The sequence below is a fragment of the Adiantum capillus-veneris genome, chromosome 9 (assembly GCF_014529385.1).
Source record: "Adiantum capillus-veneris isolate H3 chromosome 9, ASM1452938v2, whole genome shotgun sequence".
NCBI classification, from domain to species: domain Eukaryota; kingdom Viridiplantae; phylum Streptophyta; class Polypodiopsida; order Polypodiales; family Pteridaceae; genus Adiantum; species Adiantum capillus-veneris.
Window position 1 is genome coordinate 12884349 of NC_140939.1, and position 72089 is coordinate 12956437.

Sequence of the window (72089 nt, forward strand, 5' to 3'; positions counted from 1 at the left end):
GTCTTGGAGCCAGCACTTCAGTGTTTTCATAGCTTGATATCAGTAATTCCATAGCCAGCAAGCCAGCAATCCAGTGTTTTCAACAACAACACTTCAGTGTTTTCCCAACTAGCTAGTCTAGTGTTTAAAAGGCAGCATTTCAACGTTTTCATAACCAATATGTGCAACGTTTTTGACAGCTTACCTCAGCGTTTTTGGGACAGCTTGCAACAGTGTTTCTATAGCATCAACTACAACGTTTTGAACCAGCAAGGACAACGTTTTTAAACTAGCAAGGCAGCGATTTGTAGCAGCAGAACTCAACATGTCAGAAGCAGCAGAATTCAGCAGAAGACCCATAGAGTTCAGCAGATAAAGAATAGCCCAGTAGATAGCATTTTCAGCCGCCGTCGTTGCCGTTCTCGTCGTCCTCATCGTCGACCTCGGCATAGCAACACTTAGACTCATTGCATCAGCCCTTTGTACCAAATTGTGCAATCAATAGCATAGACTTCTCTCGCCAATGAGAAAAGGGCCCTTGGAGGAGGGTTTGACAACATTCTGGTGTCGTATTCTCTTCTCTCTCTATCTCTCAGTCTTAGCACCTTCATTCACAGTGTTACCCACTGTTTGTGATCTTTTGCACTCTCTCACTAAAGGAACGGAAGACTCTCCCTTCCGTAAGCAAAAGGAACCTTGAGCACAGTTCGGAGCACTCATGTTGAGCAAAGTTCAACATTCACTTCCGTTGCACCTTACATTGGTATCAGAGCTTTGACAGTGTTCTGTATCACTCAAGGAAAGAAACGCATAATTTTTTTTTGCTTGTTGCGATCGCACATAACCCAAGTCCTCTTGGGCGTGTCGATTCCTAATCGTGTTTTTGAAGAGTGACAGGAAACCCAAAAAAGAAGGGCTTGTCTAGCCTCTCCTTGTGTCTCTTTTCACTCATTGAGAGCGAACCGTGCACTTAGTGGCCGGCCAATCGACCTGAGGTGGGAAAAAGCAACCTTAGTGTGAGCGCAAGGCCGCCAAGGAGTGTGCCCGCGGGAAAGAGCAGAACTCGGGTGAATAGAAGATCCTTCTCTAACACAGATTGCAAGCTAAAGAAGAACCTCAAGACCCCCAAGAACCTCAAGACTCCCAAGAACCCAAGACCCACAAGAACCCAAGTTCGTCGTGAACTTAAGAACCCAAGACTTTAGTGGATGGTCATCACCCAAAGCGGAATGGATACTTTGCATGGAGGTGATGAGCATGAGAGTGGTGAAGAAGAATTTTCCCCACCACGCGGTTTTTCTTACCCTCCCCCTTCCCCATCTACTCCAAGGATTGCACTAACTCCTATGGAGGCTTTCAACAAGATGAGGATGGACAGAAAGTTATAAAGCAACAAAATAATGGCAGCCATAGAACGTAAATACGAAGACAGAATGGTAGCCATAGCGCGTGAGCGCGAAGAAAGAGAAGCAAAATTTGATCGCGAGAATAAAGCAAGAATGCAAGAAATGTTGCGACTCTTTTCTCAAGTTCAGGCACAGATGCAGGAGATTCGGGAAAAGGAGACTCTTTCAGTGTCTTCTTCTCCAAAGCATGACACACAGGATTTGCATAATTATGATAAGCATGATGATTTGGATGATAATGACAAGCATGATGATTTGCACGAAGATGATGTGATTGTTCACAAGGATGATGTGTTAGTAGTTGATACTTTCTCTAGTGAAGCTAACCTCATTGCAAATTCGATAAATCACGAAGAATCGATCTTGGTTCTCGAGTCAAGGTCCACAAAACCCCCACATGAAGATTTGGTCAAACACGAAGAACCGATCTTGGCTCTCGAGCCTAGGTCCAAAGAACCCCCACATGTAGTACTATGTGTTTGCATGATTAGTCAGCACACATTGTTCGAGTGTTTCATTCGTGATCGTTTCCTGTATTTTAGTCAGCGCATCCAACCCTATGTGTCGTGAAGCTACAACATGACCAGGGTTCAATTCAGTCAAGTCAGTCTAGAATAGGAAGTGATCTAGCACTTTTGTGAGTCTATTCGCAGACCGTGCATGTCCAGACACTTAGATTAGATGCATATAATCAGTGGCGACATCCCCTACTTGGAGCCGATTTCACGGCCTTTACTGATCATCAAAGTTTACGCTACTTCTTATCACAAAAGCAGATTTCAAAAAAGCAGATGCGGTGGGCTAACATCTTGTCTTAGTTTCACTTTGTCATAAAATCTAATATCTACCTATTCCTAAAAGACTTTCTCATATTGAACTGATCATTTAATATGGGAGAGATAAATGGAAACAAGAGGTAGAATATAGTCATGTGCTTACAGATCTATCTCAACACGAGGCCAATGGCAAAGGGGTCCAAATGAGAGATAGTCTCTCAAAGATCAAGGCTACCAATGGAGCTTAAAAGATCTTAGGGTTAGCTTCATTAAGACCTCCAAAAGTTAATGTTAAAAGTCCTTAGATCTAGGACCATAGTCAAGCTAGGTCTGAGCTTGAGGTGGGAACCCGGCCCAAGCTCGAGGTGCTTGTCCTGCTTGAGGTGCTTGATTAAGGTGCTTGAGGTGCTTGACCTGCTGCATGATTAAGGTGCTTGAGGTGCTTTGCCATGCTTGCCTGAGATGCTTGTGGGAACACCCCTAGTCCAAGTGTAGTCATGCTTGATGACTAAGGTGCTTGAGCACCAAAGGTCAAAAAGATCCCTACAAAGAGGGGGGCGAGCCCTTTTCTTAGGGGCTAGAGAGAGAACACACACACACTCTCTCTCTCTCTCAAGGAAATCCCAAGTTTAAAGAGGTTGCAGGAACACATGTCAAGCCCCTACCCATGTTACCTCCATGAGGTGCTTGAACCCTATTGGCTAGGATTAAAAGGGGTCCAATGATAATTTACAACAATTATCTTTTTTTTTTCCATTTATCAAGTCCTCTCTCTCAAAGGGGAAAGGGGGACACTTGTCCCAAGACTACACCTATTGCTAGAAATGGCCCAAGCTTGTGATTGGCTAGGCTTGGCATAAGCCAATGAGCTTCAATGATGAGCTAGAAGAGGGGGTCAACCTAGCAAGGAGGGGGGTTGCTTGCAAGATATACACACACTCACACACTCACACAGACTCTCATTGTGTGCTATGCAAGGTGCAAGAGCTCCATCTCCTTCTCCGAGCTCCTTGAGAAGTTGAGAGCCTACAGCAACACTCTTGGCTATGGAATGCAAATCCAACCAAGAGCTATGCTTCAATGCTTAAGCTTTCCATCTTCTCCATCTTCATTAATATGGTATTATCTATGCTAAGCAAGAAGAGTGATGATAAGTGAGGAATTATGTCTTTCTCCTATGGAATACTTCTTCTTCCTCTTCCCTACCCTCATTCTCTGCTAGCTCTCTCCACCTTCGAAGGTGTTTGAGGTCTTGGGACTGAGGCTTGGGATAGTTAATGCTTTCTACAAAGTGCATGTTATGCTTATTGCAAGAAGGCTAATGGTTTATTGCAAGTAGATTAGTTACTTAATGCAAGTAGATTAATTGTTGCTTTAGGCACAAGTTGATGCATAAAAATATACATCTTCATGCACTCAAATGATTTAGGGAACACAAAGACTGATGATGTTCACAAGTTCCTGATTGTTTTCAAGCTAAGATTGATTATTGATATTACGCAAAATCTTGGTATATGAAGCTTCCACCTTCATACTGCCAAAGAGGTCTCAAGGAACACAAAGATTGTATTGTACCAAGTCTCTCTTAATGAGAGAATCTATAATACAAATGCCTTTTGGAGGGGGGACCGACTCCACATAAATCCGGTCCTCAACTGTTGTCAAATTCTCTAAACTCTTTCTCTCTCTCTCTCTCTCTCTCTCTCTCTCTCTCTCTCTCTCGCAAAAGTATTGCTCATGCCTAGTTAATTAAGTGTTATGATTAAGTTGCTACTACCAACTAAGTTCACCCTCTTTGCTCTCAAAGTTGCTCACTTTAATTCTCTTAATTCCGCTATTCTCTAAGTTCATAGGCCATTTCCATTCCATTGGTATCAGAGCATTTGGTTTCTCTTTTCTTGCTTAAGAAGAGAGGTCCTTAAGTAGCCTATAAATGGTTGATGTTGTTAATTATATTAGGGTAAGTGGAACTGGGATCTATTATTGGTTTTGTTGAGCCCACTATTTGGGGGATGGTGCACACCTTGGGAGCTTTGGACTTAATAATGGAGTCTTTTTAGACTTGCCTATAGCTTTACCATTATTGAGCCATAAGAAGTCCGAAAGGAGCTAGCCCTCAGAAACTCTGCTATGTTAGAGCTAGCCGTGGGTGTAGATACTTAAGAGCCGATTTTCAAAGGTTAAGAGGAGTGGCAACTAAGGTTTTGAATCGCCAAAGCATATATTAACTACATACATAAATTTTTGTTAACATGGCTAGCAATAATCAAGAGAGTAGAACGAACATTGATAACTTTGCTTTTGCAGATGAAGGTGCTAATGATGATGCTCCCATGTTTATCAATTGTCTTATTTCTAAGCTGCAACAAGCTATGGGAAACCCATCCCTACAAGGTGAAGTTTTCCAACAACTTCATAGTTATGGGATTCTCGAAACTCCCCCAAAAGAGAGAGCACCTGAGAAGTCTCTTCGAGAGATTTCCAAGAGAGGGCTCTCTACGGTGAGAGTAGAGGAGAACCCATACGAAGCGCTTAAATGTTTACTAGCGGGCTTACCTCCATCCAAGAAGAGAGGTGAAGTCTCTACTATAGCCTTCACCAAGGGAAGGAGAAAGAAGTGAGTCTCCCAATACTTCTGAAGATGTGGCTCCAAGAAGACGGCAGCCTCAACGATCTCCAATTCCCCCCAAGAGGGAAAGATTTCCGTAAAGTCCTCCTCCTCGTTATCACAAAAAGGAAGAGAAGTACCAAAAGAAGGAAAATGAGAGAAAGAGGTCACACTCTTCTCCATCTTCATCACCTTCCTCATATTCCAATGAAGGTAGCGGCTCTTCTCTCAAAGAGCCCAAAAGGAAAGGCCATCGCAAGTCCTATCCGGTATGGAGAAGGTCCAAGAAGCTGAAGAAGTTCAAGGAGGGAGTAAAGGACACCACTTTTCTTACCTATGATGGCACCTTTGGTGCTACATACAAGATCTTGGCCTTCATCCAACAGTTTGATGTGGCCTTTGGTGAAGAGGGCTTCATGGATTCCTCTAAACTGCGTCAGGTATCTATGCATTTTCAAAGATCCGCTCGTCAATGGTGGGCTAGCCTACGAGCTCAAAGGAAACCTCCAAGGGCATGGAAGGCTTTAAGAGCCTCCATCATGAAACAATTTCTGGCAAGCAACACTAAAGACAATGTCCTCACAGAATGGAAAAGCTTGAAACTCTCTCCCTACGAGTCTATCCAGAAGTATGTAGATAAGTTTTGGGATTTACTTCTCAAAGCCACTGTCTACAAAAAGATAGGCTTTGAGGAGCAAAAGCAACAATTTTGTGCGGGTCTTTCTGATGAGATGGCCGAGTATATTAACTCACAAAGGCCTAATACCATATCGGCAGTCATACACCATACTATGGTCGCCTCTCAAATGAATTTCCAACAAGGGGTTAAGAGAAACTCTAAGCCCATGGAAGTGAAGGATCAAAATGAGCCTAGAGGGAGTAATAATGCTCAAACTTCCTCCAAAGGAAACTCTAGCAACACCGATAACAAAGCTAAGGAGAAAGGAGTCTACAAAGGTAAGAATAGACTCTCTCCAACAAAGCTAGAGTGTTATCGTAAGGATAACAAATGCTACAAGTGTGGACAACAAGGGCATGTTTATCGTTCTTGTCCCCAAAGAAATGCATGCAACAAGCCGCCTTGAGTTTCTATGTTGGAAACTCCCAAAGAGGATTCTCATAGCAAAAGGCTTTTGTTTTTCCTATGCTAGGGATATGTACATACATGTTTTTCAGTCGGGTAGCATCCTATCCCTTGTAAATATGCATGCTTTTCACAAGTTAATGAAAATCTATATTTTCATATACATGATTTTTGTTAGAGAGTCTGTAAATGAATTTAATGTTTCAACCAGTAACAATAAAAAAAGACGGGAATCAAGGGGAATTAGAATTGTCTACATTCCTAAATGGATTCCAAAATGTTTTTATTGATGATACCCCCATGAGCTATCTCCACAATGAGGGGACAATGACCATGCAATGGAGCTTTTACCACGAAGCTCACTGCCTAAGAAGCCTCCTTATTGAGCTTTATAAGCTCCACAAGAGGAGTTCAAAAGGCAATAGCATGAACTGGTAAGTTTCGAGAGAGATTAGGCTTTCTTCTAATCAAAAGAAAAGTGAATTTTTCAAGAGATTCAATAATTAGGTCACATTATCTCTAAAGGTGGTATTTGTATAGATCCACAAAAGGTAGAGGTAATAAAAAGATGGCATAATCCAAGGAGTCTACATGAGTTGTGAAGCTCTAAAGGTATGAGTGAATACTAGAGATGCTTCATAGGAAAAATTCATGCTTATAGCAGGTCCAATACATGACTTTTTTTATTAAAAAAAAAAAACGTTAAGTATACATGGACTGCAAAGAGAGAAAAATACTTTTGAAAAGTTCAAAGAGAAACTTATCTCTCAACTAATGCTTACACTAGGGGATCTCTCAAAGCTATTTGAGGTCCAATGTAATGCCTGGATGCATGCCTTCGAGCAAAAAATTGCTTCAAGAAGGGAATACCATAGAATACAAGATTTAAAGACTCAAATCCAATGAGCGAATGTTGGACATATACAAAAGGAACTACAAGCTATTTTACATGCCGTTGACACATGGAAGTACTTCTTGCGGACCCCATCCATGATACAAACCAAGCTCTCCGACAATCAAATGAGGTGGGCAAATTTCTTTTTTTTTGCAATTTAAATTTTATATTGCTCACATTGCTGGCAAGTACAATCATGTAGCCGATGCACTTTCCCAATGGCCAAGGGTAGATAGGGTATCAATAGCAACTTACAATGAACTATGTTTTATGATAGTTAAATATGCTTCTAACCCAAGCTTTAGGGATATGATAATAGCATTTACAAATGGAAGAAAAAGAACCACTCACGTTGGAGGATGGTTATCTTCCATACCTCAATAGTCTATATCTTCCTCACTTCCCATGCTCCTCCCATATGTGGGGGAAAGAGGAATTCGAATTTACTCTACTAGGAGTAAAAGTATACTTGTATTGGCTTACCAAGAAACAAGAACATACAAGGGTATGTTTCAAAATGTATGGTATACCAAAAGATGAAGTATGATAGAAGGACCATGGCTTGCCAACATCTAATTGTGTCGGATAGAAATCCTACCATGACCACTAATTTTTTATAGAGTTTCTATCAGAACTAGAGTAACCATCTTATGTCGGCCTACTATTCCAACGGATGGCCAAGGAAAATCACAAAACTAATGATACTTGATCTACTAAAAGCCCGTGATTCAAAGTAGATCAATGCTCAAAATGGGAGAAGTACTTACCCTAACAACCATATGTCTCTAATAACGTGAACATACTTCTAAGGGGAAAATACCTTTCGAAGCTAAAGACGGAAGATCCAAAAGTCCCTTGTAGCTTAAGGTACTTGGGAAGATCTTCATTGCAAAGGAGTATAGCCGAGATCAAAATGAATATTTTTAGAAGATTAAACAGGCTATATTCATCTATTAGCTAGGCAAAAGAGGCTCCTGCCATTAGGCACAAAAGAGCCTTATCCTTTAAAGAAAAAGAAGAAAAAGTTGGTTCTTACTATAAAAAAAAACTTCCCCAAGGCTCATCTAAGGCAATTACACACAAGAATTCTACGGGCCATTAAAGGTATTATGCTAGGTCAGCACAAAGATACTATGGCGCCTTCTAAAATTTCAGGGCCATTCATCAGATGGCTTATCAATTAAAGTTTCCCAACTACTGGCTCATATATATCATTTTTCATGAGAGCCTATTCAAGCCTTATCAAGGAGATTCACCAATAGAGGCTATAAATGAAGACCCACCGGAGATCGAGGATGAAGCAAACGAGCTCCAACCCAAGTTCATCCTTCGACACGAACACAAGGTATTAAGAAATGGTAAGATTACTGACAATATCTTATTTAAATTAAGAATTATCCTTTCAAAGATGCTGAATGCATGAAAAGAACATAGCTTAAGGATAATATGAACCTTGTTAATGATGCTTACAATGACACAGAAGAGTAAGCAAATGTAAAAGAAATGCATTTTAAATGATCCATGTTTTTGTCTTACAAGACTCTCTTTTAATGTTTTGTGCACAAATTTTAAGAAGTATGCATACTTAGGATCATGTTTGTGGTGACTACGTCTCCCAAACACCAAGTAGAACTTGTACTCTACTTTGGAAGTATGATATGGACTAAAGAGCAGACATGCTTGCGGCAGACAGTGTCCCTCAAGCACCAAGTGGATTAGTCATCCACTCTGGAATGATGTCGTAGGGTAAAAATGGATCCTCTACCTGCTAAGACCAATGGACTAATGGGTGACACTTTACCATCTCTACCTCATAGTCGAGGACGACTATGATTTCAAGAGAGAGGTAATGTCATAAAATCTAATATCTATCTATTCCTAAAAGACTTTCTCATATTGAACTGATCATTTAATATGGGAGAGATAAATGGAAACAAGAGGTAGAATATAGTCATGTGCTTACAAATCTATCTCAACACGAGGCCAATGGTAAAGGGGTCCAAATGAGAGATAGTCTGTCAAAGACCAAGGCTACCAATGGAGCTTAAAATTTCTTAGGGTTAGCTTCATTAAGACCTCCAAAAGTTAGTGTTAAAAGTCCTTAGATCTAGGACCATAGTCAAGCTAGGTCTGAGCTTGAGGTGGGAACCCGGCCCAAGCTCGAGGTGCTTGTCCTGTTTGAGGTGCTTGTAGTGCTTGAGGTGATTGATTAAGGTGCTTCAGGTACTTGACCTATTGCATGATTAAGGTGCTTGAGGTGCTTGACCTGCTGCATGATTAAGGTGCTTGAGGTGCTTTGCCATGCTTGCCTGAGATGCTTGTGGGAACACCCCTAGTCCAAGTGCTTAGTCATGCTTGATGACTAAGGTGCTTGAGCCCCAAAGGTCAAAAAGATCCCTACAAAGAGGGGGGCGAGCCCTTTTCTTAGGGGCTAGAGAGAGAACACACACACACACACACTCTCTCTCAAGGAAATCCCAAGTTTAAAGAGGCAGCAGGAACACATGTCAAGCCCCTACCCATGTTATCTCCATGAGGTGCTTGAACCCTATTGGCTACGATTAAAAGGGATCCAATGATAATTTACAACAATTATCTAATTGTTTTTGCATTTATCAAGTCCTCTCTCTCAAAGGGGAAAGGGGGATACTTGTCCCAAGACTACACCTATTGCTAGAAATGGCCCAAGCTTGTAATTGGCTAGGCTTGGCATAAGCCAATGAGCTTCAATGATGAGCTAGAAGAGGGGGTCAACCTAGCAAGGAGGGGGGTTGCTTGCAAGATATACACACACTCACACAGACTCTCATTGTGTGCTATGCAAGGTGCAAGAGCTCCATCTCCTTCTCCAAGCTCCTTGAGAAGTTGAGAGCCTACACCAACACTCTTGGCTATGGAATGCAAATCCAACCAAGAGCTATGCTTCAATGCTTAAGCTTTCCATCTTCTCCATCTTCGTTACTATGGTATTATGTATGCTAAGCAAGAAGAGTGATGATAAGTGAGAAATTATGTCTTTCTCCTATGGAATACTTCTTCTTCCTCTTCCCTACCCTCATTCCCTGCTAGCTCTCTCCACCTTCGAAGGTGTTTGAGGTCTTGGGACTGAGGCTTGGGATAGTTAATGCTTTCTACAAAGTGCATGTTATGCTTATTGCAAGAAGGCTAATGGTTTATTGCAAGTAGAGTTACTTAATGCAAGTAGATTAATTGTATTGCAAGGTAGATTAATTCTTGCTTTAGGCACAAGTTGATGCATAAAAATATACATCTTCATGCACTCAAATGATTTAGGGAACACAAAGACTAATGATGTTCACAAGTTCTTGATTGTTTTCAAGCTAAGATTGATTATTGATATTACGCAAAATCTTGGTATATGAAGCTTCCACCTTCATACTGCCAAAGAGGTCTCAAGGAACACAAAGATTGTATTGTACCAAGTCTCTCTTAATGAGAGAATCTATAATACAAATGCCTTTTGGAGGGGGGACCAACTCCACATAAATCCGGTCCTCAACTGTTGTCAAATTCTCTAAACTCTCTCTCTCTCTCTCTCTCTCTCTCTCTCTCTCTCTCTCTCTCTCTCGCAAAAGTATTGCTCATGCCTAGTTAATTAAGTGTTATGATTAAGTTGCTACTACCAACTAAGTTCACCCTCTTTGCTCTCAAAGTTGCTCACTTTAATTCTCTTAATTCTGCTATTCTCTGAGTTCATAGGCCATTTCCATTATACACTTCCCGATGGTTTATGTTCAGGGACAGAAGAACTTGGTGGCAGATGCTTTGTCTCAAAGCCGCTAGTCTTGGCTATTTCTGTGATTCATCATAGAAGCTTCGAGGACATAGTTGATCAGTACGCCACAGATCCGGATTTTTTGGATTCATTCGAATACAAAATGGGAAGATAGTAGCGGGATATTTCATACGGGATGGCTACTTGATGAAGAAAACGATGTTGTGTGTTACACAACTGTTGAGGGAAAAGGTTCTGATTGAGTGCCATTGTCTACCTTTTACGGATCACCGCGGCATTGACACCACCTTGAAAGGTGTGGAACGTTACTTCTTTTGGCCAAGACGCAAGAAGGATGTGGACGACTTCGTACACAATTGTTTGGTATGCCAGAAGGTCAAGTTTGACACGCATAAGGCACAGGGATTGTTACAGCCTTTACCCATCCCCCCCCCGAAAAGTATTGCTATGGATTTAATTTTGATCTCCCGAAGACTCAAAGTGGTGGGCATGATGGCATTTGGATTGTCATCGACAGATTTAGAAAGCAAGCTCACTTCATTCCAGTGAAGAAAACGGTCAAGCCGGATCATTTAGCGAGACTGTTCATTGCACAGATTTTCAGACTATGTGGCATGCTTGAGACAATAGTCTTCGATAGAGATCTCGGATTCACGAGTTTGTTTTGGAGGGCTATTTGGGAGAACATTGACACACGGTTACAGTTCTCGTCATCTTTCCACCCGCAGACAGATGGCCAAATTGAGATTGCAAATTCAGTTGTACTGGATTTATTGAAGTCTTACATTTCTGATCAGAAGACTCAATGAGAATTTTTTTTGCCCTTGTGCAATTTGCCTACAATAACACGATCCACTCTTCGACGGGGAAGGCGCCATTTGAGATCATTGAAGGTGCTCCGAAGGTTCCACCCTTAGCACAAAAGATAATTTTTTTGAAGCCGACCAATACCCAAGGGACTTGGACACTGCATTTGCCAAGGTCCGGGAGGCTTTAGCGAAATCTCAGGAACGACACAAGAAGGCAACAGATCGACACCGTCGCGACTTGAAGTTAAAGAAAGATGTTTGGCTGCTCTTACGTTTTGAGAAGGCATGCCTAAGAAAGAAAAAGAGAAAGGAGCGGCTTTTTCCAAAGCTTAGCATGAGGTATTATGGCCCTTTCTAGATAAAAGAAAGGATAAATAATCTCTCATTTAGACTGAAGCTGCCCGATACTTGGAAGATTCACAATGCTTTTCATGTGAGTCTATTGAAGCCTTTTAAAGGCGATGTGCCCGAAGATGGGGAGCTTGATGAGCAACCCGAAGTGGAGGAAAGCGAGGAGAACAGATATTGGCACACAAGGACAAAAAGATAAAAGGTAAAGTGATTAGGCGGTTCTCGATCAAGTTCAAGAACTATCGTGCATTGGATGCGAAGTGGATGGAGGAGGAGGACCTAGCAGATACTCCTCAGATTTTGGAACTTTACCTTGAAGCATTCGATTTAGCTTAGTCTACTCCGATAGAACCCCAACTTCAGCGAGGGTGAATCTATTGCAGCAGGTTTGCACAAGAGGGGAGTCACTCCGCTCCTTTGTCAATGGATTACCCCGATTTTGAATAGAGTCATTGATGTCCCCTTTGGGTTTTAGGGATACTAAAGGGCTGAGTAGTATTTTGATGTATGACTTTATAATTGGAATTCCCAAAAATGAAAATGTTTGATTTGTACTCGACTTGTTTGAGTGTAGGAACTGAAAGACGAAATGACTGCAACATTTCGGTCTCATAAATCTCTATAGACATGATTGCAATAAGGATTAGTTAATCGGGCATCTTTGAGGTCCGGAATGGATTTAGATGCGATTACTAAATATGTTGCCGATTGGTCATGGTCTGAGATTTGGAATGAATTTGTCTATGATTTGTCATGTGATATGGGTGATGTGACTGTCGTCTTGTACAAGTGCTAGATGTGTCGAGTCTAATGCGTCGGTACTAATTGTCACTGTCTACTAAGATAGTTTATGGCCTCTGTTTGTTTTGCAGGCGTAATCGAGGGCGATTATAATTCTTTCAAGAGGGGGGTTATGTCACAAACTAGTGACGTGGCAGGCCCTCGGACACACACCCTGTGGGAAACGCGTCGACAGGCTGACATGGTAGCGTATGGAGTGTACTGAGCCGCAAAAAGCGCCGATAGGCTGACGTGGCTGAGCGTACGGAATTCCATGTTTTCAGCTGACTGTACGGATTCCCGCTTTTTACAGAGCTGTACGGAATCAGCATTGGCAGCTTTTGGAGAAGTTTGCTTTTAAATTTTAAAAGCTTTTGGGGCTCTGCTTTTGGGCATCCCTTGTAAGAATAAATAAGTCCTCAAGGATTCACTCCTCAGAGGATCTGGATGTAGAGTCTTAGGCTATGGTCACGCGAGGCTTAGTTTAGAGGAACACAACTCGACCAGCCGTTTGACAAAGCAGCCTTTTGCAGGTTTTCACTGGCTCAATTTTGTAACTATGCCTTTTAAGGCATAGTTTCAAAACTATGCCGGTTAGCTGCCGGTCATTGCTCCACTTCTCTCTCCTGCTGTTGCTCGTCAACCTCTCTCTCTCTACCCACTGCTGCCCGTCAACGTCTGCGGATCCGTACCTGCCATGGTTAGCACTGGTCGAGGCTTACGGAGAACTAAGCCTCGCGTGACCATGCCCTTAGAGTGAGTACCCGTGGAGTCTCTTGTACTTTGCACACAAATTAATATAAAAAGAAATACCGAAAGGGGTACCAGTTTTTGGGGCCAATACCTCTTGGGACAGAACTACGGGACCGTTTCGTCTTTGTGAACTGTTCTGAAGTGCTCTGCTGTGTCGCGGTGGAATCTTGACTTGGGGTGTCCAAAGTTTGTTACATCTTGATTGGCGACAACATGGAAATGCAGAGCAACGAAATCTGGTGATATTCGATAGTAGCAATGAGACAATTTGGCAGAGCTTTGAGCACCCAAGTGATTGCCTCTTGCAAGGGCAAAGGCTGAGGATGGGAATGAAATTGATGAGCAGCAACAGTAGGTATAAGGCAGAAATGCAAGCAGGGAGGCTTGTATACTACCAAGTCTATACCAACCCTTGGCCCTTGGTCTATTGAATTTATCTGCCAATAAGACTGTGAATAACTACCTTGAGGACACCGTGGGTGTATGTACTTGCATTGGACAAAAGTGCGCCTGTGAACCTTACATCGTCTCTCGCTTCTCCAAGCTGTGCAACTCTCAATGAGTCCCTAGTCTATGTTGAGGTTGATGGAGATCAGGTTGTGATTCGATTAATGCTCAGCCCAATGGATGTGATGAGGTTGGATAGTGATGGTGTGGTGCGAGTGCATAGTAGAGGGCAGCATCCCTGTAAGAGTGTTCTTGGAACACACACACACACACACATACCCTAACCTGGTATAGCATACAGATCTAACCTGCCCAACCTGGAAAGAATGTCTCCTCAGAGCTTAGGCCTCTGAAACGCAAGCATTTGAGAAGGCCTAGGTAGCAGGAGAACTCAGAGAGAGGAGCAATGGAGGGATAGCACCTGTCAAATCTGCTGTGGTTAAGATCCGGCCCTCGTAGCGTCCAGGAGCAGCCACAGATATGAGGTGAAAGGTACATCATCACTCTACTTTTTCAATTCACATTATTCCATTGTGAAGCACTCGAGGCGAACAAGTTTAGAATCGTGCACACATACACCCTGTAGCAAGCAGCAAAGGTAGAATATAAAAACCAATGGTGCTGGAGGTTGCGAAGAGCTGTGCCCATTGCTCAAATGAAATTGTAGGTGAAGCGTGCAGATGCAGGTGAGATTGCCAAGTTGTGGCAATGAAAAGTCATACTACACTGTTAGACTGGTTGCCACAACTGGGGACCTCACCCTCAAATCTTTTGTCTTCTAACGGTCGGATCCATATCTGGGGAGATCTGTTGCTGCTCCTCAACGCTCCGAGTGCCGGATCTAAACCACAGCAGATTGACAGGTATCACTCATCTCTTTGAGCTCTCATGCTACTAGCTTGACAAGCTTCAATCCTTGTGCTTCGGAGACACAAGCTCTCAAGGAGCTATTCCTTGCGGCTTGGGCAGCTGTACTAATGCTAGATCTGCATGCTAAATGTGTGTGTGTGTGTGTGTGTGTGTGAGAGAGAGAGAGAGAGAGAGAGAGAGAGAGAGAGAGAGAGAGAGAGAGAGTGAGTACGCTAAATCTGGTTGCTGTGCATGTATGGAAAGACCCTGTCGATTCACGTGGGTGTCTGCAAAACTGCATGGAATTTTGAGAAAGCTACCAGTCTTTCAGGTTAATTGTGCCAAAACATGACCATAGCGGTGTCTCTTTGTCCATTTGGCAAGGAGGAACTATGTCTGGCTCATCATCAATTGTTTAGTTCTTCTGGTAGACTCCCTTGGGGGGAACTTTGTCTTCAACCCTTGGCACAAAGCTTCGTTGTGTTGAGCTTCTGCTGAATGGCTTTACTTCCAAAGAAAGAAGATCATGAAGCTGGATCATCTGGAGATGGGTAGCTTGTCCCTCATTTTCCTTCTGGGAGTTCAAGCTACTTTGCAGCTTTGGCAACGGGGTTGTTGGTCCCTGGGACTTGGTTGTTTCTGAGTTGTCATGTTGGCAAAGTGCAACTTCGGACTTGGAAGGTCTAATCTTGCAATCAGACATCGCTTTATCTCTCACACCCAACCAAGCAGCCTTGCCACTATGTTGAAAATGCATTATCTGTTCTTCTTCTACAATTGTATGTGTAGGGACTTGATGCGCCGGCTAGCAGAGTGGGTGATGGTGGAAGAGATGGATCTATCCTAAAACTGCTTTGTGAGCACCATACCAGAGAATGGAAATGTTGAGACACTCATCTCAATCTGTCTTGCCAGGGAGATTCCACTGCAGCCAGGGTAGAGGAGCCAGCTATGAGACATGCTCCAATTGGGAAATGTACCCGCCCAGTGTTAGAAAAAAACCGGGGTCTAGTGTATTTTAACCGGCTGAAATTATATAATCCCGGTTAGATTTTGAGCTTGTTTTTAAGAAAACCGGCAAATTTACACAAGTTTTAGTGTAATTACCGGCAAAAGCTTCAAATTTTGACCTAAAAACCAGGAGAATTTCAAGTTTCCCCTTATTTTGATCGGTTAGGAAAAACGTATTTTTCTAGCCCTGTGTAACCCGCCCCCTATTTATAGACAAAAATTTGAATATTCTTGGAATATTGCTTACGTAATCACTTTGTGATTTGGTGTAAAAAGTGTACCATTAGATAATGGGTCTTGACTGTCTCAATGCCTCTTGAAGCCTCAAAAGTTGAATTTCCTTAAACAGAGCGTTCACATTTTTTTGTCATGCCAACTATTACTATTTTTTAATGGAGTGTCTCTAAATTGGCTCCTCTGATTTTCCTAAGGAAGGGGTGCTGCCCTCAACTTTGATCCCTTTTATGGCTTTGCCGTATAATGAGCAGGGATAATCCATGTCTTCAAGCTGTTAGGGTGAAAGAAATCAATTTTCTCTTTCAGAATAATGGCAGCAGGGTAAAGTGGCCAATAAGGGTAGGGGGAGGAGCACTACGGGATGTTTGGTGGAGTGGATAGCTTGTATGAGGGCGCATCTGGACCATGAGATGTTGTGATCAAGCCTTGTTGGCGAAAAGGCCCTCTTCTCCCCCTACCCCGTCACGAAATCCGCCCTCGTTTTTGTTACACTGCAAAACAATATCGCCGTTGTTCGCACTGTATATGCCATTTTTTTCATTGATTTTTTTATTGTGTATAGCGGACGACGGAGATCTTCCGATTGCGCCTCTTCATGCAGGAAATGGTGCAGTACATATGCATAATTTTGTCGCACACCTTAAGTGGCACTCTACTGGCCCCTTTACCCTAGCAAACCTTACTTGTAATTTTCTTTGCGGATTGTAATATGGAAGGTCCCACATCAAGTGTGCTGACTTAAAGCTTGGGGAATCGAAGGCTTGCTAACAAGGCTCGGGAAAAGGTAGGTTCGCTTTATTCAAAACCTATTCAAATCAAAAAATGGCCACCTCAAATATTTGCAAGAAGGATTTGAGGCCGGTTCAAAATTTAAAGTTTTTAGTTAGAAAAGTTTTAATTTATGTAGTTCTAAAATATGGCTTTCTCCTTCTCATATAGGGGTGAAAAGGATTCAAAGATGGCTACATAAAATTATTTTCTCGAGCCTTGCTTGATAATCGTTTGCAACATCTCATCATGACTTTCCATTTGTGACATCACAAAATGAAATCCATGTAAAGCTTGGTTCTTAAGAGAAGCATGCATAATGACATGGGCCTTTCTTGCACAATTGATGGAGATAGATCCAAGTTTTTCTACTCCCCTTTGCATAGCCTACGGGCATCCATCAATGAAGATTTTTATCAGGTAGCTAGCAAGCAAAGTACATACCTTCAACACGCAAGCATAGTTGATTGCCATTTGGAGAGTAGATTTGGCTTTGCACTCTTAGAGAACAACCTAGAGCAATCCAAGAGATGATGTTTCGGACGGGCTACATGTCAATCAAAGCATTGTCGAGCACAATACAATTTTTCCAAGGGTACATTACACTCGTTCAAAACAGCCCAGAGCTTGCTATTAGTGTAAAGGATCTCTGATCCATCACTCACCTGCTCCTTGTTGAAGGAAGGCTTTGAGAATACCCTACGCTTTCATGCATAGTGACATGAACCTTGATCGCACAGCAAATCGAGATAGATCAAAGGTTTTGTACTCCCCATCTCTTATTCAAGCAAACAGTCACAAGAAAATTTAGAAATTTTCTCATGTAGGAAAAGGGAGCCTTTTTCAGTGTTTTTCATATATTGCATAACATCATGAGCTTCTGTGAGGGAGGCACGGCATACCCAGCTAGGTACGATTGAGGGTAGGGGACCGCCTGTCCAAAGCTTCTTGTGAGTTTGGACTACACACAACGCTAAGAGATATGGAATGACGCATGAAGAAAGTTTGGAACATTCAATTTTCTATATGCCCCTCTTATGGAGCTTCTCCATCATGCTTTGCTTACCCTTCGACAAAAAGGGGATCCTATTTGGAGAATGCATGGATTGGATGCCCTACTTTGGAATTGTTGTAGAGGGCACATACTATGGTCTTTGGGAGTCATGTTGTTCACCTAATCCCCCATTTTCAAGCTCACTTGTTTCCCATAGCCTAGACAAAACTAAGTGAGGCATCTCTCCAATTCTAAAGGATGACATCCTAAGGTCATTGAGAACTTGTGCTTTCAAAAGAGGAGAAAAATTACATAATGCCACACACACTCAAGATGCAATGTGAATAGCCTAAGTTCCTAATGCATCCAATGACAACAGCCTAAAGGTTGTTTTCTCTACCCATGTTACCTTTTTTAATGACCCTTGGCTAACAGTCTGGCCAGAATTTGTATCATCTTGCACGGTCCCACATGATCAAATCGTAAGCCTCACTGATCACATTTGACCATCTACGTCTTTGTGAAGTGTCTTGCCTCAGAAGAGGTGTTTGACAAAGAATAAGAAGAAAAATCAAAGGTATCAATTTATGCATATGTGCAATAGGAAAGAAATTTAAAAGAAACCACTCATAGAGTTGGGATGTTTTGCACAAAAAGCTCAACCCTTCTTTCACTATTGTGCATTTGGATGAATTGCAAGGCCTGTGGAAAGTGTGACGGGTTTTAGGATTAGGGTTTTTGCATCGAGGTCATAGACACATCCATCCGATGCGTTCGTTTGGCCCACCTGAGATTCATTCTCCCTAGGAAGGTAGTCCATGCGAATCCCTCGGTCAAAGCCAAAATTTTGTGTGCCATGATTAGTTTTCTATAGGTGGTAGTTGCATGTCATCTGCGTGATGGTTAGAGATCTGAGGGGCTTTCAGGTCTTAAACTAACATTAAGTGAGTTTTGCAGTGACCGGCCGAGAGGCCTAGAACTTAGAAGAAGACAAATTCCCAACTTAAGGAGGTCTACCGAGGGGCCTAACCTAATAAAAGAAGACATCCGCGCTGCATAGCCCTGCGAAGCAAGTTTTCTCTCAACTCTCAACGACCCCTTAAGCTATATTTGCAGCACGGCCATGCCTACGTGTTGGCTCTTTACACCACACCGCCAATGTTATTGGTGGAGTACCTGACTGAAGCTTCAACCACGTAAGATCTGTCATCAAGCATGGGAAATGAGAGTGTGTGTGTGTGTGTGTGTGAGAGAGAGAGAGAGAGAGAGCGGCAGGCCACGATGTTGTCGAAGCAAGGTGGTAAAGCCAAACCCTTGAAGGCAGAAAAAAGAATATGACAAGAATGAGGAGTTTTTACATAAAAAAAGGACCTGAAGGCCAAATAAGCTGGTACGGGGCACCTTGCACCTTTACCTTACCGATGCAGGCTTGAAGAAAAGTGGCCATGGCGGAAAGAAATGTTATTATTGAAAGTAGTTTTGATGGCACTCCTTTTTGGCTTCCTAAAAGAAGCCTTAGAGGAGACTTGAGTTACGCATACTTTCAATGTTTTCAGCGATGATTGAGGCTTTTTTTTTTTTCAAAACTCACAATTGTAAGCGAATTATATTGATCATCCCACAAGGCCTTGTCATGCTCGTGTTGAGCCACGACATCCTCCAGGGACCATAATTACATCGTCTATCTAAGTAGCCACCCCTAACGACTCGTCCCCTTATCCTCGATACACAAGGTCAATTACCATGTTCTTGTGAGATCTTCTATTTACCAATGTCCAAGATTTTCCCCCTTCCTAGGCATTCCATTTGCTGACAACAAGGCACAGGTAGTCCTAAACCAATCCTCCGAGTTTTGCTTGCATCCGAGCGTCCATATTAGCACTTTGCTTTCTTGTATAATTTCTGCGAAGCTTGCCACCTTAGAACCTCCTTCAAACACACGACGGTTCCTTGCCTGCCATACATTATGTAAGAAGAAGTACCTGACGATTTGAGTGCTGATGAGGAGGGCAGGACTACTTGAATTCTTACCTCCAAGGAATAGACCACTTTTGAAAAAACCAATTTTTCATGTTCTTTGGACCTACTTGCATATTTTCCCTGCGAGGCCTTTGATAGTTGGGCATTCCATGAATAGGTGGGCCAGATCTTCCCAAGCCAACCTGCACCCCAAGCATCGATCTGACCCAATCCCTCTAACCTGAATCTTCACCCCCGTTGGTAGAGCACCCCAAATTACCTTCCATAAAAATACCTTCATGTGCTGCGAAACCTTTGGCTTCCATCTGTTCTCCATTACTTGCTCCCACCTTTCCTCCGACCATTGTTTTTTCCATATCTGTTAAGGGGGCTAGACGAATTCTTCTTATGCATCATTGCATGATAAATGCCTTTAGGATGGCGTTTCCATAGGAGACTGCTTCCGGGCCATTTCCAGGCATTCCAGTCAAACTCTGAATCACAGATTGACATCACTATATTGTCAAGCTCTTTCATCACTTTGTTGACAAGCAAGACCTCCAAGCTATTAAGTTGGTACTGGGTAACGAAAAGGTCAATGGTTTTTCAGCTCTTGCTCACTGTCCTGAAAGTGCTTAAGTCGATTTAGACTCTTATTATTTAGCTTCATGGCTGTTTCTATCCAATAGGGATTTTGTGGCGGATCTACAACTTTGGAGAGCTAGGGGGACCAAAATGGAGTTCTTGAAGTATCTGGTTTCTTCCCCCCACTTTAAGACTCCTATTGCTCTATTGCATTTTCTTACCAATTCTCTTGAGCTGCCCCCCAGTCTTAGGGTAGACCACGTCGGGGCTAGTAGTTTGTCATGAACCTCTACCCCTCTCCACTTTCCATCTTTCGAGCCAAGTTTCGCTGCTTCTATCATATCTCTGATCATGACAACCCAATCTTGATCCTGTTTAGCCAAGGAGACAACAAATTTGGCGCAACAAGCTTTTACATGGGCCACAGGGTTGAGAATTCCGAGGCCTCCGTGATTCACCGACCGAGCAACTGATTCCCAACTGGCCCATTGCCATGGCTTGGAAGATTTCGTGTTGTTTTTTCATAAAAACCTTTTTACTGGTTTTAAGAACTCTTTCCAGTGACACTTTGCCATCTTGAGAAGCGGGCTAGTGAAGGCAATATAGGGGATCATAAAGGCATTAATCACTTTTATCCGACTTGGGAATGGGAGAAGAGCATACTCCCACCTACTCATTTTTGTTTTCATTTTTTCAAGCACCCACTCAAATCTTTGCTTGTGAGTTACGTCCATCCCCAAGGGGGCTCCCAGATGTCTGAAGATATTCCCTTTTGTGACAATCTCCCCCGACTAGTCAAAAGGGTTAAATGTCACGTGACACATCCAACCCTATGTGTCCGTAGACAAGCTATAGCATGATCAAGGTTCAGTCAGTCCAATCAAGTCTAGATTAGAAGCGATCTGGCACTTTTGTGAGTCTATTCGTAGACCGTGCATGCCTAGTCACTTAGTGTAGATGCATATCCTCTGGTTGCACACAACATGATCATCAGTATTCCCTTCAGAATCCATCAGATTCAGTTAGGGGAATTTTCGAGTGCATTTAGCCTATTTTTCCTATTTTTGACATTTTTCACTTATTAATTTGAGTTACTTCCCAACAAAAGTAGGTAGGGCAATTTTGCTAAGTTAATATATAAGCAAACCCAAGTTAGCACTTTCTAGCAGAAGAGGCAGCAGGAGCACATGCTCAACAGGCACCTTCTTAGCAGAATCCCAACAGTACCCCCCAGCGTTTTTGGTCCTCTTCATCGCCAAGACCTCACTCAGCCTACCGTTTTCAGTTTCCCCCATCAACCAAACCCCGATGGTTGCAGATTTGCTTCATCGCCAATCTCCCCATGACCTTGGCGTTTTCAACCCTGCAACATCACCAACAATCCCAGATGGTCCAACGTTTTCACTAACGCTAGCAGTCAGCCCAGTGTTTTTGGTTTTCAGCCCTTATCGAAGCAGATGAGCAGCTTTTTCAAGAGTTAAGATTTGCAGCAGATTCAGCCCTAGTTGGTTGCAGAAGACCCCCATTTTCAGCCCTCGAAAACGCAGCCAAAACAGTCATTTTCAGCCACCCAAAACAGCCCAAAGATTAGTAGATTTTCAGCAGATAGAAGACCACAGATTTCAGCCCTAACGTCGTCGTCGTCATCACCGCCGTCGTCACCGACATAGTCCCAGATTGCATCAGTGCATTTCATCCGCATTGTACCACTTTGTGCAATCATAAGTAGACCACTCTCGCCGACGAGAGTGGGGCCTTCGGAGGAGGGTTTTACAACATCTCTGGTGTCGTATCTCTCTTCTCTCTCTATCTCTCAGTCTCATACACTCGCACGCACAGTGTCCATTCACTTTGTTTGTAATCATAGCACTTTCCATTAAGAACGGAAGGCTCTCCCTTCCATAAGAACTAAAAGGAACCTTGAGCACAGTTTGGAGCACTCATCTTGAGCAAAGCGCAAACAATCATTCCGCTGCACCTAACATTAAAGGAGTCATTTTCCGACAGGGAGATCAGCCTTGACTTCTCTATATTACACTGGGACCCCGAAGCTACTGAGAATATTTGTACAATCTCCAGAGCTTTCCTGATAACCTGGGGGCACGCCTTCAAGAAGAGGAGAGAATTGCCTGCAAGTAGTTGGCTATTTCTTGGTAAAGCCAGGCCTTTCAACTCCCCTCGTTCTGCACTAGCTTTGAGCATCGTGATTAAAGGATGTGATCCTATGGCAAAAAGCAGGGGGGCTAGAGGGCATCCCTGCTTAATAGACCTTTTGACCTCAAAAGAGCCCACAATTCTATCGTTAAATAGGACTGGCTTCCAGGCCCCAGGACACGTACCAAACGACATAGGCAAGGCCCAAAGCCCAGAGCTTCCATGACGGCTTCTATATATGTCCATGTTATTCTGTCATAAGCCTTATCAAGGTCCAACTGCAGAAGAATGCACTCTTGCTTTGTGAAAGTTGCCTATTCGATGCCCACCATTGCTTCCAAGATGTTATCGTAAATGGACCTTCCTTTGATGAACCCATGTTGATGGGGAGAGATGATCTTGGTTAGTAAGGGGGCTAGTCTGAGGGCTACTGCTTTAGCAATAATTTTGTAGGCCACCGACATCATCGTTATAGAGCGCCAATGTTTCAGTTGAGAACAACAAATCTGTTTTGGGATGGGTTTGATAAGCCCTCTCTTTACACTTATCTCCAACGACCCTTCAACAATGGCTTTGTTGGCCAACCTTGTGACTGGGACCTTGAGATCATTCTAAACTTCTCTAAAGAATTCCACCGTCATCCCATCCCAACCAGGGGACTTTTCCTTGCCAAGGGCTTGCAATGCTAGTGAACATTCATCTTCGGAAAATGCCCCTTCCAAGCTATTAGCTTCTGAGTGGGGAGTCTCCTTCTTGACACTCTGAAGTAAGGTACCTCTAGCTTCTTCCACTTCCTGGGACTGGATCTTTGGCCGTCCAATGATTTGACTAAGATAGCTCAACATTAGACCATCCATCTCATCTTGGTTATGAACTACTATCCCTTTCTCATCATAGAACGAGCAGACATGGCCCCGACTCTTCTTGATTTTTAAAGCCCTAAAAAACTAAGCTTGATTAGAGGCTTCAGGTTGTAGGAAAGTCTCCTTGGAGAGAAGCCTTGCCTTTTTGATATCGTTCAGGTACTCATTAGCAAGGTTAGATTTGGCTTCGAGCCATCTTTTGTGCTCATCCTCAATAGCCATTAGGGGAATTTTGAGGTCATTTTTGTGCCTTTTAGCGTGTAGAGAGAGAGTGGTCTCAACCAATGGTTGAAGAGCTTCCGTTACGGAACCTCTATTTTTGAAAACTCACAAAAAAAGCAAATAGTCTATCTTTACCGCAACTTTGAGCTGGTAAATAGCAATGTAAACAAGTAAAAGTGCAAAGGCATTTAATAGATGTCGCTTTTAGAAAGACGTACTTCTCATATTATATTGTTTTCATTTTGCACGTTGCCATCATAAAACAACGTTTGGATTATATCTCATGATCTTTTCCAGTTTTGAACCGTTTTTTGCACATTCTGCTTATTCTTCTCTTGAACTCAGACTAGACTTCTCTGCTCATTTCTTTTTTCACCATGGAATCTTCATCACGATCAAAACGACCAAGAACTTCCATTGAAGCCATTATCACTTACAACACGACTGATCAAAATGGAAAGAGTAGAATTTCTATATTCATGCCCATTGTAGTTTCTATAGACTTGTTCTCTAATGCTGAAGTCAGAAAATCTAGAACAATGTTTTCAGTGAAGACTTTAGACTCAGCAAATGTACTTGAATTTGTGGATGAGGGTTGGAACACCAAAACAGTGAATGGAATCACTTGTTATGTGCAAGCTGGCTCAATTGCTTGCAAATACATGATAGGGACACAAAACTTCATTATGTCATTTTATTACTGAAGATGGCACTATGTTGGTGGTCAGCTAACTCCACTTGATCAAGACATGGAGGACTTCATTGACAGCCCAATAGAAGACATTGATATATGGGTAAACAATGAGCATCTGTCAATTGTAAAGATAAGAGGCATGTGTAGCTTACAACAATTGAGATTGGACCTGCAAAATGATGAAATTGAACTGCCCACAACATTTTGCTTTCAAGTAAATGGTAGAAAGGTAACTATTATGCCTAAAAGTCTCTTGTTCTCTTATTGGTTCTTTATTTAACTTTGACTGTTTTTGTAGGTATCAAAAAGGAATGAAAACAGGCTACAGTGCAAGGACATCTTGGATGGCATTGTACATTTGGTGCCTTAAACATCCTTCAAGGCAATTTTGTAACACATGCCCTGCGAGGATCTTATTTTGTATCACATGACCTACAAGGATCTTATTTTGTATCACATGATTTAAAAGGATCTTTATTTTGTTATTGAAATGCAACTTTTTCAAACATCCAATGATTTGATTTTGTAACAGAGTCTTAAAACAAGTATTCAATTTCAAATATTTGCACTTACATACAAGGGTCCATACAAGGGCCAATTGGTTACAAGTGGGCTATAGAATAGACAATTGGATACAATAGAGAACTGAGAAGCTTGATACAAGTGGGCTACAATAAGCTAGAATAGTTTTTTGGCAGGAGTTTTCCTGTCCCTAGGGGACTTCCTTAATGGGGTTGGTGCTTTTGCAGGAGATTTTCTTTTTGAAGTGGGCTTGACTGGAGGGCTTGAAGGCTGCTTCCTCTTTCTCTTATCATCCATCTCTTCACTTGCCTTTTCCTGCTCACCACTCTCTTCTTCATCTTCCAGCTTTGCTTTCCCCTTCTCTTCAACATCATCATCTTCAAATACCTCTTGCAGTTCTCCATTTGCTTCAATCATATACTTGATAATCCTTGCTCTTGTCAACCATAGCACTCTCTGTTGATCTATACAAGGCAATAGAAAGCAAGTTTTAGGAACAATAAAATGAGAAAAAATACAGCTGGCAAATATGAAATATGCTATACTTCTATATCCTGATTGTCATTGCAGTATATGAAGTCCAAGAGGAGCTTGGCATTTGTCAATACCCTCCATCCACATGAATGGCTTTCAGGCTGGATTGGAACCTGCAATTCATTACATGTATTTTTGGGAAAAAATCTTTGAGGATAATCCATTGAAGTGAACAAAGCATAAAGAATTCCAACCTTCACCACTACAAAATGGATGTCATTCAGCATCTATAAATCTTATAGTAGCACTATCCAAAATTCTTTATAAATGAGGTTCTGCTTTACTAAAAGTATGTGCTTATGGTTTACAAAATGTGTCTGCTGCTATACTTACAATTTTGCTTGACCATGTACTCCAGCAAGAGAATTGACAAAGTAGCATTTTCTTTTCACAATATCAATTGCAATTAAACTCCAATGTGAGCTATAAAAACAAGCCTCAGTTAGCCTTCTAACGTGAATTAGCAAATTCTCTTCACAAGGTGTAGGTAGAAAACTTACCTCTCATGATAAGGAATCAAGAAAAATTCACAGATTTCCAAGTCCACATGAGTCAACCACTTTGTGAGCTCTCTAATGTTTGTCTCTGTCCTGAGAAATTGGGAGATAGCAGGGTCTAAAATCTCCACCTTTTGTTGAAGGTCTGGCTCATATGAATGCATCATTAACTTGGTAAAGAGTTCTTGTTATATAAAGAGTTCTTGCTATAAACAAAAATACAGAGGAAAACAAAAACAACCTAAGGCATGTGATAAGGAGTGGAGAATTCATCTCCTTGGTCCAGTCCTTGAGAATTTCCAAGGTCTCAGAGTCAAGTGAATTGTAATCCTCCCTAGGATCCTCCCCACTGAATAGAGTGACAACAAAACCAGTAGGATTGACACTCCTCAAGAGGGGCACTGGCTGAGGTTCCAACAGGTCAAGCTCCTTTCTCTCTGCAATTTCCTTGTCTTACTTGGCTCTCTTTTTCCTTTCCTTTTCCTCTTCTTCAGTAATATCAAAAACTCCTACTTCAGGCTCCTTGGGCTTCCTCCATGGAGGAATGTTGAGAATATTGAATGCCTTTATATCATGCATAGGGACAGGCTCCAAAATTTTTGAAAACCTGTATGTCAGCCTCCTAAGAGTGATCATGTCTTTGTCCATCAGAGTAATCCTATGGGCATGAGCTGCACAAATATAGGCATCTTGGAAAATCTCAATCATAAAGTCCTCAGAAGCCTCTTGGATACATGCCAATGCAGTACTAGTCCACCTCATGGAAATCTTATACTCCTCTACAACTTGTCTGCACAGTCTCTGGAAGGGCAGTTTGGGAATTGCAAGATTGATGGCCTTTATGGCCCTCCTTATCTCTCTTAGACATTTGACCCCTTGCTTGAACTTTCTCTTTGTAAGGAGAGGCTTAAGCTGCACAGGCTTGGAAGCTTTCCTCTGATGTGTATCTTTCCTTTTGCTTGTTTTAGGGTCGGGTAGAGAAGAATCCTTCCTCTGAGATTTGGTCTTCTTTGTGCCAGCAGAGGTTGGTTTTCCAGGATCTTTAGAAGTGGATGGTTGGTTTGGTAAAGTACTAGCTGAAGCTTTGCTAGGCTTAGGAATCTCTTCTTCATCTTTGGATAGAGGCTCATCAACTTTCCTTGCAGTCTTCTTGGTCCTTGCCATCTTCAAAAGGAATAGGAATGATTGTTGCACAACAAACAACAAACATTAGTAACAAAAAACAAACATTTTTTTCCTATTATGACACCCCGTGCGGGATAACCATAGCATTGGAAGTTTCCACCTTCCAAGCGGCTCGCGACCGAGTGACACCCCGTAGGCGAAATAGCAAAGCGAGGAAAAAGTTCACACATACAAAGATCGCGCACGGGGTGACGGGGTGACGATTGTTCTTCTTGGTCCTTGCCATCTTCAAAAGGAATAGGAATGATTGCTGCACAACAAACAACAAACATTAGTAACAAACAACAAACATTAGTAACAAACAACAAACATTTTTTTCCTATTATGACACCCCGTGCGGGATAACCATAGCATTGGAAGTTTTCACCTTCCAAGCGGCTCGCGACCGAGTGACACCCCGTAGGCGAAATAGCAAAGCGAGGAAAAAGTTCACACATACAAAGATCGCGCACGGGGTGACGGGGTGACAATTGTTCCAAGTGCGGGTAAAATTGGGTTGTGAAAGCGCCGCAAGAATCGGATAATAGCGCAGCAAGAATCGGAAAAAATTGGGCAAGAATGTGCTCGATTTGAGTGCTTCTCGGGCTTGTATAGGGCGTTATGCGCAACTCCCTAGGTGCACAACTCCCTAGGCGCATACTAGCCGTTGGGCACAAACTTAGAGGCGGAAACCGCTTGGCACACCCCCCGAGGCGGCATTTTTGGCCATATAAACAACCTACCCAACCCACTTTTCCGCTCATTGTCCTTCACAAGGCTAGAAATAAAGCCTCCAAGCGACACCCCGCGACACCCCGTGCGCGAATTTTGAAGGTGTCGACCGCTTACCCAGTGACACGCCGTAAGCGAATTTATTGAGTGCCAACTCTCTCCTCACCCTCACAGCTCGCATAGCAAGTGACACAATTTGTTGTAATTCTTTCTTGCTTGCTTAGATTTACAACTTGCATACTTGTTTGTAAACCATTATTAGTTTTTTGCATTATTAAGGAAGGGTAGTTTATTGATATATTTTAGTCATAGAAGAAATATATTTCTTAATGTCATGTCTACTTCTTAATGTCTTGATGGACTTCTCTTTTCTCTTTCTCAGACATTTGTGGATTGTCCTAATGGATACAGAGGATATGCAAGAGACTGCTGATGAGAGGCTGATGTCTTTTCTTTACAAAGTTAATGAACTTGCAAGATTTCAAAGTGTCAAAGAGATTTTTAATGATGCCTTTGAGCTTCAACTACTTGTGGATGGCTTCTCCACACAAATTAGTGAATTGATAGAGATATATACAGCATTGACCAAAGATCACAGGCTTGATAATCTTGTTCATTTTCTTGATATATGCAAAGCAGGTAGCTTGGCAAGGACAGGTATTGCAAAGAAGTGTTCAAGCCTTCATCCAGACTGGAAAAAGATCATAAAGCCTTGCAAATTTCATGGTAATATGCATTGCCAGTTGGTAGAGTATGACCTTGGACTTATCATTTTCTTCAGTGTACTCCCAACACCAGAGGGCAAACAGATTCCAAAGCACATTTCTCAGGCTGAGGAGGACCAGGAGGAAGAGGAGGAAGAGGAGAGGGAGATGGAGCTCCATGAAGAGGAAGAGAAACTACAAAGCATTGAGATGTTGGACATTGCAAAATTTAAAGCAGAAAACATCACTAAAGTGGAGAATGTTGACATTGAGGATGAAGATGTTGATCCTTTGCATTGCACAACAACATTTTCCACATACAAAGTTAACAAAAAGGAATATGTTTTGCTGAATGACATTCAGCATCTTTTTGATCTAAGGGAAGTTTTGGCTGAGTGGGGATGTAATGACATAGGATTCATTGATTACTCTTCTTGCCCCTTAGCAGTCTTGGACACAGAGGCAGAAAATTTTATTGACAGCTCAAGTGTTGGAAAGCTTGTGCAGGACATTGTTCTGAGATATGAGCAACAGGGTGTACGTTTTGAAGAGGAGTTCAATGAGATCCAAAAAAGGCTTAAAATAGAGCACATGGGAGAGGAAAAGACCAGAGATTATGAAGTAAGGGCAACTAGATCCATTGATATATGGGAACCTGCCTTTTTTGAGGAGGATGAGTCTCCTAAGGTATGTTTATGACCATTTTGCTTTGTCTAATTAATGTGCCAAACAATTAACCAAGACATATTTTTGCAGATTGAAATACTGGACACAGACAAATTCCTTGGCAGGGGGAAGGGTTCCAGACCATTAAATTTAGGAAGGAACCAGAGCTTGGGACACTTTATTGGGAAGCTCAACAAAGAGACTGTCATTATATTCCATAACAAGTTTACAAGAGAACCATTGCTGCCAATGCTTGCAATTAAAGCACTTGCAAAGGTTGTTGGTTCATATCAGCTTCCTCCAGGGTTAGAGAAGTTAATATTGGTGGAAAAGGAGGAAGCCATCAGAATTTTTGGACTCTTCCATGGACTTATTGGTTCTAGAGCTGGTTATTTTGCCACAATGGCATCCTATGTGCTTGCCCACATCCTATGGGACCTCATTTCTTGATGTACCTTCAAGACCATGATCTTTGATGGCATTGTGGAGAGCTTTCCACTGGTTATACTTCACATTGGATGAACCCTTCTTGGCATTTACCTTTCCTAGTTTGCCATGAAACCCTAGGAAAGCTCTGGCCTTCACACCACCAACAAAGACCTTTCTAGGCACATTGTTTCCATTTGAAGATCTCTTCAGGTCTGTTTCAATCTTAACCTTATTGAGTTCACATTTCTAAACAGCTTGCTATAACCATCTTTGCTAATGCCTACCTTATCCATAGTATATTGCACATCCTCCTTGTCCAAGCAAGAGCTCTACAAAAATCCCTCAATGCACTGCTCCTTTGCCTTGTTAAACTTCTTCTCTGTGAAAATATTTTTGGCAACCTTGGGAGGTAAAACATCACAATAATGTTTAGCTACCATTTCCATGTTTGATGTAGAGTTTGGTTGTAGCAAAGTCCTAAATCAAAAGGTACAAAATTAACTGATTATTGATCTTGTCCAAATGACACCAACAAAATAAACAAACAGTGATCAACTAAATTAAATCATTTAATAAAGAACAGCTGCAATAGGGTCTTAATAACAACCTAACAAAAAGATTAACAACCTAACAAAGAAAAGTAACCTACGCATATTAACAAAGAAAAGTAACCTAAGCATATTAACAAAGAATAGTAGCAACTTAACAATATAAAATAAGCATATATACCTTGCTGCTCTGATTCTCCTGCTGCAACCTCCTCCACCACGTCTCAAGGCTTCAATGTTCTTTGACTTCTTTTCTCTTTGTCTGTTTCCTAACATTGTATTCTTTCTTCTAGCTTGTTTGAGCTGAGTTTGTAGCTTTTCGTTGCTCTCTTTACATTCCTCAAGCTGTTGTTTAAGAGTATTTATCATTTGTTTGGCCAAATGATCTTCTAACTTAAGAATATCTCTCTCTACCGCAAGACTCTGTGTATAACCCAACAACCCTCTTTGACCATCACCCACAAATTTTATCAAAGATGAACAATTTGATAATGGGGGAGTGCTCTTTGTCATTGGGTCCACTGGATACAATCTTCCATCAGTCCAGAGATCAATGTGTTTTTTTTAATCTTGCCGCATTGCTTCAAATATGGACGAGGACACCTCTGCACATTTGTTTCTCTTGCGCACTGGACAATATTCTTCATTTAGCTCAATGTGTAGATGGTATAGGCTTCTCTTCTCCATGGAAGTCTATTAACAGTATTTGTTAGAGATAGTACTATAGAGAAAAGCTCTGCAGATACGAGGAAGAAGACGACACAGAAAAGGTTTGTTTCAGCAAGTGAAATTTTGAATTTTGGGCCAGAACTGACGTTTTCGTTAGTTTTGGAGGGAGTACTTTTTAGAATACTAAAGATCCTAGAAAGATTTAACAATGACATGTTTCCGCGGAGGTAAAAAGGACGCAAACTCACCTTTTTACAAACATTTCACTATTTTTTAAATAAAGTATGTATTCTCTCTCTACATCTTCTTACAGGGCACAAAAGTGACCTCAAAATTCCCCTAATGAAGCCCATTGGCGTTTATGGAGGTAAGCAATTGGGGGACGGTTATGGAGCGAGCTCAACAGAGCGAGCTTTGGAGCGAGCTTTTTTTTTTCATCCCACCACCACTACCTCCCATTGCCGCCCCTTAGCACCCATTGCCATCACCAGCTTAGCCCACCAATGGTGGTTAGTGGTGCTAGCTTACTACCACCATGTGCTGCCCCTAATCCTACAACCATAGCCCATTGCCGCCCCTGCCTCCGGTAAAGTAGCCAAGAACCTCCTCCTCCTTTTGTGTGTGTGTGTGTGTGTGTGAGCCCCTACCCTCTCCCCCCCCTCTTTCTCCCCCCCCCCCCCCCCCCCCCCCCCCCCTCTCTCTCTCTCTCTCTCTCCTCTCTCTCTCTCTCTCTCTCTCTCTCTCTCTCTCTCTCTCTGTTGGCCCCTTCCCTTCTCTCTCCACCCCCTCCCCCTCTCTCCCTCTCATGATCCCTCTAACCCATCCCCTCTACTTCCCTTCCCCCCCCCCCCCCCCCCCCCCCTCTCTCTCTCTCTCTCTCTCTCTCTCTCTCGTATGCCCCTCCCCTCCCACTTCTCTCTCTCGATCCCTCATCTTTCTCTCCCCATATTCTCCCGTTATCTCTCTCTTTCCCTCCCTCCAGATTTTCCCTCTCTCTCTCTCAGTTGTGTGTGTGGGTGTGGGTTTGCGTGTGTCAATAAAAAGAGGAAAACGGTATAACCTTTCTTAGTGTGGTAGATTGGTTATGCTATTTCCCTCTTGAATATCATGTCTTGAGTTCAACTACCATACCTTTGAGGTCTCTTGGGATAGTTTCCTATGACGTTAAAATCCTCTTTTTCTCGGGCATGTGTGTGTGGGAGTGGCTAAAAGAGGAAAACGGTAATAACCTTTCTATCACCCAAGTGTAGTAGATTGGTTATCCCATTTCCGTCTTGAATAACAAGTCTTGAGTCAACTCCCGTTGGCTGAGTTCTCTTGGGATAGTTTCCTATGATGTTAAAATCCTCTTCTTCTTCTTTCCCTGCCTCCATATCTTCTCTCTCTCTCTCTCTGTCTCTCTGTGTGTGACATTGATAAATTACCCCTTTCCAATATTTGTTGAACGCACCCTCATTGTCTCTCACAAGGAACCAAGATCACTCAGCTCACTAGAGAGGACTTGATTCAGTTAGACACTAGGAGGACATGGATACAGCCTACGTGTGTGCTTGGAATGAAGATGGTTTTCTACAGAGAGAATCTCCTTAAGCTTACAGAGGATGGTTTTGTGACCAAACCCGCCTACATGAACACTCATCTATCCCATGGATTACGATGTGTTATTGGACAGATGCGCACATCACCACTTCAATTAGAGATTGAGGCTGCCAGATTTAGAGGATTACCAAAAGAGGCTACGGTTGAGAGAGAGCAAGGTGTGGTGGAGAGAGAGAGAGAGGGGGGGGGGGGGGGGGGGGGGGGGGGGGGGGATTGTGAGAAAGAGAGGGGGGAATGCCTTCTACTTTTTTTTAAAAAAAAAGAGGGAAAGAGTGGGGGGGGAAGGGGTGCTTTAGATAAAAAGGAAAAAAGCACCCCCTTCCCCCCCACTCTTTCTCTCTTTAAAGAAAAAAAGTAGAGGGAAAGCAACCCCTTTCCCCCCACTCTTTCCCTCTTTAAAGAAAAAAAAGTAGAAGGCATTCCCCTCTCTCTCTCTCTCTCTCTCTCTCTCTCTCTCTCCCCCCACCACACCTTGCTCTCTCTCAACCATAGCCTCTTTTGGTAATCCTCTAAATTTGTCAGCGTCAATCTCTAAATTATGTGATGATGTATGCATTTGTCCAATAACACATCGTAATCCATGGGATAGATGAATGTTCATGTAGGCGGGTTTGGTCACAAAACCATACTTTGCAATCTTAAGGAGATGCTCTCTGTAGAAATCCATCTTTGTGCCAAGCACAACCATAGGCTATATCCATGTCCTCCTAGTGTCTAACTGAATCAAGTCCTCTCTGATGAGCTGAGTGATCTCGGTCCGTGTGAGAGACAAGGAGGGTGCGTCCAACGAATATTGGAAAGGGGGTAATCTATCCAAATCACTAGTGCTTGTGCTTGGAGTTTTTCTCTTTTTTTCTAAAGCACTCCCTTCCCCCACTCTTTCCCTCTGTAAAAAAAGAACAAGAAGGCACTCCCTCCCTCTCTCTCTCTCTCTCTCTCTCTCTCTCTCTCTCTCTCTCTCTCTCTCTCTCTCTCTCTCTCTCTCTTTTCCTCCCTCCATATCTTCCCTCTCTCTTTGCATCCTACTCTCTCTGTCTCTCTCTCTCTCACTCTCTGCCACATCTTGGTCTCTCTCAACCCTAGCCTCTAATGGTACTCCTCTAAATCTGCCAGCCTCACTGATGTTATGATGTGCGCACCTGTCCAATAACACATCATAATCCATGGGATATATGAATGTTCATCTAGGCGGGTATGGTCACAAAACCATCCTTTGTAAGCTCAAGGAGATGCTCTCTGTAGAAAGCCATCTTCGTGCGAAGCATACGCATAGGATGTATCCATGTCCTCCTAGTGTCTAACTGAATCAAGTCCTTTCCGATGAGCTGAGTGATCCCAGTCTGTGTGAGAGACAAGGAGGGTGCGTCCATCGAATACTTGGAAAGGGGGTAATCTATCCATGTCGAGAGAGAGAGAGAGAGAGAGAGAGAGAGAGAGAGAGAGAGAGAGAGAGAGAGAGAGAGAGAGAGAGAGAGAGAGAGAGGCATGGGGGGGGGGGGGGCATGGGTATAGAGTGATAGGAAAAGAGAGAGGAAGAAGGGAGTGGAGGACCTTGAGGAAGGGAGGGGGTTGCTGGAGGACAAGATGGAGGAAGTGAGGGCAGCTAGAGGAGTAAATGGAGAGAGGAGGTGGAGGAGAGGGAGGATTTTGGAGGAGGAGGCTAAGGAGGAGGAGCAAGGGAAGAGGAGGAAGCACATGGGCGGCGAGAGGAGGAAGGGGTGGTAGGGACGACGGTCCTAAAAAAAAAGAACTCACTCCAAAGCTCGCTTCATTGAGCTCGCTCGAAGACCTAACTCAAGCAATTGTACCTCCACAGTAAGATGTAGAAGGTGCACCTCCTTAGCTTTTTTGATTCGGGGGCCCGAGGTTTTGATTGCTTTCTGGATGCTTTGAGCAAATAGGTCCCATGCATTGTGTTTGTTAGTTCAACATCCTTTTTGAGCTTATCCCAGTGCTTTCTTGGTTAGATTCCTAAAAATAGGGTCTTTGAATAGGTGTGCCCCTGTTACTAATAGTTTTTTCCCACCTCTTGGGTATGCTCCTTCCCTTTATTCTTAAAATGTATGTGCAGAGGAATGTGATCCAAAAGGCTTTTTGTTGGGACTACCTTCATCTCCATCACCAACGGTATCTAGTCAGCTTGGTGTGAGCAATAACATTTGTCTAGCCTAGAGGCATTGCGGGCATACTGGAGACTTGTGCAGGTGAAACCAGGCGTATTGTTCCATGGGCAAACTTCCCATAAGTCGATGATCGCCCACTTTTCGCACACAATTTTCCATTTAGTCCTTTCCAAGACAGTCAACATACTGGAGGATCATGTTCTATCCCTGCTCTTTTCTACCATATTGAAGTCACCAACCAACAACCACTCACCTTCAACAGAGTAGTATCACTAAGATGCATCCACAAGTTAGCTCTATCTTTTGCATTGCAAGGGCCGTACACATTCACAATGGTGAAGGGATGCCCTTCCCATCTGATTCTAATCCCCAGGATTCTGTCAGATGGGTTTAGAACCAATTTCGGCTCCAATTGCCTGTCCGCAATGCTGAGTACGCCACTGAAACCGTTACTTCCTTCTCCATAGCAAACGAGTCTCTTTCCTAGCACCTGCTTTCTCTTGCTATGAGCATTCTAAGTGGTGTTCCTAGATGGCCCAATAGTTGACTGCCTTCTCCTTTTTTATTTCCTCCCAGAATAGGGTACTCTTCTTACGGGTTTTCAACCCCTTTACATTCCAAGATTGCATAGTGAGAGTCTCCATCATTAATGAGGGGTTCATTGGGATGGAGGAACGAATTCTTCAGCATCTGAATCATGCCCATCCCCCCCCTCTCCTTGGACTCAGGAGAATCCAGGGGTTCCAAGTCAAGGGATTTCTTTTCTTTCAATGCTGCAAATGGATTGTGTAGTGGGACAATGGACCCCCTCCTTTCCAAGGGGTGGAGGATGGAGTAGATCCTTTCACCTCCAGTGTTCTCACGACTTCAAGCACTTTGGAGTCCCTTGCCACTGATGACTTCACCCTTTTGGCTCTTTTCAGACTAGGGACTTGAACAGTCGTCACCGTTGTCACTGCCATAAATTTTGGGATAGCAATGGGAGTAATGATCATATTATTATTGCATGCACCTTCGGAGAGGGTAAGTGCGGTGTGGAGGTATCATTCTATGGACGGGTGGACCCGATGCGTCTGGTACCTTTTCAATGCTAGGAGTTTTTTTTCTTTTTAATTATTAAAGGAGATGGACCTTTGCGGCTGTGATTTTGAAATATGGGGAAAAAAGCGCAAAGGTCGGTCACTCAAGGTTTATACTCTTAGGTAGAATTGATTATAGATAGGGTTATGTTGGTCACGCTCTGCCATAGCAAGATATGATCAATCCTTCTCTAATGATTCATGCTTGTGGCTATGTAGTAACTAAGGCAATGTCCGTTGGTATTTCGTTCTCAGGATTGGAGAACTTTCAAAGGTACTCCGCTCCTCGAAAGGGGGAAGGAACCTCAAAGTATCACTCTACTTTCAATCTTCTATTCAGTGGCTAAATGTGATAAAACTTTGCTCACAGTCTGTCTATATATGCTTTTTGTGTGAGTTGGACTGGTGAAGGTCAACTTAAAGTCAAACCCTAAGTCCGACTTTGCGGTTTTTCAACATGAACTGTTTTTGGGCTTTTTGATCTTCTTTTGGCTTCTTTATTGCAACTTTGTTTTGGGAAGTATGTTTCTAGAGGTCTCTGCTACAAACTGCATAGATCTCTATCCAAATTCTAAGATGGGAGACATGGATCGGGATCCATGTTCCATCTCTTATGGTCATGAAATTTGGCCACCTGGTAGACTTTGCTGTTTGGAGCCTATTCCCAAAATCTTTTTGGATTTGGATAAGAAAAAGGTGGAAACCCCCAAATTTTGGTCAGATGGACTAACTTTGAGGGTTTTTCCACAACTTCCCTCTTCTGCTTTTTTTGTCACAATTAGCTCCCAAACTTTGGTTTCAATTGGTTAAAGTCAGTGTTTTTGAGTTGGACTCAGTTCTACACTGATAAGTCTCTAGGGGCATGGATTGCGATCCATGTTCTACTGCAAAATTTGCTAAAACTTTTAGTTTTGTTTACTCTAGACTCTATCAAGCACTAAAACCACATCTAGCTGCTTTACTGCTAATGTGTAAAAATGGATGATGAATTTTTGGGCTAACAAAAACTCTAAATATACACTAGGTCACTCACCACCTAAGGATCAATCCCTAGCAATGGCACCAATGTTAGCGGATCGCCGCGTGACGGACATCCATAGTATAGCCTTCTATCACTGATATACTCATGTCAATACTCAAATAAGTGAGTTGGATTGGGCACCTCAAGGGATTCACTAATACTGGGGAGGGGATGCCACTTGCGTGCATTATGCTAGGAAAACCGCCTTTATATACAGTCCTTACGTGGCAACCCATCTTTCTATCTATGGAGATTGAAATGCTAAGATAGACCCCTACTTATGGTCTCTAGAGTATTAACATGTACAAACAATTTAAGAGCTTATAAAATTTTTCAATAACTTCATGAAATGTTTTTGCCAAGTTTCCTTCTACAGAGAGAAAACTTTCAAATTCACATGCACTACCTACTTTGTATAATTTCCACATAGGACTTAAAGGATTTTTTATCAAGGCGTATACTCATTACTTTGGACTAAAATAACCTGCACAAGATTCATCCACTTTGGTACTGTGCATCTGCAAAGTATTATACATTATACATTGAATATAAATACTACACGAAAGTCTAAAAAAGAACATATCATAGTTTAGTTCCAAAAAATCAACCCAATCACACGAGCTCAAAAGTAAACTTTCCAATCGAAGACAACATTCTCCTATGTTGGAATCCACTAAGATCTAATAAAAAATTATCACGTTACTCTATTAGACAATAAGTGGCCTTTTTATCCTCTTTGAGAAACATATAACCTAACACATTTCTATACTCTAATCCCTCATCCAAGAAGACCACAACCTCCTTCATGGCCATACTAAAGAAGATATATTATTTGCATGCAACATTTATCACATATCTTTCATAACGTAAGCAAAATAAGTTAAAGAAGTTTACTTTAACTAGGAATGGAAATAGTATGGATGCTACAACCGGAGAGACGAGGTGGTCCTCCAAAATACCAAACATAACGTGCTACAATCCATAAAACAGACAAATTGGTATACCTGGCAATCCTATACCCATGAAAACATGTGCAGATACACCTCCTTAAGTGGAGTGCTACACCGGCACGACGAGAGAGAAGAGAAGAGAAGAGAGAAGAGAAGAAAGAGACAAGCACTAGGTGCAATCTCCCCTCTGCATGCAAGAGTGAGCATTTTCCTCGTGCACATATTTATTTATAAATTTTTTGAATGCTCAAAGTGAGTACATACTGGCTGCTCAAATATTATTAAAACTCCCTACTCTTATGTGGCATGCCTGTTTCTATTAAGAGTGAGTCCGTCAGGTTTGAATGCTTCTTCCTTAAATTAAGCCCTATCTCCACCAAAGGGGGAAAAAATTTGAAGCTATTCTCTTGGCTATTTTTTAATAATATATAATATAATTATGAGACTTATTCCTAGAGGAATCCCTAATGTTCATTTCTGTATGTTTTCCTTTTTAACAATCAAGCCCTTTCACCCGCGTTTAAGTTTTATATGAATCTTATTATTGCAATGCATGTTATGCTATTGTCTTAATCTACGGTGATGAATTTCTTTCAGACCTAGGATTTTCATGTCTTTGACATCATGGACAAAATGAAGGAGGAGTTACTTTTTCAGTTCTTTAGATTAAGTTCTTGGAAAGACATGTTTTTCACACACATGAGCCTACACCTTTGTTGGAATACCCCTCTCTAAGGGGAAGGTAGTGCATGCATATGTTTATGTATCTCAAGTGAATCCCCAATGTGATCCTATTATTTAATTCTTCTTTTGGGTCTTTATTTTACTTATTTGCCATGATAATGGGGCGAACAATTTTTGGGAGGGGTACTTAAGGTCCCCAAAGATATTATATAAGGGCACTCTACCCCCATGTTATAATCATCTAATTCATTTCCTTGGTTGGTTGGTTCAAGAAACTCTCTCTCTCTCTCTCTCTCCATATTTGTAGAAAGATGGTACCCTTGATGAGTTCCCAACTCCTAATGAGAAGTAATAGCCAAAAATTGAAATTTTGGAATCAATATCCTTCAAAATATATCACATTCCTAATAAAGAGGTTCTTGACTTTAAGCGACAATATGATAGCGAGCATCTTTTATGCAAGCAAGAATTCACATCGTTGCACTTGAAACAAATTTGCTTGAGTAGCCTATGCAAATGTAGCTATCTATTTCCTGTAATATAGACATGCAAAACGTGTTCATGCTCTCCCTAGCATACTTTTTCTAAAATATGAAGAATTTTTTCATGTACAAGAACGAAGCGTTTTCTTTTTCCACTATAGCATCTTTATAGGTGCTATCGACAACTGATTTTTTCCCACACTATCATTTTGAAAGGTTCCTTCAATAGTGAGAACAAAGATTTTTCTCTTCATACTTCCACTCTTCCATCATCTTCAAAGGTGCTAGCAACACCTAATTGTAGTTGGTGGAAAGAAAAATAGGAACTAGTAATTCTTTTGCTTAAACAAAAGATAACAAAGATTTCCAATTTCCTACTCTCGCTTCATCACCTTGAAAGGATCCAACACCATTATAGAAAGATGTTTTACCTTGCTCTTGCGATGAGAAACCAGTTTCAAATGTACAAGCAAGGCATGGACACGAAGTGAAAGGGTGGATGATAAGGTGGAGGAAGGAATGCGATTGATATCCAATAAAACTATAAGAGGAGTTGTTTATAGCCGCTACCATTGCTGCGGAAAAACAAAGGAAAAAGGAGAGAGAAAAAACTACGAAGGCGGAAATCACTGCGGCTATGGAAGCGATAGTGGTTTCTCAGCAATAAGCGCGGTAATAGTCGCGGAAATATACCCGCTTCTATTATCGCGATAGTTGCCACTTTTATTTACATGCTTATTGCCGCTACACGCCAATTCAAAAATAAAGGTGCTCATCTGGGCCACCCAAAATAAATGAGCACCTTTATTTTTGACTTGCATAAAACAATGAAACATCAATTGTTTTTTGGAAGAGTATAATAAATACCAAAGAATTGAAATTGAATTTACTTTACCTTGACAGTAGTTTGCAGAAGATCAACTATTTAAAAAAGTTACAATAAAAAGTAAATAGTTGTATATACATTTTGCCACATTGGGACTTTACGAAAGTTTGGACAAAATATTTTCTATCTAATCCTCCTCTATCTCGTCGTTGTCCAGAGGCATGTATGTTTGATCACTTTGACTCTACATAAACCCAAACCAAATTAAACAATTTTCAACAGATCAAAACAATTGATACAAAATTACTTGTTTAAACTTACCGCTTGTAGTGATCCAACCGCTGCGTCGAATTGCTCGCGAGAGATGTGGTTGTTTTCAAACAACCATCGCTGAGTATCAAATTTTGTATGTCGCTCCTGATACTTGACCATCTCTCTGGTTGGTCGAGAGAGAGTGATATTTTCCTAAGTTAGCAATAACAATACCAAATCATCAACTACAATCGTTATAATCACCGATTGACGTTATAATTCAATTAATCTTACATGTTTATCTTTCCAAGCTCCCTTGTCTCTTGAGCCATAGTGTGTGGGAGTTTGTCTTGCGCGAGCCTCGCGTTGTTGTCTGTATGATGAGCCCGTCGATCGCAGCTTGATCGCTCTTTTCTTGAATTGCCCACTCCTACTCCGCGTCTGCCATGTTACCACCACAATAACTCCTATCTTCAACTCTGACCTAGTTGGCTACTGCGAACCGCACATTGGACTACTTGTTTAGAAATGTCTTAATGTAGCCCTCCAACCATTGTTGTGAAAAACATTGATCGGAGGCGTTTGGAAATCTAGCTAACAGAGCGTCCTCAATGTATCGTGCATGATCGGGCAGTTGGTCTCTAAACTTTATAAAATAGTTCTTATACGTTGAATGTATAAGAATTTGTAGATAGCGTCAAAATGCCCTGTCCTGTGCTGTGCCGAAGTCCACCTCCCCTCCATATTTAACCCCGTCGTAGCGCCCATGCGTGTCTAGTAGGATGCGTCAGTATCCTCGTCCTCTGCATCAGGGGTGGCACGCTCTGAAAGTGGGGACTCTGTTCCCCCGCCACTACCAAAACATGCAAAACCACAAGATCCGCTGCCGCTTCGTCTCTCACGGCGCTCGCTGCCTTGAGACAAGCCCCGATGCGCATTGCCAGAGGAAGTCCGTCGACGATGTTCTGGCGAAGCAGGAGTGGAAAGAAGTGACGTAGGACCCTGTGATGCCATGGGAGTGGGAACCTACGATGCAAGGGGAGTAGGACCCTGCGATGGAATGGGAGTAGGACGATAGGAAGGGGCAGCAGAGTGAGGTGCCGTCGCTACGAGGCTCTGTAGGTAAGGAGTCCCTCCCTGACTCCCCCATGGTGTAGTCTGCGGAGAAAGGCCGTAGGTTGCAAGCTGCTGCGGAGTGTAGAGGCCAAACAAATCCTCCGTCAAATGGAGGTACTGCTGTCGTAAAGAGATAGCCCGTTGTAGGTCTGGATCTATGACCAGTGGAGGAACCTGAGAAGGATAGGTGTAGAATGGCCATGCCTGCAAATAACAAAAATAAACCTATGATACTCATGGTTTAGGGTTAACTAGGCAGAAAAATTCTTTATTTCTTTGCTTTTTCTCACCGACTCAAGACTCGAGTTCACTGGAGGTGATGTCCACCCCGGGTGGGAGCCCACCCGGGATGTGAACCAACCAAAAGAAGAGCTAGTTAGCTGCTCCCCACCAGTTGGTCTCTTGTCTGACATCTACATTACAAAGAGCAATAGGAGATTTAGCTTTTGCCCCCTACTCACTCATCTATACATACGTACACAAGTATATATGCACACAAGCACGTAGATACATATACATACTAGTAGACCTAAGTAGGGGCTAGTAGTGCCCAAGGTCAACTGCACCTCTTTAGATATCATCACAGTCTCAATCGTGGTAAAACCAAAGGTACATTGTGGTAATACATGCATGAGTGGATCAATAACTGCAACACCACAATTAAAAAAGGACTATACCCAAGAGGAAGCGTCTAACCTTCGGGTGCTATGCTCCCGTACTCAGTGCCTACATACATGCATAAACAAATATATATGTACACACAAATATATATACATACACGTAATGTGAGCACTCGCTCGTGCAGTTGAGAACTATGAAGCGGAAGCTCCATCCTAAAGTCATGCCTCTGCCTCCATGTAAAGCAAGCACTCCCAGAGAGAGAAGCCAAACATGGACGACATCTTCTGTCGAGGCATGGAGGTCTCGGCTAAGGTCATGGTGGCTTTGGACTTGGGCACTGTTTCCCACTTTCCCCTATTTCTCTCTCTCCCTCTCTATCTCTATTCTCTCTCTTTTCCTATTTCTCTCCCTCTCTATCTACTCTCTCTCTTTCCCCCTTTCCTTATCTCTATTTCTCTCTTTCCCTCTCTCTATTTACTCTCTTTCCCCCTTTCCTTATCTCTCTCTTTCTCTCTCTCTATTTACTCTCTCTCTCTCTCTCCCCCTCTTCCTCTCTCTCTCTCTCTCCCTCCCTCTTTTCCCTCTTTCTTTCTACCCCTCTCTCTCTTTCCCTATCTCTCTCTATTCCTCTCTTTCACTCTCTCTATTTACTCTCTCTCTCTCCCCCCCTCTCTCTCTCTCTCTCTCTCTCTCTCCCTTTCTATCTACTCTCTCCCTTTCCCTCTATTTACTCTCTCTCTCTCTCTCTCTCTCTCTCTCTATATATATATATATATATATGTATATATATATATATATATATGTATATATATATATATATATATATATGTATATATATATATATATGTATATATATATATATATATATATATATATCCCTATCTCCTCTATCTCTCCCTCTTTCTCTCATTCTCCCTATCTCTATCTCTCTCCCTCTTTCTCTCATTCTCTCTTTATCTCTCTCTCTCTCTCTCTCTCTCTCTTTCCCTATCTTTCTCTCATTCCCTTTCTTCTTCTACCCCTCATTCTCTCTTTCCCTATATCTCTCTCATTTCTCTCATTTGCTCTTTCCCTCTCTCTCTCTCTCTCTCTCTCTCTCTCTCTCTCTCTCTCTCTCACACACACACACACACACACACACACACACACACACAGCCGTTTTTTGACCTAGTAGACAGCAATTCACTCTTTTGACCATAACTTGCTCATCCGAACTCCGATTTAGGTGATCTATAGCTTCAATCGAAGAGCACGAAGCCCTCTACGCATTGATGTAAAGACAGAATTTTTCTGTGTAATGGAAGGCTTTGCTGTAACAGCATCTCAGAACTGAAAAAACTGTCAAAACTTTGCGTTTTTGTTGCCGACTTGAAGGCAATGTCAGACAAAACTCGCAAGGGTGGAAAAGCCATACTCTCCATGGAGAATGATGCAAAATCTCCAAGGAATTTGGATGCTAATCCAACCACATCGTCTACAACAACGGAAGCAATGATCATGGCTTACTTGATCTCGTTACAAGAAACCGTCAACAAGCAAGGTGAAGAGTTGCGCGCACTTGCAATGGAAAATGGTACTTTAAGAGTTCTCGTTGTGGAGAATGAGCACCTCAAGAAGGTTCTTGAAATGCAAACCACGCGCTTGATGCATCTTGAGAATGAAGTTCAAGAATGTAAACGCTCTCTTGTGGACATGAATGTAGTGAAAGAGCGCTTGAGCAAAGTTGAGAGTGATCATGTATTGAAAGAGGAAACGATAGATACAATACGACATGATGTATGTGAGATGAGAAATGCATCCAAATCATGGGCTGATATATGTAAGGATAATGTGGTTTCTACATCTCCTATCACGCAAGCCGTTGTCCAAGCAAAGAATGTAGAGAATGTGGACACTCAAGAATTGCAAGAACGACAAAAACGCTCAAAGAACATCGTCATTCGTGGAATCAAGGAGGAAAGCATGGAAACACCCCAATCTCTTGCGGTTGCTATTGAAGAGTTTTTTGCTACACACTTTGGCATGTCAGGAATCATGGCTTATGGTGCACATCGAGTTGGAAAACAAGGAGTCCCTTGCTCGGGAGAAAGACCTATTGTATGTACCATGGCTGATGAGGTAAAGAGAAAGATCATCTTTGACAATGGTTGGATCTACCTCAAAGGAACGGGTTGTAATGTATATGAGGATCGCACTCTTATGCAACAAAATGTACGTCGCAAAGCATACGAGGAAAGAAGCAAGAAAGTTAAGGTATCATCTCAAGAAGAAAAGGCACTTGAGGAGGATGCAAGTCCACCCAACAAATAGGGACACATGATCTATGAGACCAACTCACGCTTGCGAATAAGCTTTTGGAATTGTAACGGGTATCCATGGAATGCGGGAATTGGCATTGATGAGCTTACCAATGACTCCGATGTGATACTTCTTGTCGAAACATGGGAGCATGATGCGCAACGAATTCTTGGATTTGACAAATACGATGTACATTCTTTGATGTGGGCCAAAAATGCAAAGCAACGAAGAGGCCAAGGAGGCATAGCATGTATGACCAAAAAGGGTTTGAAAGATGTTTCCATTGTCAAAGAAGATAAGTATAAACGCTACTTATGGCTGAAAATCAGCCCACCAAATGGTCAAGTCATGTTTGTGGCCGGCTGCTACATTCCTCACTATGACTCCAACTTTTATGCTCGCTTGAATATGGATAGAGATCAGCCCTTTGTTGAACTAGAGGAAGACATTGCTTATTACAAGGATCAAGGTGAAGTCATTGTTTTTGGAGACATGAATGCTCGCACAAATATGTTACAACACGACACACAACAAGTCGACATGCCGTATGTATCAAGAAGAGTGGATGACTCATACATGTATAATCGAAGTTCTAATGATGCAAAAGAAGTGGATCACTATGGAAAGTCACTTCTACATATGTGCAATAGTACCGGAATGCTCATTGCAAATGGTGTATCTCTATGGAAAGGCACCAATGACTTTACATGTAGAAAGCACAATGGTGCTAGCGTGATTGACTATATGTTGTTCTCAGAAGCCACTCTAGAATGCATACAAAGCTTTACACTTGGTGAATGGAATCCGGAATCGGATCATAGGATGTTATGTATTGACCTCAAGTGTGGTAAACGGCCGAGCATGTAGCCTCCAATCATGATGTGAATCATTTGTACCTACGTCTAGACTTCAAACGAGCACTTATATATGCTGATATGGTGGACCAAATGTTAAGCATGATAGAGCATCAAGGGAGCCCAACATTAGAATGCAAGTGGAAAGTTTTCAAAGAAGTAATTTTCTCTTGTGCGAAGGAATGCTTTTCGGCGAAACACATGTCTTGCAAAAGGTCTAAGAAGGGTAGCACCAAGAAGAAATGGTTTGACATGGAATGTAGTCAAGCCCGAAAACACTTGCTAAGATTGGATGCAATCAAAGACAAGGAAGTTTACTTGGAATGTTCACACACATACAAAGCACTTGTTCAAAAGAAGAGGAGAAGGTGGGAAGTCGAAAAACAACTTCTTTTAGCACAAGAGAAAGCACATGCATGTGGCAAGTTTTGGCAAAATCTAAAAGGCAAGCGCGTTGAGAGCTTTGGTGACTTGACTCTTGAGGATATGTATATGCATTGTAAGAACCTCTATGAGCAACCCAATGTTGATAAGATGGAGGGTTATAGCTCCCTTCCATTTATGTCTCCCTTCTTTACCATTGAAGATGTATGCCGCGCGCTTGAGAAACTTGCTACTCGCAAGGCAGGTGACCTTCAAGGTGTCAAGGCTGAAATGATTAAATGGACAAGCAAGAAAACACGATATTGGATATGCGATATGTTTAACCTTGCACTTCAGTATGGCATGCCTCATGATTGGAGTGCAAATTGGATCAAACCTTTGCACAAAGGAGGAGATGTAAACAATGTGAACAACTATCGCACTATAATGGTTGGTTCTTTGATGGCAAAGTTATTTGGATGTATCATGGAGATGAAGATAAGAGAATGGGCTGAAAAGAATGGCAAACGTGCGCTTGGCCAAGCAGGTTTTCGAAAGCATCATAGCACTATTGATCACCTTGTCACTCTTCGAGTTCTTATGGAAGCGTCTCGATTGAAAGGAAAAAAGTTGTATTGTTGCTTTGTGGATTTCAAGAAAGCTTTTGACATGGTACCGCGAGGAAATCTTTGGAGACGTATGCAAAGCCTTCAAGTGCCGAGAGAATTTATGCATGCAGTCTTTCGCATCTACCAAAAAGTGATATGTCGATTACGTATGGGAGATGGAATTTCAGAATTTTTGCAAGCACTATTGGTGTCAAACAAGGATAGCCACTTTCCCCAACCCTCTTTGGGCTACTCATTGATGAATTGGAATACATGGTTCTTGATTTTATGCAGCAAGAAGGCATAGAAGAGGTTAAGATTGGAAATGCGGTGATCATGCTTTTGCTTTATGCCGATGATGTAGTGCTCTTGGCACATACCTTAGAAGATGCACAAAAGCTTATGAGTGTCTTGGAACGCTTTTGCCTACATAGCGGGCTAATCGTGAATGGATCCAAAACCAAGGTTATGCTTGTAAAGACCCTCAATGACGAAAATCCATGCATTGTATACAACAATGAGAAACTTGAAGTGGTAGATCACTTCAAGTACCTTGGCCTTGAGGTTCCATCCAATCATAAATGGAAGGATTGTGCAATGCGTCGCTTGGAAGCCGGAAAGAGGGCTTATTATGCATTTGAGAACATGTGCAATGCAGGAGAGATCAAGTGTTGGGCTCTCAAAAAGTACCTCTTTGACACATTGGTGACACCGGTGCTTCTTTATGGAGTGGAGGTGTGGGGTGGAAGCATCGGGAAGTCTACTTGGAAAGAGTTTGAGAATGTCCAAAAGCGTTTTCTCACCAACTTTCTCCAAGTCAAGACACAAACACCCTACATGCTCTTACTTCTTGAGTCCGGATCGCTTCCCATTGAGGTCTTGGGCATGGAAAGGGTTGTGGAGTACATGCGTAAGACACAACGTAGCCCTTTGCATCGACTTCCTAGAATCGCATATGAAGCAAGTCAAAAGGTTCAAAAGACATGCAAGAGCAAAATACTAAGTTCGGGGTGGATGCTTGATATCAAGAAATGGTTTGGAAGATGGGATGCATGTCACTTGGTCAAGGATGCGTCGATCGACTCCCAAGTTAATGAGGCCTTCTTACAACGCCAATGTATCATGGCTTGGGAGAAATCCGGAGGTTCTCGCTTCAGCCATCACACCACACACGTTGCCCCAAACTACAAATCTCTCTTCTTCTCGGAACGAGGTAACCGAACCCATTCCTACATCCTTGAGCCCATCCCGTTGAGTGCGATCCGCACCATTGCCTCCATTCGTCTTAGCTCCCATTCTCTACGCTGCGAGACAGGACGTTGGGGCACTGGCGAGGAGTGTCATCGACTTTGCACCTTATGCCCTCGTCAAGTGCGAGAGAGTGAGTACCACACACTACTTGAGTGCTCAGCTTTTGACCACATTAGGTCCTCTTTTCCCCATATATTCAGCCATGAGCTCTCCCTACATACCTTCCTCTCCCAACCACGATGTGGACTCTCTATTGCAACGCTCATTTCAGCCATTTTTGAGCATCGAGAGTCACTTATGAACTCCACTCACACCACGTGACATGTTCATTTGGTCCCATAGGTCATATTTGACCTCCCAGGACGATAATAGAACTATCTATCTATCTATCTATCTCTCGCGATCTTTCTGTCATTCCCTCTTTCCATATTTCTCTCTCTTTCCCTCTCTCTCTTTCTTTCCTTCTTTCTCTCTCTCTCTCTCTCTCTCTATCTATCCGTCATTCTCTCTATCTATTTCTCTCTCTCTCTCTCTCTATCTATCCCTCATTCTCTCTATTTCTATCCCTATCCCTCTCTTTCCCTCTTTCTCTCATTCTTTCTTTATCTCTCTCTCTCTCTCTCTCTCTCTCTCTCTCTCTCTCTCTCTCTCCATTTATCTCCCTCTCATTAATTCTCTCCCTCTTTCTCTCTTTATCTCTCTCTCTCTCTCTCTCTCTGTCTCTCTCTCACTCTCTCTCTCTCTCTCCCCATTTTTCTCCCTCTCATTAATTCTCTCTCTCTCTCTCTCTCTCTCTCTCTCTCTCTCTCTCTCTCCATTTTTCTCCCTCTCATTAATTATCTCTCTCTTTATCTACCTCTTTCCCTATCTCACTCTCTTTATCTATCTATCTCTCTCTCTCTCTCTCTCTCTCTCTCTCTCTCTCTCTCTCTCTCTTCTCTCTCTCTCCCTCTCTATCTATTTTCCTTCTCCTCTCTCTCCATTTATCTCCCTCTCTCTCTCTCTCTCTCTCTCTCTCTCTATTTATATCTAACAAACTTAACATTGCTATCTAACATTTTATTCAAACAAGCCGAGCAAAGAAATCATTCCTAAACAAGCCTAGCAAAGCAACCATTTCCAAACAAGCCGAGCAAAGCAACCATTTCCAAATGAACAAGGTATGTTATGGATTCTTTTTTCTTTTTTTTATGCGTGTGCGCGCGTGTGTGTGTAGTAGAAAACAAAAGGGAAAGAGGGGGGACGTGCTGTGTTTTGTGTTTACCTCTTTCTTTGTAGCACGATTGATCTTCGGCTAGGTTGAGCTTCCAAAGACGATGGCAGAAAACCCCTTTCGATGTTGTGCTTCCAAAGAAGATAGCGGAAACTTGGACGAAACCCCCGTCGACGAAACTTGGGAAGCTTGGAGAAGGAGAGAGAGGGAAGGGAGAGGGGGAAGGGGGGGAGGGGGAGCTTGGAGAAGGAGAGAGAGGAAAGGGAGAGGGGGGGTGGGAGAGGGGAGGGGGGAAGATTGGGAGCGATGTCGGAGAGCAAGAATGCAGAGTATGCAACAAAAAAGTGGCATACTTTTCGTTCTTGCCTATTTTAGGCGCCAAGCATTACCGTGGATATTACCGCATCTATTATCACGGCCGGTCATTCCAAACAGATACATGCAAATCCGAGGTTGAAGAGGGGGAGGGGGGTACAAACCACCCCCTCTACCCTTAGCTATACAATATTTCATTTTTTAGCCTTTTGCGTTTTTATGAAGATTTTTAATTTTTTATGAATACTTTATTTTGTAGTACTTTTAAATGTTTATTAATTGCATTTTTAAAATTCCTTTTTAGTTAAAAATAATTTTAGCACTCATTCTCAATTATTCCCTTTGATCTTAACTTTATGTAATTTTTTTAATGGAATTAAGGGCTTTTCTAATTATTTATTTTTTAGGTCACATGACTAAATAAACACCATTTCACGTGTGTAGGACATCGACTGGGATGATCGTGGTCCCCCTGGAGGCCGTGAGCGCGATCGTTGGCTCAAGGAAAAACTCCCTTGTCCTTGCTCAAGTGCAAAAGGGCAATCCCTCGCTTGAGGTGCATTGCTTTGGAGCACGTGGAGAACGAAGGGCTTTGGCATCCTCAAAAAAGCACTCGGAGAGATGATAGCACGACTCACCCGTCGCTTGAGGAGGTGACCCATTGGTTTCTGTTTGGTGGTGGTGCACCGGCACGCAAGGCCTAACGGAAGAGGCAAGGGCGACTGGGCGATTTGGGTGCATCGCATGGTGATCCTCCCATGGGCTCTACTTCGGCAGCTCCTATGGCGTCTCTGTCGCACTTTGAGGCAGATGAATGAGCACATGTTCGACCTGTGTGATGAGTTACTAGCTCATGAGCGCGACGTGTGCGAGGAGGACTGTCAACCCTACACTAAACGGGCTGCCAAAACGAAGGATAGATTGATGATGAGTGCCCGAACACCTCTTTACGAAGGTGCATGGTACATGGTGCTCCGAGCATTGTTGGAAGTCCTCAACTTGCAAGCAAAATTCGGTTGGAGTAATGCAAGTGTTGATGCACTACTTCTGTAAGTATGGAATGTGGCTTTTATATACTCTCCACTCGCTTTATGGTTCCGTCTTCTAGGAATTATGCTAATACGCATGTTTGTTGTAGTTTGATGGGCAAAATGTTTCCAGAAGATCACCAGATGCCTCCAGATCATCAACGAGCTAGATCGTATGTCACTGCACTTGGAATGGAGTATGAGCATATCCATGCACGTGTCAACGATTGCATGCTATATCGCAATGAGCATGCACATGCTACCTCATGTCCCATGTGAAAGGAGGCACGATACAAGACAGGAGTGAGAGGGACGCACCTACCCCGCAAGGTATTGAGACATTTTCCATTAATTCCTCGCATCCAACACATGTTTAAAAGAAGGTCTATCGTGAAGCTTCTCGCGTGGCACGCGAACCATCGCTCAAATGATGGAATGATGCGTGTCCCTGCCGATTCACCTGCATGGAGGCACATCGAAACTCAATGGCCAGAGTTTGGGTTGGAGCCTCGACACTTGAGGCTTGGGTTAGCAAGTGATGGTGTCAACCCCTTCGGCACTAAGTCTACTTCATGGAGCACTTGGCCTATGGTGATCGTCAACGCCAATATTCCACCATGGGAGACAACCAAGAAGGGCAATATACTTCTTTCCTTGCTTATGCTAGGGAAGTACAAAGTGTAAAATATTGACATTTACCTTGAGCCCCTCATCAAGGAGTTGGAGGAGTTATGGAGAGGCATTCGTGTTGTCGATGTCTCACTTGCAAAGGGGGGGAGAGAGGCGATTGTGAGGGGACTCCTTAAGAGCTTACGTAAGGTGGAGCAACGAAGAGAGTTAAAAGCGAAAGCCCCTATGTCAATATCCTTTCTAAGAGAGAAATCGAGTGCTCCTGACTTAGCAACCGCTAAGGGCAAACCCCTAGAAAGCAACATGGCATCTAGCTCAAAGGACACCCCTAGCACCTCAATCCTAGATGGAGTTTTCCTAAATGAGAACTGGGAGTACGAACTACAAACGGAAACTCTGACCAACCTATACACAGGTCATACCTATCACGTGGGTTGGTTAGATGTCCTACAATCCACGATGGGCGCTACTAGTGTGGAGGATCAACAACAAAGAGTTTGTGAGGTCATCCATAGGGTCATTGAGTTAGAGAGATAAAACAAGGGGATCAACATGCCTTCAACGGGTCTAATGAGATTCTTGGATACAGAAAAGGCTAAACAACTGACCTTATCGCAAATGGAGACTCCCTCAGTAAGTCCGATGGATCCTCCATATATTATTTCGCCAGGGGTCTCAGTGCAATGTGAGCCCGCAAGTGATAGCTTCACCTTTCCAAGTCTAGTTCATCTTTCCCTTGATGACACCACGGCTACCATGCCTACCCCAATGATGGGCATGCCGAGAAACATGCCATGGACCTCATTTGTTAGTAATGCACCGCTACATGGTAGCTCAATGCCTGCAACAATACCCACAAGTGTGTACCAATCATATACACCCATGGGTCCTCGTACTCATGTAGTCCCTATCCCTCCCATTGTTTCAACTACCTATGCTTCACAACCACAACACCCAAGTTCTTATTTCCATGGGACTATACTGGCTAGCGTTAGCATGTCACATCCGACATCTGCTATGCCTAGGGCCTCCCATATGAACTATGGACCACCACATGGCACAACATCGTACCCAACGTGGAACCCGAGGGCTTCCTATGCGCCAATCCCGATGCCAATACCTACTCCACATGTAGTCTCTGGAGCACCTCCACCCACGGTGCCTGCTCACTTAGGTGACTTGACAGCATTTGCTTAAGATATTGGTTGATCTATTGCTAAGAATATGCGTAACACGCCTGATAGAGAGTATAAAAGTAAGGCAGTACAAATAGCCAAGCTCACACAAAAATTTAGTGGTGATGGGGATGTGAGAAAGCATATCGAAGTGTTTGAACAAATATAGAATTCTCTAGGAGAACACAATGACCTATATAAGAGAAATTCTTTAAGCCTAACCTTAAGTGGAAAGGCTGGGGATTGGTATAGAACCCTAAGGGTGGAAGAAAAAACAATTTACCCTACTCTTAGGAGACTGTTCTTAAAAGAATACATATGAGAGGGAGCACTTTGGGGTGTAGCCTCTCAGCTCCAGAAAGCCCAACGAGAGGAAGGAGAGTCAGTGAGAGACTTTATTAGTCGCTTGAAGCATTTGAACTCTCGATGTAATCCAAATGAGAGGTTCAACAATAACCAATTGCTTGATAGATTCATTAGGGGGTTACGACATGAGGATATCTACAATGGTCTAGTCATTAGAGGTATCACCACTTGGGAAGCAGTCACCACCAATGCGATCCAATTGGAGGATAATTTAATGATTCAAGGAGAAAGAGTGTCTGTTGAGTCTAAATATATTAGCTCACAAGCATCGGGGCATCAGCCAATGACCCTAAAGCCTATTGCTAAGGAGCCAAAGATATCTGAGATGACTTTAGCAGGTCTCACCAAGGCTATTCAAGAGAGTCTTAGAGACAATCGTGCTCCGCAAAACAATCATATGTATCCAAGAAGGGAGCAACAATGGTGCTCAGTATGCTATGGACCCCATAGTACCAGTGAATGCCCTACTTTTAGAGTAAAATTCAATGGGAACTGTAATGCCTGTGGGAGGTATGGTCATCAAGCTAAGGATTGCATAGTATTTAAGTGCGCGATGGCCAATAGACCAACCTTAGCATGGACAAACACACCTCGAGTGCTTGCATTGATGCCGGCCCCACCTCTTGAACAAACATCACAACACATGGTCCCTAGGGCATAAAATGTTGTTCAAGCAACACCTTTACCACCTCCAGTGCTAGGACCGCAACCACCACATCCGAGAATCACTTCTGTGAACCAAGTGGGTTGTGAGTCATCTATTTCTTATTTGAAAGGCTGTAAGGAAGATATAGATCCTTGGAATTGGAGCTGATCTCTTGAGACAGCTAATTCCAGTGTTGAAAGATTTTAGCTACTAGTGTGGGAAGATTTCAGACAGCAGACTGGACAAGAATCAAAGACTAGACTGAAATGTGGATACTGAAATAAGAATCAGACATATGTACTGGAAATAAGGTTCAGATTCAGATTCAGATTCAGAAGACTCGACGAGAAGTAAGTATAACTGGAATATATGCCATGATTGGGATTACAGATCAAGATTACAACGAATATGATTACAGAGAGAAAGTACAGCCGACAATACTGCCAATGATGCTCAAGTACAATTATAGCGAAAGTGCTAACCCAACTGATAACAATTTCCAACCCGATAACAATGTAATGGGCCCTATTTATACACTTTGGGTTTACTGTAGTAATTACTAAGTAATTTGCTGCCCATCTTCTAAGAAGACGTTCCCACATAGTGACTATCCAGCCGTCTACATCCTTCCCTTCTTTCTTGAATTTTGGCAAGATTCCATTTTTTTTGAAAATTTCCCCTGTCTGAATCTGATGTGAGACTGAAAAATCCATCGTCCGGTTTTGATGTTGGGATGCCAGCTTGACCACTGAGAGAATGGCCATTCAAAGATTACAAGTAGGAGTTCAAGAAGGACCAGGGATTGCGAGAGGCAGCTGAAAAGGCCAGGGTGGAGCTCTCACCAGGCCAAGGTAGAGCTGTCATCTCTCCCTGCTTGCTGAAAAGAAAAGTCGCCACTGAATTCTGAGATGGAACTACCCAGTATCCTTTCATTGAACCGTCTTCCTTTTGCCTTTGCTCTTTGACCGAGACGGTGCCTGAGAAGTCCCAGCACCAGCATTCTCCTTCTGAATCAGTCGGTAAATGGCCTCCTGCTCAAGATGATCCCGCCAGTCGGTGGTCATATCTACTTCATAAGGCATGAGAGAATGGTAGGTTTTGATGTCAGGATCATAGAGTGTACACCTGCCCTTACTCAGTCTAGTTCTGGCCAGCTTATGCCAATGCGAAGCAGTATGGATCTATCCTTCTGGAAGAGGCTGATTAGTTTTGACTCGAGCTTCGAAAAGAATCTCAGCCATCTCCCTGTACTGTGGTGCTAGACCCGGCTTTGCTGCAATGTCTTTTTTAGGCAATTTGGAAGGTTCGACCGTAAGTTGTAGCAACTGATTAGTAATTCTGGTCAATCCTCTGACTTGAATCTTCCACTGGCCCATACACAGCTGAATCCTATGCAGCTCCTCTTTCATTGCCTGAATGTCATTGATTTGGAGAGCATCATTGAGCAACGTCTACCAAGTCTTCCATTCTACAGTTGACCGCTCATACCAATCCTGAAGCTCATCAGTAATTTTGAAGTATGTGAGACGATCAACTGGTTCTTGATGTTGAGGATAAACCACTGGAAAGAATCTTGGGAGCTCGGTTTCTCTTGCTCGAACAACATACAAGAGAACTGGAGAATCAAACATAAATTCTAAGAAATTGAGAACAACCTGGTTCTCCTGCTGCATCATCTTTCTGGTGACTCTCACTAGCTGGAACAGTGTTCGGAGAGAAGTTTCCTGTGCTCCTACTGACATTCGTGTTTGAGGTCCTCTACTAGTGGCTGTCTAGTCCTCAAGAATGGCTTTGACTCTCTGATCCAAGACACCTCTGGAACCTTGCATTTGTACCAAAACTTCCTTGAGTTGTACCCTAACATCCTTCATACAACGGTAAGTTGGTTTGTTACCCAGCAGAAGTTCCAGTTCCAAAGCTAGGGAACGACAATCTGCAGTAGACTGCCTTTGCCAGTGCGGGTTTACCACTCTCTCATCAGCATTGAGTATCCATTCAAGAACTCGTTCCAAGAGCAGCTGGACTGTACTGGGATGTGCAGGTAGTCGGAAAGCTTCTTTATCATGGAAAGCTGCTGATTTCCAATGTTCTACCATTGCCCTGGCTCCCACATATAGTCTTTGAAATCTTTCCAAGTCAGTCTAGAGAGTATCATCCTCCAAATACTGTCTGGTGATGGAGGCATGTTGATATCTCAATTGCCTATTCAAGGTAATGAGCTCCAGTGAATGTTGATAATCAGCAACTGGTCCCTCATCCTTTACTTTCATTTTCCCTTTAGCATCTCTGCTGAGATGGGACTGATCAGTTGGCTGATTCCCAGTGTTACTGGGCTGCTGCTCTTCAGTCTGCTGATTACCCGACTGGTGCTCTTTGTCCTGTCCTTCCCGCTGGCCCTCATTCTGGTCTGGCTGGTCTGGCTGTGATGGCCTCTTTCGTTTGGCCCTGTCCCACCAGTACCAGGTCCTGGAGGTGGAGATGGTGGTGGGCCATCATCATCATCCTTTGTATGCCCAGCTTCTTGATCATCCTCCTCCTGATCAGCTTCGTCTTCTTCATCCTCATCCGGGGAAGTCTGCTGCTCAATATAATCCATTATAGCTTGGTTCATGAGAGCATTATTGAACTCAGCCACCTTGTCCTACAAATCGCTCTGCATACTTTCCATCAAGGACTTTAAATTCTCTAAGTTGAAAACAACATTGCCTGAGGGATTTAAAATTTGAGACAAGCTATTGTAGATGTATCTTTCAGTTAGGGAAGCCTTCAGAGTTGTATGGTGCAATATCAGCTTTCTGAATTCCGCCCACTTCATCCTGAGCATTGTTTCAGCTCGCTCAGCAGCTCTCAGTGCTTCATTCCTTTGACTTTTGATGATCATGATTTCAGACTCAGCCTTAGCTATCTTTTTGTTTAACAACTCATGAATCCTTTCTGATTGAGCTTCTAGTACCCTGTGTTGTATGTTCTGCACTTCCTGGGCTTTCTGGAGTGTTTCAATCTGATGCTGTGCTTCTGCCAAGTCATCTTTGAGCTTTTTGACTTATTCTTCTGATCCAGCAGCCTCCACCAGTTGTCCCATGTAGCTGACAATGGTATTCCAAGAAGACTGTATAAGGAATGAACATCTGTCTTTGACTATGGTTGGATCAGAATCAACAAGCTCATATATTGCCACTGGAGCCACGTAGGGTAAAGTTGCATAATCAGCTTTGCTGAGCAGAAGATGCCCTCTCAATTTTTGAGTCTGCATTTGCTGTAGCTTATCCTGTTTTACTAGTTGCATAGGGTTACCAGTATCTGTAGGAAATCCACCAGGACAATCTGAGAACGCTGGACCTTTCCCTTTGTCCAGTTGACTCGTGCCTTTGTCCCCTAATTGGTCTGTTATCTTGTCAACAGTGACTGGTTTGACATAATCTTTCCCAGACCCAGTAGCAACTGTAGCCAAACATACCATGCCTTGAAAACAGTTTGAGATTTTAGCTTGGCAGTCTGCTGGAGTACATTATGTGAGAGAATTTGACAAAGGTTGATATGGAATTGTGGATCCAGAATCTTGGCCAATAGCATAGCAAACAATTTTTTGGATACATACGTTGGGTTGTTCTTAAGGCTTATTGCTTCAACTACAAACCTGTGAGCAGCGGAGGCTTCCAGTCCTGCTAATGGAACTCCTTGAGCACTGGCCTTGCACTTTCTTCTAGCTTTTTCATCCTCCTTTAGAGCGATACTTATTTGCTGCGCAGTTGCCACAGAAGGTTTGGGCTCATTGGGCATCCGGAATGCAAATGCAATGGCTTCTGGTGTCACTGACACCTTCCTACTATTCACCATAGCACTGCCACTTTCAACATCAAAGGAATCAAGAACTTGCTTGATGATATCTGAATCAAAATCAATCCTTGTAGCTTGCAACACAACTCGAAGATCCCATAGTTGTAGTAGAGTCATTGCTTGATCAGTAAATACATAACGATGGATTTTACTGTATGGGAGAACAGGAAGGCTTGCCTTTGCCTCAACAACTATAGCCTGGGTTTCCTCAAGAGTCTCCTGCATCTTCTCTGAGCGTTTCTAAGCTAAGAAGGAGAAGAGCCACAAGAAGCGAAGGACCAGTAGCAGTAGCTCTGCTACTGAAACTTTTGATTCCAGTGAAATGTCCAGTAGCTCCGAGAGCAGCTCCAATGAAAGAACAAAGGTGAAATCAAAGAAGGGATCATGGACTAAGAAAATTGAAGAGATGGCTAGGCAGATTGCAGAAATTAGTCACACAAGACAGCCGGTCCGAAAGATGGAGACTTGGTGTTCAAGATGCAAATCCAAGGACCACATCTCCACTGAATGTCCACAATGTACCTATTGCAAGGCCTTTGGTCACCTATGGAATAATTGTGGCATCAGAATTCACCATTTTAAGAAAGAAAAAGATCTGTCAGTGGCTGCCTACACTGAACTAGTGAAGGAAGAACCAGTCAAAGTAGCTCAAGAGGAGAGACCAGGTACCAGTGGTACTGGTTAAGGATGTGGTAGATACCAACCAAGAATGGGTAGAGGAAGAGGGAGACGCAACTTCCAGAACAGGAGCATGAATTGCTATACTTGTGGGAAGTATGGTCAGTTTGCAGCCCAAAGTCCAGATGCACTGGTAATGACTGCTACTGAGGCTAAGGCACCAGAGCCAGTCCCAGTCAGGGTGGTTACCAGGAGCAAGGGAGTAGTCATTGAAGAAATTCGAGACATTTCAGAAGTACCAGTCAACCCTAACAGCAGCAAGTGGGCTCAACAAAGGGAAGTTTGGAAGGCCAAAGGTAAAGAAAAGGTGGTAGATGAGTGGTAAGAGCAGCAGGAACTAGCAGCTAAAGTCACGGAGGATTTAGCTAAGAAGCTGCGAGAGCAGCCGGAAAGTTCCGAAGCTAGAGTCATTCAGAGGATACCAACCCAATCGACTGATAAAGATCAGTCAGTACCGGCCATGACAGAGACCATGCTGGCTATGGTACATGGACTAGCTAATGAAATGGGAGTGGATGGAAAGAGTAGAAGCACTATAAAAGAAGAGTGGCAGTGTGAAGATACCAGCTCTTCAAGCTCTGACAATTAGTCTGACCAAGAGGGAGAAGAAATTCATGTGAAAATTTGTGATATAATCGAGAAGATGACTGTAGAGCTGGAGGATATAAGAAAGACCTTGCCTGAGGTGGCTAGCTTTATCAGACAACACAGGAAGACTGAAGCAGAGGCCAAAGCAGTGGACCTGATGGCTGTCTGGGATGATGAAGTTCCACTTATTCAAGTAGACTACAAGGTCAGGAAGCAGTGGGAACCTCTCTTAAGCGTCATACTGGATGGAGGGGCAGGAGTCAACATAATGGGATCCCATCTTCAGCAAAGAATGGTATCACTTATATGAAACCAACACCATTCAAAGTAAGAATGGCACATCATAGGGTCGTTCAGGCGACGGGTATGATTGAAAACATGTAGATAAGAGTTGGGAGGGAGAAATTCAAAACCAGTTTCCTAGTCCTAGATGTGCAGGGAGCATATGGAATGCTACTAGGGCGCCCATGGTTAAGAACAACACATGCTGTTCATGACCATGCAAACCAAACTTTGACCATAGAAGGGGCCAGTGGTGGCAGAATCCAAATCCAGACCAACAACACCAGGACCTGGAAAAAGGAACTGAGGCCGAAGGAGTTGTGTCAGAAGTACAGAGCCAAGAAAATTCAGCAAATGCTAGCGGCTATGAATATATTCCCTTTGGCAGAAATCGACTTGAATGCAGTCTTGATGAACAAAGAGCAGGCTAACAAGCAGAAGAGACAATTCCCTGATCAATTTATCGAAGTCAATGCAGGGGAAAGAATAGTTCAGCTAACTAGAAGAATGGAGGAACCAGCTAATACTGGTATAGTAGAGGAACCAATATGTTCTGAAGAGTACCCACTGGATCAGAATAATGATTCAAAAATGAATGGACCATCCTGGGACTACGCTGAAGAATCGACCAAACGAAAAGGAGGCGGACCAAACTGGTTGCTTCCAGACGATCAGGAAGTAGAAGAGTGGAACCTGGGATCAGAGGAAAATCCCAGAATGATCAAGGTCAACAAGCACCTCAACCCGGCAATGAAGGAAAAGGCACGGAAAATGTTCCAGAACTATAAATATGTGTTTGCCTGGGAACATACATATTTGAAGGGAGTAGATACTGAAGTCTGTCAGCACCGAATACCACTGAAACCGGATGCTAGGCCAGTAAGATTGCAAAGATACCGGATGAACCCCAATTATGCAAAAAAGGTCAAGGAGGAGATTGATAATCTTCGCAAGGCTGGGTTCATTACGGAAGTAGCAAGCAGTGATTGGCTATTTCCCATAGTCGTCTTTCCTAAAAAGAATGGGAAATTAACACTAGGTTGGTAATGGGACACTTTTATGTCCTGGGACACTTTTATGTCCTGTTAAGTGACCATTTTCCTTGAATTATGTCAAGAGTTTCAAAATGGATTTTGAGGTGCTATCTATCTAGAAAGTTGTCTCATGAGCTGAAAAAAACTCGACATTTTTTTGGAGTATCAATTCCATCTTTAACCTTGTCCTTGCACAACATTTCACAACCTAAACTGTTTGAAAAAACGGGTCCTATTTTTGGCTTTTTTCAACTTTTTGCAACTATACCACTCTAGAATTCATGTTTGTGAGGTCTATAATGATAGAGAACTATCTTTAGTAGTCCTCAACATGTGGTGATGCTTCTAGGGAGAAATAAACATTAAAGTTGTAAGTTATGACCAAATCACATAAATTGTCAAATCCTGTTTTTTAGCCAATTTTAGCTCTTATATGATTTTTTTGGTGTCTTTCATGTTATCCAAATGCATTTTTGATTTTCTATGTCGCATATTGTAACATAAACCTAATATTCCTTGAGTTTTGGGGCACCTAATACCCTATTTTGCATAGTAGAGAACGATGGTTGATTTTTTCAATTATAGAAGAAAACGAAACATTCTAGTATATCAAGTATAGCTTTTTCAATATTGTTAGTTTCTTGTGACAACTACATGCATTTTGTAGGTAGTAACCATATTTAGTCATAAGGATCAAATTTGGCTAGATATTGAATAGTTTGTATGGGATTCTACAACTCCTAATGTGGAACCCAGTTTGTTCATGTTTGCTATATTTAGCACTTCATCTTTGTCCCTAGGAGTCCCCTTGGTAAGAGATGTATTATTCTTTTGACATCCTCCATGGATCCTTATGAACCTAAAGTACAATAGGGAACTAAGAAAACATACATATATTATTTGTATTGAGCGTGGCTATAAAAACTTTGACGATAGGTTTGCAGAATGGTAAAAATTCAACTTTTTTGTACCTATTTCTTTTGGCAAAACAAAAAATAGTGAGTGAGAAGCAATCATATGTTCAGATCACCAACCCATTGAAGTTAACTAGGAAATTTATCTCAAGTCCTGCAAAAATCTCTAATCTTATTTTTATGCAACAAAATGTAAGAAATGACTGTTTTGATGAAAATGTACTGGTCCATCAACTTTGGAGGCTTGGTGTGAACAAAAGATGAGAAATTTTACAAGTTTCTTATTTTTTCCATGTGTAGTAGGCCTTGAACTATAACCTCATGAAAGGATTTTACAAAATGAGTGGATCTACTATGGTTTTGGAGGTTTTTTTCAAAACACTGAAAGGACACTTTTATGTCCTGTTAGGTTACCAACCTAGTGTTAAGAATTTGTGTTGACTATAGGAAACTAAATGCCTAGACTATTAAGGATCCATTTCCCTTACCTTTCACTAACATGTTGCTTGATGAGATCGCAAAATATGAGATGTATAGCTTCATGGATGGTTATAGCGGCTATAACCAGTTACAGATCGCTTCTGAAGATAGAGCTAAAACCACTTTCATCACTGAGTGGGGAGCTTTCATGTATCTGGTGATGCCTTTTGGCCTGTGCAATGCACCAACTACTTTTCAACGGTGTATGATGGAGATGTTTAATGAATTTCTTCATCGGTTCCTCGCCATTTTCATGGATGAGTTCACGGTATATTCAGATGAGGAACAACACCTTCTATTCCTAGAGATGGTTTTTAAACGCTGTCAGGAGAAGAGGATTTGTTTGAATCCATTCAAATCTGTTTTTCTAATATGGAAGGGACAACTACTGGGACATGTGGTTTCCCGCAATGGAATAGAGATGGCCAATGACAAAATACAGTGTGTCCAGCAAGCTAAAGCACCTAGAACTGCTTTAGAGTTGAGTTCTTTTTTGGGTTATGTGAATTTCTATAGAAGATTTGTATACAAGTTTGCTTCTCAAGCAGTACCACTATATGAGCTTACAAAGAAGACCAGTAAGTTCAACTGGACTGCTGAGTGTGATGAGAGTTTCCAGTATTTGAAAAAAGCCATTACCAGTAAATGAGTCCTTAGGCAACTGAATTGGGATATTATTTTTCATGTACATGTGGATGCTTTAGGATTGGCAATGGGGGCAATATTAGCTCAGCCAAATGGCAGAACAGACTATCCGGTCTATTTTGCTAGTCGCAGATTCAGTCAGGCTGAACAAGGCTATACGGCTACTGAAAGAGAGGCCCTCGGAATGGTTTTTAGCACCACAAAGTTCAGGCATTACCTGTTGGGAAAGTTATTCCCTTTTTATGTGGATCATCAAGATCTTCTGTTTCTGATTAACAAAGTCATTATTCAAGGCAGGCTGACAAGATGGATGATGTTTCTTATGGAATTTGAATTCAGAATTTTCCATAAGCCTGGCCGAAACCACTGTGGAGCTGATTTTCTTTCAAGGAGTACAGAAGGATATTCAGAATCACCCTTGAGAGATGAGCCAGTGGATGCTGATTTATTTCAGTTAGAGGCAAAAGAATCAGTGGATCCTGAATGGTATGATATTTATCAATTCCTTTCCCAAGGTGCTTTTCCAAAGGATTGGAAGCAGAATCAGAAGAAAGCTCTGATCATAAAAATTTTGAAATTTACCATCATAGGAGGATTACTTTATCGACTAGGTGTGAATGGTATACTTCGACGATGTGTCCCTATGGAAGGAAGAATGCAAGTGATTTCAGAAGCGCATAATGGTGAGTCTGGTGGACACTTTTCCAACGAAGTAACCTACAAGAAGATTCTGCAAGCTGGTCTGTGGTGGCAAACACTGATTGCTGATGTCAGAAGTTTTTGTAAAACTTGTGACATATGCCAAAGAATGGGCCGACCAACAGCTGCAGATATGACTCCCTTAATGCCAATACAACCATTGGGAGTATTCATGAAATGGGGACTAGATTTTATGGGACCTTTTTAGAAGGTGACTCCCAAGAAGAACAAGTACATAGTGATGGCTACTTGTTATGTTACCAAGTGGGTTGAAGCTAAGGCTCTTCCTGACAACACAGCCAAGTCAACTGCAAGGTTTCTGTTTGAGAATATTGTCTGCCGATATGGATGTCTAGTAGAGATTGTGACCGATCAAGGAACACATTTTATCAATGACACTATGGAAATACTATTGGATATGCTTTCTGTCAAGCATCGGAAATCTACTCCTTACTATCCTAGATGCAATGGACAGGCTGAAAGTAGCAATAAGACAATAAAGACTATTCTCACTAAGGTGGTGCAAAAGAAACCAGACCAGTGGGATTTGAAACTTCAGACTGCTCTATGGGCTTATAGGACAGCTTATAAGGTAACTACTGGAATGACACCATTCAGAATGGTGTATGGTACTGAAGCTGTGGTTCCTATGGAGTTTGTAATTCCCAATCTGAGAATGGCTGTGAAGTATGGATTAGACTTCAACCATAATCTTAAGAAAAGGCTAGATGAACTGATGCAATTAGATGAACTCAGGCAAAGGGCTATATTGGAACAAGAAATTGTTCAACAAACGAAGAAAGCACTGGCATGATCGCCGAGTTAAAGTTCGAGAATTCGAGAAAGGAGATTTAGTGCTTCTATATAAGTCTAGACTGGGTCCAAAGAAGCCGAACTTGAAGATTGCCTGGGCAGGACCTTTTGAGGTAGATTGGGTCTTCTCCAATGGCACAGTCAGATTGAAAGATTTATCTTGACTGATGTTGCTGGGAGTATATAATGGAGCAAAGATCAAGCTTTATTATTCAGAGACCAGAGAAACTGGGTCGGAACAAGGTACTAAGGAACTGGTGGTTGTTGTTGATCAAGAGATACCGGAATCAGATATTTTTTGGACTTTTTCATGTGCAACCAGTTCCAACTTCAGAACCAGTACCAGAACGACCAGATCAGGCTGATCTTAGAATCAGTACCAGTATGGTCGAGCCAGACTGTAAATCACAGTTCAGTACTAGTATGGACACACTTTCCAATTTTTAAGCACCCAACGGTCAAATGGCATGCCAGTGGTAATTATTACAAGGATGGGTTGCAGTCTTGTCCAATGCATGTCTGCCACGACAACAACGACGCACACAAGTCTAGGAGCGGTGAGTGGTGGAGCTTTTATGGCGCGAACACGTATAACAGTCAAGCGAGTTAGCATTTTTTCTCATAAATCCCATGCGTGACGCTTTCCTCCTGTCAACCATTCGCCATTGCCGACCTCCGAGGTTTCTTCAATACAGCCGCAAACTTCAACCTCTGACAAGACAGTTGACTATCAGATAGTCTTGCAAGCAGCACCAGGAAACAGATTTGACACGACAAGTGAATCATCTCTCTTTCACCTGTTTCATCGTCATCGACCTCACAGTGTATGTGTGGACTATGCACAACTATCTTGGGCTTGGAGAGATTTTTGGTAACCCCCTTTCCTCTATCTCTCTCTCTCTCCCTCTTTCCATCTCTCTCTTTAGTTCACTCGTCTCTCTAACCATGATATGTATGCAGGGTTGTCCACATCGGGGCACAATGCATGTCCTACTTGCAGGCCATCGGTTGTGACGTAGAGGCCCGATTCCTTGCGTAAGGTAATCTATCCAAACAACCATCGTTTCTTACCCCAAGGGCATAACAAGCACAAGGCTCCAACAAATGGGAAGACTCTTCTAAAGCTCACGATGGCAGATTGGGTAACCATTTGGGAAGAACACCACAACAACATTCCGGCTCCGTGTCCTCCACCAAAAGGTATGTCAAAGTATTCCATATTTTTAAGGCTTCCATATTGGAAGGACTTAAAAATACAACACCTCTTGGATCCCATGGACATATTCAAGAATGTAGCCCAAACACTATGGGACCACATTATTGGCAAGAAGGACTCTTTGGGTGCGAGGGAGGATTTGAGGCTTTTAAAGCGTCTCCCTGCCTCTACTACTCCATGTCATGCCCCAAATGGAAATATTGTGCTTCCTAAAGCACCATGGATACTAGCCAAAGAATAATTAGACAAGGTGAAGGGTACCATTGACTCTATTCGCACAACAACAGGATACGTGAGGTCACTAAAGGAAGCTTTCACAAAAGAGAAGAAGGGTGGAAGCGTTCAATTGTATGGGTTGAAGTCCCATGATTGACACAAGATACTTCAGGTAATCTTCATACTCCCTCTTCTATCTATAGTTTGTGTGTATGACTATCACTCACTTTCCCTTTCCCTGATTTACATTGTAGTTCATTCTACCGTTGAGTATGTGTATATGTCGGGACAAGAAAGTCAGGGATGCTATTTTCAAACTAGGAGAGATAGTAAGGTACACCACAAGACTCCACTCAACTACACATTTTTTATGTACACAATAATTTCAACTAGCACTTAGTGTATCCTTATATGTTTTCTTGCAGATTTCTGAGCTCCAAGGAAATCAAAATAGATGCTATCCCTGCTCCTCAAACACTTGCAACTGAGACTGTGTGTGCCATTGAAGATGCATTTCCTCGATCAGTCCTTCTTAGTCAAATTCACCTCTTGGTTCACGTGGTGGAGGAGATCGCTATATGTGGAGTAGTGCATGCACGATGGATGTTCTTCTTAGAGAGATTTTTAAAGACTCTCAAAGATTTTGTGCGGCTACGGTCACAACTAGAGGCATGTATCATAGTATGTGGCACAAGTTGATCCTTCAATGCCTCGCATGTGGTCATACGAGGAAGATGCAAGGATGAATTCACACTTGCCAAGTGGAAAGGGGAAACTACTTAACATGGATATGAATCTATCCCAAGTGGTCAATAAATTTTGTATTCTCAATGCAAAGATTATGACCAAGTGGGTGGACTTGTGGACAGTGGCAAAGGCAAGGTGTTTGCAAGAGAGGGAAGCATGGAGAAAGGAGGGAACCCCCAGTGCCTAGACACCTTGCATGTTTCCCAGATCTCATTAGTGCATAGTGGATTCATGGGAGAATGACCAAGGTAAAAGCGCACGGAGAAAACATCACCAGGAAAGAATGGGAGTATGCACGAGGCTGCGTACCAAAGGAAGAGTACTCATATACCTAAACCATATTGTGACGCTATTTCTTGAAATTTTCTTTAATATGTATTTGATAAATTAATATATTTTTCTATTTTGTAGTGCCTTTCCTTTAACTCTATGTGGTCAAAGGGTCATCACTTTTGTAGGCGCCACATTGACGAGCGTAGAACCACCATGGATTGTGCCATCATGGGTAACTTTGACACAGATGGTGATGAAGCCAAGTACTGTGGAACTATTGAAAGGATACTAAAGGTTAGTTTTAGAACCTTTTATACCTTTATCTTCGAGTGCAAGTGGTTTGTAAATGTGTCTAGACGACATGAGAATGGCCTCTACATGGTGGACTCTAGTGTGCATCACACATGGAGGTATGATAATTTAGTTAGTTTTACGCGCAATTGTGAGCAGGTGAGTGACATGTACCTTTTTTATTCTTATTTGCTTGTAGCGTTAATTATACCAATGTTACTCACTTTGAGCTTCTATTTTATAGGTCATCTATATCCCAGCAATCCACCAACCAGAACTTTGGTTTGTAATTTCTGTAACACCTCAGGAGAGAACCATTTGTTCCACGAATGAAGTGGAGAATATCTTCGACCCTCTTCCACCTCCGACATTGGATGAGGTGGAAACAGAGGAGAGGGAGGTCAATGAATCAAGTCCGACGGGGCAGCAAGTCTTAGCGAGGATGATTGTCATGATGATGAAGATGATTAGATGGAGGATGACAAACTCGAAGATGATGAAGGCAATGCATCCACAAATGACAATTCCATTTCTCTCTTTATTGATTTAGGAGCCATGGGCTTAGAATTGGATGTTGCCTCATGTAGAGATCTTTTGGAAGATGATTCATGAACATTTTGCAGTTATGAAGTTTTTTGGTCGTGTAATCCATTCATCTCTCTCCCCCCTCTTGCTCTCTTTAGATTTGAGAATATGCTCAATTATGTTGATCAATTGACAATGATTATTTTAGTTGTAACCAAGTGTAATCTTATATCCCCCCCTCCTCCTCCCCCCCCCCCCTCTCTCTCTCTCTCTCTCTTTCTTTCTCTTCTTTTTTAAATTTGAAAGTTTTATACAATATTCTTTAACTTTTATTGAGAGGATGGAAACACCAAAATTTGAAGGGGAGGAGGGGGGGGGGGGGGGGGGGGGGGGGGGGGGGGGGGGGGAGGGGGAGCTAACCCAGAATTTGAAAGTTTAGGCGCTAAATTTGGCTGTCGGATATAACAGTGGTAATGTACGTGGTAATAACAGCGATAATCTATGCGGTAATAACAGTGGTAATGTAGGTAGTAATATGTTAAACACAATAAAACCCCCCCCGTCCTACTCTCTCTTGTTTCTCTACTTGAATTTAAACCTTCTCTCTATAAAACGCGGTAAAACAGCACGGTAAACACTTGGAGATTTTCATAGTGTAAATCTTCACTCCATAAGCCCAACACGCACAAAGATAAAGAAGGTGCCTACTAGGGCTATAGAAACTTTCAGGAGGCACTACTTCCATCGTTAGGCATGCAGTTCACCATGGTTAACATTTGAATAATGAGGAAGGATAAAGGGAAACTTTAGTATTTCCAAGCAGTGACACCCTGACTCGACAATCATCTAGAGTAGCAGCAAAGTCCACAGAGGCCAGATTCTTGTGGGTGCAACACCAACGCATGGACAACATTAGTGAACTGCTAGCCCACAATGACATTGTCGTCAACACCAACAGTTGCAATAGCCAGCAACAATCTAGCATCACCTCAGCATGGCCAGCAACAATAGCGAGAAACCCTCCCAGCCACTCACGGTTAGGTTTCATGCAACCACCACCATTCCAAACCACCCACCGTCACATGCCAAAAAAAAATTTGAATTAAAAAACCCGCCTTTTTCTCTTTTACGGGGGCATCATGGGCATGTGGCTGTAAAATTTTCTTGATGTGTCCATATCAACCGGCCGTTGCATGTTAGTAAGCACCCCACTCAATTCTAACTTGTTGCATGGACGGCCCTCAATCTTCCATCAATACCAACTTAACGGCTCATATTGCGGCTCATGCAGAAGCCACCACCCATTATTTCCACGCTTTTATCTCTTAGCATCCATAACGATGCACCACCCTCCCAAACTAGAGTTCTCTCTACCTCCAATTACCCACTTCAACTGACTGTTTCTCTCTCTCTCTCTCTTTTCTGTGACTCATGATGCCCACACCTTTAGCAGCCGTGAGCTGCCCACATTGACCACCCACCTCTTTGGGTGAAGCATGTTGGTGCCCAACCACACACACACACACACACACACACACACACACACACACACACACACACACACACACACACACACACACACACACACACACACACACACACACACACACACACACACACAAAACTAACCTCATCATCCCCCACAACGACACATTGAACCCTTCTACTTGCAAAAGACATCACTTATGTTCTTACTATTTTGGAGCATTTGCAACATCATGAGAAGCTCTTGCACTTGCAACCATATCCATTCCACACGCGGTAGCAGTAGCCCTTGGTGTAGCTCCCATCATCAATCTTCCCTAGCAATAGCAATCCCATTTGAAACTCCCAGAAGCATACCTTCTGTTCTCACCTTCATTAGGTCAATGAGGCGCTTAAAGGAAAGGGTTGGTGTCCACGTTGTCTTTCATAGCTCCTGCAACACACGAAAGCCCTAAAACCACTTTGTCACGTGCTCCGCAGAGTGAGGGTGTTCCACTCACCCCCCGGTAGTCACACTATTTCTTGCAAGTTCACGTGTTGCAGTGACAGTGTATCCAACCTTTAGCCTTGATTACATAAGCGTTTGTAGTAGCGTCTCGTTCACTTGGCACAACGGGGTGCAGGTTGTGCCACTAGATAGTTTTTGGTATGTCGGCTAGCAAACCAATTACAATGTGCTAATTGTTCACCCACTGATCGGATGACTCCTCAAGGTATGTGTACATCCAGCCAGCCGATGGAAAGGCAATCGAAGTGCATATGCGCTTCTCTCTAACTCCTTCGCATGCAGTCGGCTTCTTGAGCTCTTTACAACTCCATAAAATAAGTGACTGCCATTTTATTTTTTTAATAATATATATTATGATAATTGTCCATATGCATCTACACCTTGGACCACTCGCTCAATCATGCTAGACTAATCCCTTCACCACCAGATTTACGAGTTCAAGGCTCATCACTTAGATCCTTGAGGTTGAGAGGCATCCATACGTTCTAGTTGTGCTGCAAGACCCATTCAACAACATCGACCCCGACACATGAAAAGGGGTATGCATATTTACATTCCAGCTTCGCTTGAGTGATTGTGATGATTAACAAAGTTTATCATCAATTATGACACAAACATCAAAAAAGTCTATTGTGCGTGAGGCTACCGTGATAGCAGAAGAACACACAATAATCATCATGATGAAAGAAATCTCAGATGATGGTGGAGATCATATGTTACATATCAACATAAAAGAAGTTACCAAAGACAAAGTCACCATGACCGAGGCAATGAATTGTTGCATAGAGTTATTGAATGATTGTATTCCACTATGATTGGCCTTGAAAATATTTTTCTAAAAGTGTTTATATTTTTATTTTTGATTATCATATTCGTCATCCAAGCCATCATTGTCAACGTTTTGTTCATTCACGATAGTGCATAAACTCTTCATTCTCTCTCTCTCTCTCTCTCTCTCTCTCTCTCTCTCTCTCTCTCTCTCTCTCTCTATTTTTCCTTACCTGTGTGAAAAGGGCGCAATGATTTGCAAGAGTCGGCAGGTGGATGTTATCGTTTGAACTCATTTGTAGGGATTAAAATTTTATGTACTTGCCACTTTATGAAATTTTTTCTTGCTCACTTACTCTCATATTTTTCTACTTCTTAATTCTAGTAAAACTTGCTCAAGATCTTTTTTACATTCACGACACTTTTAGGGAATATATATGACTATTTGTCCCGCCAACATTTGTCATTCACCCACATGAGATTATTTTCACTACTTGTTTCATGTCCAATCTTGCACACAGAGCCACGCGGACCATAATGGGTCCTATTTCCTTTTGATTTTATTATAAGCATCTCATTAACGACAAGTAGTTTCTTATTCGACTGAGTATATTAAACCTTTTATAAAAGAAGGGGTACATCATTTTCTTACCCAATCTAAGCAAAATCACTCTAATCGTACTCGACCTCAGTAAGTAGTCAACGTAATTTTATCTTTTCTATCGAGTTGTCTGATTCATGTAATGAGTCCAAGAGAATGTCATACTTATATCTTTTATTTTGACCACCTGCAACAACTCACACTTTGCTCTTGTATTTTTTGGTTAGTGGAACTAGTTGATCTATGCTATTTAATTAGAACTGCAAAAATTTTCTTTCCGCTCAGTTATCTCACATTTGTCTCAGTTGTATACTAATCCCTTCTGTAGTTGTAATTGCAAGTTTATGACTAATTATTAACCCACACTACCACATTTTGGATCTGCTAGCTATACTTTGGTCTAAGTTTGCTAGTTGCATCACTTGTACCTCTCCCCATATGCCAACAATGGTATATATATTCAAATATAGTATACCCTCCTGGTATGTACATCAAATATGTCATTTCTCTTTTCATATTTCACTTGTCTGCATTGTGTTTTAAGTTGAATACTCAAACACTGCTAAGGTCATCACTTATAATTATATTGAAAGGAATTTTTATTGAGATGATTTGTCTATAAGCTATGCAGCTACTCATGCGAGCTAAGGTGTTATGGGATAGTCAACAACAATTTGTAAGGACTTTGATATACTACACCATGGTGTCAAACACATAGTAAATATTTTTCTTTTTTATGACTTGTCTAGTCCATTGGTCACGTACACACAGATTCACCAATTTAGGAAGTGTGTAAATGCTCATCATGGTGTAGATTCACCGATTTAGGCAACAACAGTTGTACATACAACTCTGTTCATTTCGGGAGCATACCAACAAAATATAGATTCACTATTTTAAATCACACCAAATGCCGATCCGCCAATTTAGGCAGCATTAGGACAGATTCGATGATTTAGACACCACGTCTCATTGGTGTAGATTTGCCGGTTGAGGCAACAACGATCACAAAATCATGCTGTAGTGACCGGCCACCACTATAGCTAGTATGATTTTGTTCCTCGGGGTATACAATTTGAAGGATATTTGGGATTTGAAATGGGTATATGTTGGTAGATATTTGGATTTGAAATTGGTATATGATGTTTTTTTGCCGCGACAGTATTTATGGAATTAGACTTGAGATTGATGAGAATTGATTATTGAATGATGAGTGTGACCAATGATATCCTGATTCATCACGGTATGACATATACTGCTTATTCTAGTGGTATGGGACACTAGAATAGGTAGTATGTGGATGACGGCACGCATAGGCAATGTTGTTTGCTTTAATATTTTTTTTTTGACTATGTGATATTTTGACACAGAATACTAATGACTGTTTTTTACAAGTATCGTTTGCAGATTCATACTTTGCAACTAAGGATAGTTTCTTTCCAACGGAGAGGTATGTAATGGAATTGATAGTTTTGAAATTTACTTCAGCTGCTGACAAGTGAAAAAATCTTGACCGATCTAGGCCTATGCGAACAAATATATATTTTGTACATTTTATTATTCAAGTGCTCTTTTATGAGATTTGGCCATTTATGACCGACCGGCCAGTTTGTACTCACTTTGACCGTTCAAGAAATCTATAAATCAAATACATGCAAGAGGGAAATGGTCACTCTTGCACGGGGGGAGATTGCACGCAGTGTGTGCCTTATTCTTAAAGACATGATCTAGCCTTACAATGCACGTAGAGAGAAGAATGCATGTGATGGGAATGTTACCATATACATGTGGTAGTGATGCGTGTGAACACACTTAAGAACGTCGGGCCTGTTTCCCTCACTAGGAGGTTTTTTCTCCAGTGCATTGTATATACGCCCATCACTCTAGGGCTATCTTATCTTTCCGTTGCACACTAAGTACTACACTCTCTCTTGTGTGCCTTGAGCTTCCTTTGTCTTCTCCAAGCTGTGTGTGTTTCCCTGCAATCCTAATTCCAACAATTGGTATCCAAGCAGGTTGCATCCTCTCGAACTTAGTTGCCTTTAGCTCCAACGTATGCCTACTCACTTTCTCTAATTTTTGTGAGATTTGGTAAATGTTTGCATAGATTTTTGACTTGGGCTCATTACGGCCTCCATTTCCACTACATGCAGTACTACATGGCTATTTTGTCATTTTGTGCAACATCTTTGTCAGTGCCATTTTTTGCATAACAGGTTCCTTATAGATTTCTACAGTTTGTGCTATATAGCACATGTTGTTCCGACTTTGTTTCTCCTCTTCTCGGGAAGTTTTCACATTAGGTGCAGCATTTGCCATGGTTGACAACAACACAGATGGGGAAAATTACCCCATGTGGCCTTATATGATGCAACATGTTCTTGTGTCAAAGGGCATTTCAAATATTGTGCAAGGCATTGATGTACATCTTGGTTTTGAGGATGTAGGAGATGCCGAGGATGCTATAGGTTTTGCTTCAAGGATTGCTACTGTTAGAAGTGTTTTTCCTGCACCTAGCAAGCTCGTTGGGATGTAAGAGATGCACATGGTCATGCATAGATAGCATTGTCTATGAAGCGCACTATTACTCCTCAGATTCGTTCACGCAAAATTTGCAAAACAGGGTTGGGATTTCTCATTGGTCTTTATGCAAGTCAGAATGAGGGAAAAATTGCATTGCTATGTAAAGAACCAGAGTTGAAGATTATGCATGAGGAAGATGAGATGGACACTTTTCTTGCTAGTATCAAGGATATCAATGAGAAACTTATTTTTACAGGTGAAGTCATTTCTGACAGTTCCCTTGTGCAGACTCTTCTTGATGCTTTGCCAGATTCTTACCAAACTTTTGATATTACTTGGAGTCTTATGACCCATGGAAATCTTGAAGTTTTCAAGTTTTATGCATTATGCACATTGCTATTGCAAGAGTCACTTTCAAGAAAAAATAATGTGTAGTTGAATAGGCGTTTATTTTTTCTCAAAGAAAAGGTGGTAATAGCAATGTAACCACTTCTTATGGTTCGTTTGCAAGTGGAAAATCTTATGTTCCTAATGCTTCTACTGGCAGCACTTTATCTAAGAATTCTTGTGATAAGGGCAAAAAGAAGATGCGTTGCCATTATTGTAAATCTAATGATCACTTGATCAAGCAGTGCCCAAAATTCAAGGCAAAAGAGGCTAGATCAACTACATGGTCCAATACAAGTACAACTATTGTAGAGTCTTTTGTGAAAGGAGATTGTGATGATGATGTAGACGTAGAGTGGGCTTTTAGTGCTGCGTGTACATATGATCGTGTTGTCCATGATGCATGCATGATAGTTGTTGCAAATTCACATGTGTGGTATTTTGCTAGTGATTCTACAAAGCACATTACCTCACATCGTGATTTGTTTACCTCTCTTGAGTATGTCCCTCATGGGAATATTCTCACTTGTGTCATCAATGCCTCTTATCCAGTTTAGGAAGTTGAAAATATTTTGCTTACTACTGCAAATGGAAATTCTTTCACACTTGTTGATGCATTGTATGTACCTTGGA

At 42.3% G+C, this 72089-nt stretch overlaps 1 protein-coding gene across 3 annotated transcripts; it reads left to right on the forward strand.

Annotated features, from left to right (window-relative positions):
* The first annotated feature begins 13280 nt into the window (after positions 1-13280).
* Positions 13281-24483, forward strand: LOC147450143 (uncharacterized). Of its 3 annotated transcripts, XM_086519457.1 has the most exons (6): positions 13281-13885; positions 14090-14137; positions 14313-14331; positions 14479-14508; positions 14759-14825; positions 14926-15742. In XM_086519457.1, exons 1-6 carry the CDS (start codon positions 13810-13812, stop codon positions 15022-15024), a joined length of 339 nt encoding a protein of 112 aa, XP_086375583.1. In that variant the 5' UTR covers positions 13281-13809; the 3' UTR covers positions 15025-15742. The 3 variants fall into 3 exon arrangements, 1 of the variants encoding a protein (XP_086375583.1); XR_015189098.1 differs by lacking the exons at positions 13281-13885; positions 14759-14825; positions 14926-15742 and adding an exon at positions 24280-24483 and having other exon boundaries at positions 13927-14137; positions 14313-14508; XR_015189097.1 differs by lacking the exons at positions 13281-13885; positions 14759-14825 and having other exon boundaries at positions 13927-14137; positions 14313-14508; positions 14826-15742.
* Positions 24484-72089: the final 47606 nt, after the last annotated feature.

Excerpts from the sequence above, each read along its gene's own strand:
- LOC147450143 (XM_086519457.1), top strand. The coding sequence starts at position 13,810 with ATGCTCAGCCCAATGGATGTGATGAGGTTGGATAGTGATGGTGTGGTG. Across the intron at positions 13,886-14,089 it reads TAGTAGAGGGCAGCATCCCT|ATCCGGCCCTCGTAGCGTCC; the intron begins GTAAGAGTGTTC and ends GCTGTGGTTAAG. Across the intron at positions 14,509-14,758 it reads AAACCACAGCAGATTGACAG|ACCCTGTCGATTCACGTGGG; the intron begins GTATCACTCATC and ends ATGTATGGAAAG.